Here is a 72,089-nt window from a genome sequence, read left to right as displayed (position 1 = left end):
TTTGTTCTTAAAGGCCAACAAAATAAATAACTCTCATGAGGACAATTAAAGGAAAATAAGTTATTTGGAATAAGAGAAAGCAAAATGAAATCATATATTTGAAAGAATAAAATTATGGGAATAGTTTGTGTAGCTCTGGCCAAAAAAAAAAAAAAAAAAAAGGAAATGGATAATTTCCTTCAGAAATACAGAACACCAAAAATTCAAAAAGAAGAAGAAAATTTGAATAAAGACAGTTACCAATGAAGAGGTTGGAAAGATGACTAGCAGGTTACCATTAAGCAGAGACTATACAAAGAGATATTATACAGCCGTTTATTTAACTTTTATTTATTTATTTTTAAAAATTTTTAATACTTTTTATTATATTATGTTGTGTTAGTCACCAAACAGTACATCATTAGTTTTTAATGTAGTGTTCCATGATTCATTGTTTACGTATAACACCCAGTGCTCCATGCACTGTGTGCCCTCCTTAATACTCATCACCTTTAAATCATATACAATTCCAGTTATTTATTCTATGCCACAGTTACTCTCAGTGTGGTCTCCAGACTAGCATAAATGCAAATTCTCAGGTCCTCCAGCCCCTAGACCTACTGAATCAAAAACCTTTGAGATGGGATGCAGCAACCTGTGGTTTAACAAACCTAATGGGTGATTCTGATGCACACTTAAGCTCGAGAACCGCTACAATACCAGACCACAGAAAAAGTGTAAAAACTCCTTGTGGCCGGTACATTGTTCTTTCTCTTTCTGTTTATTATCTATCTATCTATCTATCTATCTATCTATCTATCTATCATCTATCTATCATCCATCATCTATCTCATTTATCATCTATCATCATCTATATATGTATCACTATATGTAACTATCTTTATCAATCTATATCATTTATCTATCCATCTTTTTATTTTAGGTATGCAGATTGCAGAAGTTCCTAATTGCTAGAATTTTTTTAAAGTTTTTTTTTTTATTTATTTGAGAGAGAGAGAAAGAGAGAGCACATGAGCAGGGGGAGGGGCAGAGGGAGAAGCAGACTCTCCTTTGCTGAGCAGAGAGGCCAACCTGGGGCTGGATCCCAATCCCAAGACTCTGGGATCATGACCTGAGTGGAAGGCAGACACTTAACTGATCGAGCCACCCAGATGCCCTAGAAATTTTCTTTTTATTTTAAAGATGAATGGGTGTTGAATTTTATGAGGTACTTTTCTCAAATCTGTTGAGATGATCATATGATTTTTCTTCCTTATTCTGATAACATGATTTAATTTTACATTAAAAATGTTTTATTCTTGGGGTGCCTGGGTGGATTAGTCAGTTAAGTGGCTGACTCTTGGTTTTGGCTCAGGTCATGATCTCAGGGTTGTGAGATAGAGCACTTCATCAGGCTCCGTGCTAGGCCTGCAGTCTGCTTAAGATTCTCTCTCTCCCTTTCCTTATGATCTGCCCCCCCCCCCACCACCACTTGCATGGGCACTCTCTCATTCTCAAAAAAAAGAAAGTTTTTTTCTTGCCTTGAAACTTGTTTGATCATGATGCATCATACATTTAAGATATTTTTTTTAATTTTAATTCAATTAGCCAACATATAGAACATCATTAGTTTCAGATGTGGAGTTCAGTAATTCATCAGTTGCTTATAACACCCAGTCTTCACCACATCACATGCTCTCTTTAATGCCCATCATCCAATTACCCCATCCCTCTATCCACCTCCACTCCAGCAACCCTCAGTTTGTTTCCTATAGTTAAGTGTCTCTCATGGTTTGTTTATTGAAGTTTCGTTGATGTTTTGTTTAGGATTTTTGCAGTACAATCATGAGTAACATTTATCTCTAATTTTCTTTTTAGAAATATACATCGAACTTTACATCAAAAACCAGGGATGTACTGTATGGTGACTAACATAATATAATAAAAAATATTATTATAAAAAAAGAAATAAATTGGTGAAATTTTTGCATAACAGGGTTATTAATGCAGGAGTCATAAAGATGAGTTGGCAAGTGCTTCTATTTTCTCTTTCTGTAAAGGAGTTTGTACATTAGTGATATTATTCCCTCCTTATTTGGCAGAATTCACCAGTAAGCCACTGGGCCTAAAGTTTTCTTCATAAAAAGATTTTAATTAAAGATTTAATTTCTTAAACAATCATTTGCATTTTCATATTTTAATGCAGATCTCCTATTCTTTTCATGTCAGTTTTGATAAATTGTGTTTTCTAACTTGTCTATTATATCTAAGTTGACAAATTAGTTATCATAAAGTTGTTTAAAATACCTTTCTATTAATCATTTAAACATACTAGTGAGATTTAGTTCACTTATAAAATTTACCTTCTAAAGGTATGCAATTCATTGGTTTTTAGTGCATTCAAAAAGTTGTGTAACCATTACCTCAATCTAAGTAAATAAAATTTTCTTCATCTCAAAGAGAAACCCCATGTCCTTTAGCACTCACTTCCCTTCCTCTTCCCTAAAACCTAGGCAACTACTAGTCTAATTTCAGTCGCTGTGGATTTTTCAATTTTGAATTTTTATATCAATGAAATCATACAATATGTGATCATTTGTGATAAATTATTTCTTAAGCCTAGCCTAATACTTTCAGGATTCATCTGTGTTATGGCATGTGTCAGTACTTCGTTCTATTACTGAATAATAATTCGCTGTGAATATACATCATATTGTTTATTTGTTTATAATTTGATGGACACTTGAGTTATTTCCACTTTTTGGTTATTATAAAAAATGCTATTATGACTCTTTGTGTACAGGTGTTTTGTTTTTTGGGGGTATATGCTTACATTTATCTTGAATATATACCAAAGGATAGATTTGCTGGGTAACATGGTAACACTATTGATATAATTAAATGTACTTTGGCTATTTGCATATATTCCTTGGATGAATGTCTATTGAGTTCCACTGCCCAATTTAAAAAAGTGGGTTACTTATATTTTTGTTACTGAGTTGAAAGGTAATTAAATTCAATTTCTTTATCAGATATAGAATTCACAAGTGTATTTTCCCATCCTGTGGGTTGTTTTTCTTCACTTTTTTGGTGGTATGATTTTCAGCATAAAAGTTTTTAATTTTAGGGGCACCTGGGTGGTGGCTCAGTCGTTAACCGTCTGCCTTTGGCTCAGGGCGTGATCCCAGCCTTCTGGAATCAAGCCCTGCATCAGGCTCCTCCACTGGGAGCCTGCTTCTTCCCCTCCCACTCCCCCTGTTTGTGTTCCCTCTCTCGCTGGCTGTCTCTCTCTCTGTCAAATAAATAAATAAATCATTTAAAAAAGTTTTTAATTTTAATGTACTCAAACTTATGTATTTTTCTTTCCTGCTTATCTTTTACTGTTATAGTTAAAAAGAATGATCTGAACCAAGATGATGAAGATTTATTCCAAAGTTTTCTTCATAGAGTTTTATAATTTTAGCTCTTACATTTAGCCCTGTCATCTATTTAAGATAATGTTTGTGTATAGTGTAAATAGGGAGTCCAAATTCATTATTTTTCAAGTGAAAATCCAGTGTTCCAGCATTATTTGTTTAAGAATATTCTTTCACCCAGAGAAGTTAAGATGGCGGAGGAGTAGGGGACCCCTTTTACAGCCGCTCCCCTGAGTCGAGTTGGATAGGTACCAGACCATCCTGAACATCCACGGAATCAGCCTGAGATGCAGGAAGATACAACTGGATCTCTACAAATGAACATCTCCAGCGCTGAGTATTGAGGTATGAAGCGGGGAACCGTGAAACCCCACACAGATATCAGAAGATAAACAGAAAGGGGAGGGAACCACCGGGTTCAGGCACCGGGAAGTGGTAGCCACCTGCACGGAGGAGCAGGTGGACTTCTGGACCTGCACTCGTGAGACAGCAGACTGAGACTGTGAGCCAGGGAACGCGTGCCACCAGACTAAAATGGAGCTCGGGTGCACTCACTGGAACCAGACTGAGACCGGGAGCTCTGGAACACGTGGGGGCAGCTGGCAGCTGGAGGGTGGTGGCTGGTGGTGTTAGAAACACAAAGGACAGAGACGCGCCAGCCCTGGAAGTGAGGGCTATGACATCGGGTGTGGGATGCACATCCCAGGACACTCCAGGGTTGAGCAGCACCAACAGAAACAGAGTTAAAGTGGCCAAACATCACTGGAGAATGGTCTGCCATCCCTCTGTTCTGAGACAGAGGCTGAGATTCGGCTACTGCTGCTCTGACTCTCAGAAGAGGCACAGCAAACCACCAGGGAAAGCTGCCAGAGAACAAAAGCCTGGAAATAGAAGCTCACAGTGTGCCCATCCCATCCCCCCTCACAGGGGACACAGAGACTCTACCAAAACAGGGTTGCCTGAGTATCCATGCGGCAGGCCCCTCCCCCAGAAGGCAGGCTGAAAAATCAAGAAGCCCACATCCCTAAGATCCCTATAAAACAAGTCCACACTGCCTGGGTCATAGTCAATAATTTGGGCTCTGGACAACCCTGCAACCTCTCCTCATCAGAATGATGAGAAGGAGAAATCCCCCCCAGCAAAGAAAAGACAATGAGTCTGTGGCTTCTGCCACAGAACTAATGGATATGGATATAACCAAATTATCAGAAATGGAATTCAGAGTAACAATGGTCAAGATGATGTGTAGACTTGAAAAAAGTATTAATGAAAATGTTAAAGAGAATATAGAATCTCTAAGGGTGGAAATGAGAGCGAATCTGGCATAAATTAAAAATTCTATGAGCCAAATGCAGACAAAACTAGAGGCTCTGATGGCCAGGATGAATGAGGAAGAGGTCAGATCAGTGAATTCGAGGATGGATTAGTAGAAGAGAAAGCTAAAATAGAATTTGGGCTAAAAAAAAAATCCATTCTCAAGAATGTAGGTTACAGGAGATTACTGACTCAATGAAACTTTCCAATGCCAGAATCATCGGCATCCCCAAGGGGATAGAGAAAAACAGAGGTTTAGAAGATATATTTGAAAATATTGTAGCTGAAAACTTCCCTAATCTAGCAAAGGAAACAAACATTCGTGTCCAAGAGGCAGAGAGGAACCCTCCCAAGCTCAACCACGACAAACCTACGCCATGTCACGTCATAGTGCATTTCACAAATATTAGATCCAAGGATACAGTACTGAAAGTGGCCAGGGCAAAGAAATTTCTCATGTACCAAGGCAAAGGTATCAGAATTACGTCAGACCTGTCTACACAGACCTGGAATGAGAGATAGGGTTGAGAGGCCATTTCTAAAGCTCTTTCAGAGAAAAACATGCAGCCAAGGATCCTTTATCCAGCAAGGCTGTCATTCAGAATTGATGGAGAAATAAAGACCTTCTAGAATTGCCAGTCATTGACCAATTTCATAACCATGAAACCAGCCCTACAGGAGATATAAAGGGGGATTCTATAAAAGTAAATAGGCCCCAAGAGTGACACAGAACAGAAAGTCACAATCTATAGAAACAAAGACTTACTGGCAACATGGCATCATTAAAATCATATCTCTCAATATTCAGTCTCAATGTAAATTGCCTAAATGCCCCCATAAAACGCCACAGGGTTGCAGATTGGATAAAAAGACATGACCCATCCATTTGCTGTCTACAAGAGACTCATTTTGAACCTAAGAATACATTCAGACTGAAAGTAAAGATATGGAATACAATCTTTCATGCCAATGGACATCAAAAGAAAGCTGGGGTAGCAATTCTCATATCAGACAGATTGGATATTAAACTAAAGACTATAGTTAGAGACACAGAACGGCACTATATTATTCTTAAAGGATGTATCCAACAAGTGGATATGACAATTATAAATATATATGCCCCAACAGAGGAACAGCAAGATACACAAACCAACTCCTAACCAGAATAAAGAGACATAGAGATAAAAATACATTAATAGTAGGGGACCTCACCACTCCACTATCAGCAATAGACAGATCACTTAAGCAAGAAATCAACAGAGAAACAAGAGCTTTGAATGCCATACTTGACGAGTTGGACCTCACATAGATATATATAGAACACTACACCCCAGAACCAAAGAATACTCATTCTATGCTAATTCCCATGGAACCATCTCAAGAATAGACCATGTTCTGACACACAAAACAGTCTCAACTGATACCAAAACACTGAAATTATTCCCTGCATATTCTCAGACCACAATGCTTTGAAATTGGAACTCAACCACAAGGAAAATTTGGAAGAAACTCAAACACTTGGAGACTAAGAACCATCCTGCTCAAGAATGATTCGATAAACCAGGAAATCAAAAATCAATTTAAACAATTTTTGGAGACCAACGAGAATGAAAACACAATGGTCCAAAACCTATGGGCTACTACAAAGGCAGTCCTAAGGGGGAAATACATAGCCATCCAAGCCTCACTCAAAAGAATAGAAAAACCTAAAATGCAGTTTTTATATTCTCACCTCAAGAAGCTGGAACAGCAATAGAGGGACAGGCCTAATCCACTCACGAGGAAGCAGTTGACCAAGATTAGAGCAGAAATTAATGAATTAGAAACCAGGAGTACAGTAGAGCACATCAACAGAACTAGAAGCTGGTTCTTTGAGAGAATCAATAAAATTGACAGACCACTGGCAAGACTTATCCAAAAGAAAAGAGAAAGGACCCAAATTAATAAAATAATGAATGATAAAGGAGAGGTCACAACCAACACCAATGAAATTGGAACAATTATTAGGAACTTTTATCAACAGCTTTATGCCAATAAGTTAAGCAATCTAGAAGAGATGGAGGTCTTCCTGGAAACCTAGAAACTACCAAGACTTAAACAGGAAGAAATTGATTTTTTAAACAGGCCAATTAATTATGAAGAGATTGAGTCAGTGATAAACAACCTTCCACAAAACAAAACTCCAGGCCCGGATGGTTTTCCTGGAGAATTCTACCAAACATTCAAAGAAGAAATAATAGCTATTCTCCTAACGCTATTTCAAAAAATAGAAACAGAAGGAAAGCTACCAAACTCATTCAATGAGGCCAATATTACCTTGATCCCAAAACCAGGCAAAGACCCCATCAAAAAGAATTACAGACCGGTTTCCCTAATGAATATGGACATCAAAATCCTCAACAAGATCCTGGCTAATAGAATCCAACAGTACATTAAAAGGATTATCCATCATGACGAAGTGGAATTCATCCCTGGGAGACAAGGTTGGTTCAACATTCATGAATCTATCAGTGTGATAGATTATATCAACAAGAAGAAAGCCAAGAATCATATGATCCTCTCAATAGATACAGAAAAAGCATTTGACAAAATACAGCATCCTTTCCTGACTAAAACCCTTCAGAGTATAGAGATAGAGGGTACATTCTTCAATCTCATAAAAACCATCTATGAAAAGCCTACAGCAAATATCATTCTCAATGGGGAAAAGCTGGAAGCCTTTCCCTTAAGATCAGGAACACGACAAGGATGCCCACTCTCGCCACTATTTTTCAGCATAGTGCTAGAAGTCCTTGCAACAGCAATCAGACAACAAAGAGGGATAAAAGGTATCTAAATTGGCAAAGAAGAAGTCAAACTGTCTCTCTTTGCAGATGACATGATACTTTATATGGAAAACCCAAAAGAATCCACTCCCAAAGTATTCAAAGTTATAGAGCAATTCAGTAATGTGGCGGGATACAAAATCAATGCTCAGAAATCAGTTGCATTTCTATACATGAACAATGAGACTGAAGAAAGAGAAATTAGGGAGTCCATCCCATTTACAATAATGTCAAAAAACATACGTTACCTTGGAATTAACTTAACCTGAGACGTAAAGGATCTATATTCTAGAAACTATAAATCACTCTTGAAAGACATTGAGGAAGACACAAAAGATGGAAAAATATTCTATGCTCATGGATCGGAAAAATTAACATAGTTAAAATGTCCATGCTACCCAGAGCAATCTACACTTTCAATGCTATCCCGATCAAAATACCAATGACATTTTTCAAAGAACTGGAACAAATAGTCTTAAATTTTTATGGAACCAGAAAAGGCCCCGAATCACCAAGGAACTGCTGAAAAGGAAATACAAAGCTGGGGGCATCACAATGCCGGATTTCGAGCTGTACTATGAAGCCGCAATCACAAAGACAGCATGGTACTGGAACAAAAACAGACACATAGACCAATGAAACAGAATAGAGAACCCAGAAATGGACCCTCGGCTCTTTGGGCAACTAATCTTTGAGAAAGCAGGAAAAAACATCCGGTGGATAAAAGACAGTCTCTTCAATAAACAGTCCTGGGAAAATTGGACAGCTACATGCAAAAGAATGAAAGTTGACCACTCTCTCACACCATACAGAAAGATAAACTCCAAATGGATGAACGACCTCGATGTGAGACAGGAATCCATCAAAATCCTACAGGAGAACATAGGCAGCAACCTCTACAACATCGGCCAAAGCAACTTTTTTCATGACACATCTCCAAAGTCAAGAGAAACAAAAGATAAAATGAACTTGTGGGACTTCATCAAGATAAAAAGCTTCTTCACAGGCAAGGAAACAGTCAAAAAAACTAAGAGGCAGCCCACGGAATGGGAGAAGATATTTGCAAATGACACTACAGATAAAAGACTGGTATCCAGGATCTACAAAGAACTTCTCAAACTCAATACGTGAGAAACAAATAAACAACTCATAAAATGGGCAGAAGATATGAACAGACACTTTTCCAATGAAGACATACAGATGGCTAACAGACACATGAAAAAATGTTCAAAATCATTAGCCATCAGGGAAATTCAAATTAAAACCACATTAGGATACCACCTTACGCCAGTTAGAATGACAAAAATTGACAAGGCAAAAAAGAACAATTGCCGGAGACGATGTGGAGAAAGGGGATCCATCCTACATTGTTGGTGGGAATGCAAGTTGCTACAGCCACTCTGGAAAACAGTGTGGAGGTCCCTTAAAAATTAAAAATTGAGGTACTCTATGATCCAGCCATTGCACTACTGGGTGTTTACCCCAAAGATACAGACGTAGTGAAGAGAAGGGCTATATGCACCCCAATGTTCATAGAAGCGTTGTCCACAATAGCTAAATCATGGAAGGAACTGAGATGGCCTTCAACAGATGAGTGGATTAAGAAGTCGTGGTCCATATATACAATGGAATATTACTCAGCTATCAGAAAGAATGAGTTCTCAACATTTGCTGCAACATGGATGGGACTGGAGGAGATAATGCTAAGTGAAATAAGTCAAGCAGAGAAAGGCAATTATCATATGATTTCTCTCATCTATGGAACATAAGAACTAGGAAGATCAGTAGGGGAAGAAAGGGATAAAGGGGGGGTAATCAGAAGGACGAATGAAGCATGAGAGACTATGGACTCTGCGAAACAAAGTGAGGGCTTCAGAGGGGAGGGGGGTAGGGGACTGGGATAGGCTGGTGATGGGTAGTAAGGAGGGCATGTATTGCATGGTGCACTGGGTGTTATATGCAACTAGTGAATCATCGAACTTTACATCAAAAACCAGGGATCCACTGTATGGTGACTAACATAATATAACAAAAAAACATTAAAAAAAAATATTTTTTCAGCCATTGATTTCTTCTCCCCTTGCCAAGAATAATTTGATCATTGGTATATGAATTTATTTCTGAAATCTCAATTCTATTTTATTCTTCTATATATGTCTGTCCTTATACCACACTATCTTACTTACTATAGTGTTTATAGTGTTTGAAATCAGGAAATATGAATCTTCCAAATTTATTTATCCTATTCAATATTGTTGGCTATTTTTGGTCCCTTGTGTTTCCTAATTTTAGGATCAATTTCTCAATATAGGCAAAAAAAAATCAAAATGGGTTTCTGATAGGGATCTCATTTAACATTTGCATAAATTCATGGAGTATTGCCACTTAAACAGTATTAATTATTTTGATCCATGAAAATGGGATGTTTTTCTCCTTATTTAAATCTCCTTTACTTTCTTTCTTTCAAAAATGCTTTATAGTTTTCAGTGTACAAGTCTTAACATTTATTTTTATAAAATTTATTCTTAAATATTTTATTCTTGTTTATGCCATTTCAAATGAATTTTTTAAATTCCATTTTTGATTATTTATTGTTAATATATAGAATTACAACTGAATGAGATATCACCTCATACCTGTCAGACTGGCTAAAATTAACAACACAAGAAACAACAAGTGTCAGCCAGGATGCAGAGAAAGGGGAACAGTATTGCACTGCTGGTGGGAATGCAAACTTGTACAGCCACTCTGGAAAACAGTATGGAGGTTCCTCAAAAAGTTAAAAATAGAACTACCCTATGATCCAGCAATTGCACTACTAGGTTTACTCAAAGAATACAAAAACTGTAATTCATAGGGATACGTGCACCCCAATATTTATAGCAGCATTATCAACAATAACCAAACAATGGAAACAGCCCAAGTGTCCATTGACTGATGAATGGATAAAGAAGATGTGGTATATGTACATGCAAAGTAATATTACTCAGCCATCAAGAAGAATGAAATCTTGCCATTTGCATGACGTGGATGGAGCTAGAGGATATTTTGCTATGCGAAGTAAGTCAGTCAGAGAAAGACAAATTCCATGTGATCTCATTCATATGTGGAACTTAAGAAACAAAGCAAAGCAGCAAAGGAAGAAAAACAGAGAGAGAGACAAACCAAGAAACAGATTCTTAACAATAGGGAACAAAATGTTGAGTGTGGAGTAGGGGCATGGGGATGGGTGTAATACATGATGGGGATTAAGGATTGCACTTGTTGTGATGAGCTCTGTGTGTCCTATAAATATGTTGAATTACTAAATTATATGCCTGAAACTAATATTAAACTGTATGTTTTGATTGAAGTGTTTAGTCCATTTACATTCAACATAAATATTGATAGGTATATATTTATTGCTATTTTCCCTATTTTATCTTTTTTTGGTCTTTTCTCTCATGGTTTGCTGGATTTCTTTAAATACATACTTAGATTCTTTTCTCTTCAGTTTTTGCCATATCTATTACTGGATTTTGATCTGTCATCACCATTAGGTTTGCATAAGACTTCTTTTGCTGGTAGCCTTCTATACTAAGTTGATGGTTGTTTATTGTGAACACATCCTTTAGTCCTCTCCCTTCATGTTTTAGCTATATAGTTTTATTTATTTATTTATTATTTATTATATTCAATTAGCCAACATATAGTACGTATTTAGTTTTTTATGTACTGTTCAATGAATGATTATTTGCATGTATCAACCTGTGTTCATCATAACACGTGCCCTCCTTAATACCCACCACCCGGTTATCCCATCACCCCACCCCTTCCTTTCTGTAACCCTCAATTTGTTTCCCTGTGTTCAGAGTCTTTCATGGTTTGTCTCCCTCTCTAATTTCTTCCTATTCAGTTTTCCCTCCTTCCACTGTGGTGCTCCATTCTATTCCTTATGTTTCATGTATGAGCGAAACCATATAATAATTGTATTTCTCTGCTTGATTTATTTCATTTAGTATAATCCCATCCAGTTCCATCCATGTTTATGCAAATGGTAAGTACTCATCCTTTCTGATGGCTGAGTAATAACTGATGGTATATATGAAACACATCTTCTTTATCCATTCTTCTGTTGAAGGACATCTCAGCTCCTTCCACAGCTTGGCTATTGTGGACATTGCTGCTATGAACATTGGGTGCATGTGCCCCTTCTTTTCATTACATATGTATCTTTTGGGTAAATACCTAGTAGTGCAATTGCTGGGTCATAGGGCAGCTCTATCTTTAACTTCTGGAGGAAATTCCATACTGTTTTCCAGAGTGGCTGTAGCAGCTTGCATTCCCACCAACAGTGTAAAAAGCTCCCCTTTTTCCACATACTCGCCAACACTTGTTGTTCGCTGTCTTCTTAAATTTTGCCATTCTAACTGGTGTAAGGTGTTATCTCATTGTGGTTTTGATTTGTATTTCCCTAATGGTTAGTGATGTTGAATATTTTTTCCTGTGTCTATTGGCCATTTGTATGTCTTCTTTGGAAAAGTGTCTGTTCATGTCTTCTGCCCATTTATAGACTGGATTATTTGTTTCTTTGGGTATTGAGTTTGATAAGTTCTTTATAGACCTTGGATAACAGCTCTTTATCTGTAATGTCATTTGCAAATATCTTCTCCCATTCCATGGGTTGCCTCTTAGTTTTGTTGACTGTTTCCTTTGCTGTGCAGAAGGTTTTTATCTTGATGAAGTCCCAAAACTTCATTTTTACTTTTGTTTCTCTTGGCTTTAGAGACGTGTTGTGAAATAAGTCTCTGCGGTCAATGTTGAAGAGGTTACTGCCTATGTTCTCCTCTAGGATTTTGATGGATTCCTGTCTCACATTGAGATCATTCATCTATTTTAGTTTATCTTTGTTTATGCTGTAAGAGAATGGCCCAGTTTCATTCTTCTGCATGTGGCTGTACAATTTTCCCAGCACCCTTTATTGAAGACACTGTCTTTTTTCCATTGGATATTCTTTCCTGATTTGTCAAAGATTAGTTGATCATAGAGTTGAGGGCCCATTTCTGGGGTCTTTATTCTGTTCCATTGATCTATGTGTCAGTTTTTGTGCCAATGTCATGCTGTCTTGATGATCACAGCTTGATAATACAGCTTGACGTCAGGCATTGTGATACCCCCTGCTTTGGTTTTCATTTTCAACATTCCCCTAATAATTCAGGGTCTTTTCTGTCCCATACAAATTTTAGGATTGTTTGTTCCAGTTCTGTGAAAAATGTCGATAGTATTTTGATAGGGATTTCATTGAAAGTGTAGATTTCTCTTGGCAACATAGATATTTTCACAATGTTTTTTCTTCCAATCCATGAGCATGGAATGTCTTTTCCATCTTTTTGTGTCTTCCTCAATTTCTTTCATAAGTGTTCTGTGGTTTCTAGAGTATAGATCCTTTTCCTCTTTGGTTAGGTTCATTCCTAGGTATGTTATGTTTTTTGGTGCTATTGTACGTGGAATCAATACCTTAATCTTTCTTTCTTCAGTTACATTGTTAGTGTAATAGAAATGCAACTGATTTCTGTGCATTGATTTTGTATCCTGTCACATTGCTGAATTGCTGTTTGAGTTCCAATAATTTGGGGGTGGAGTCTTTTGGGTTTTCCACAAAAGCTTACTTTCCACAAAATATCATGTCATCTGCAAAGAGAGGGAGTTTTACTTCTTCTTTGCAAATTTGAATGCCTTTTATTTCTTTTTGTTTTCTGATTGCTGAAGCTAGGACTTCTAATACTATGTTGAACAAAAGTGGTGAGAGTTGGTATCCCTGTCGTGTTCCTGACCTTAATGGAAAAGCGCTCAGATTTTCCCCATTGAGGATATTTGCTGTGGGCTTTTCATAGATTACTTTTACGATATTGAAGTATTTTCCCTCTATTCTTATATTTTGAAGATTTTTCATCAGGAAAGGATGCTGTATTTTGTCAAATACTTTTTCTACATCAATTTGGAAAGATCATATGGTTCTTGTCTCTTCTTTTGTTAATGTGATCTATCACGCTGATTGATTTATGAATGTTGAACAACCCTTGTATCCCAGGAATAAATTCCACCTGGTGGTAGTGAATAATCCTTCTAATGTTCTGTTGGATCTTATTGGCTAGAGTCTTCTTTAGTGTGTTCATCAGAGATATTGGTCTGTAATTCTCCTTTTTGATTTAGTCTTTGGTTTTGGGATCAGGGTAATGCTGACCTCATAGAATGAGTTTGGAAGTTTTCCTTCCATTTCTATTTTTTGAAACAGCTTCAGTAGAATACATATAATTTCTTCTTTAAATGTTTGGTAGAATTCTCCTGGGAAGCCATCTGGGCCTGGACTCTTGCTTTTTGAGAGGTTTTTGATTACTCTTTAAATTTCCTTGCTGTTTGTTGGTCTGTTCAGATTGTTTATTTATTCCTGTTTCAGTCTTGGTAGTTTATAAGTATCCAGGAATGCATTCATTTCAGTTTTTTCATCTCCTGGTTAAATTTATTACCAAGTTTTTATTATTTTTGGTGTAATTGTAAATGGGATTGTTTTAATTTCTTTTTTCTGCTGCTTCATAGTTAATGTAGAGAAATGCAATAGATTTCTTCATATTAATTTTGTATCCTTCAACTTTACTGAATTCATTTATCAGTGCTAGTAGTTTTTTGGTGAGTCTTTAGGGTTTTCTATATATAGTATCTTATTATCTGCAAATACCGAAAATTTAACTTCTTTACCAATTTGGATGCCTTTTATTCCTTTCTCTTGTCTGATTACAGCAGCTCGGACTTTCAGTACTACATTAAATAAAAGCAGTGTGAGTAAACATTTCTGGGTTTTTTTCTGATCATAGAGGAAAATCTCTTAGTTTTTCACCATTGAATATGACGTTAGGTGTGGGGTTTTCATATATGACTTTATTATGTTGAAGTTTGTTCCTTCTAAACCTAGTTTGTTGAGTTTTTTTTTTTTTTCAAGAGACTTATTTCAGACCTAAAGACACTTGCATATTGAAAGTGAGGAGAGGGAGAAGCATTTATCAGGTGAATGAATGTGGAAACCAAGATAGAATATACTGGAATTAATTGAAAAAAAGAAAAAAAGACCACCCCCCCAAAAAAAATAAAAATAAAACCAGCATAGCAATACTTATATTGGACAAAATAGACTATCAAAGACTGTAACAAGGGACAAAAAAGGACAATGTATAATAATAAAGGGGATAAACCAAAAGAAGATATAACAATTGTAAATATTTATGCACCTAACGTGGGACCACACAAATACCCAAAATAATTAATAACAACCATAAAGGAAGTAATTGATAATAATACTTTAACACGCCACTTACATCAATGGACAATCATCCAAAGAGAAATCAAAAAAGAGACAGTGGCTTTCAATAACACAGTGGGCCAGATAGATTTAACAGATATATTCAGATCCTAAAACAGATATATTCCATCCTAAAGCACCAGAATACATATTCCTTTCAAGTGCACATGGGACATTCTCCTGAATAGATTACATATTAGGTCACAAACCAGGCCTCAACAAATACAAAAAGATAGAAATCATACCATGCCCCTTTTCTGACCATAACAGTATAAAACCAGAAGTCAACCACAAAAAAAATTTGGAAAGACCACAAATACATGGAAGTTAAAGAACACGCTAATAAACAATGACTGGTTCAACCAGGAAATCAAGTAAAAATTTAAAAATACTTGGAAACAAATGAAATGGAAACACAATGGCCCAAAACCTTTGGGATGCAGCAAAAGCTATTATACAAGGGAATTTTATAGCAATATAGGACTACCTCAAGAAGCAAGAAAAATCTCAAATAAACAACCTAACCTTACACCTAATGGAGCTAGTGAAAGAACAACATGCAAAACCCAAAAAAAGCAGAAGGAAAGAAATAATAAGATTGGAGCAGAAATAAATGACATAGAAACTAAAATGAGCAAACAACCAACCAAAACAAAACCAATAGAGCAGGTCAATGAAACCAGGAGCTGTTTCTTAAAAAAAAAAAAAAAATCAACAAAATTGATAAACTTCCAGCCAGGCACGCACACGCGCGAGAGAGAGGGAGAGAGAGAAAAAGAGAGAGAGAGAGAGAGAGAGAGAGAGAGAATTCAAACAAAATCGCAAATGAAAGAGGAGAAATAGCAACTGGCACCACATAAACACAAACAATTGTAACAGAATATTATGAAAAACTGTATGCCAACGAATTGGACAACCTGGAAGAAATGGATAAATTCCTAGAAACATACAAACTACCAAAACTGAAACAGGAAGAAGTGGAAAACTTGAACAGAACTAGAACCATCAAAGAATTTGAGTCAGAAATAAGAAATAAGAAAAAGGAAAAGGGAAAAACAAAATAAAACAAACAAACAAAAAACCTCTGATCAAACCAAAGTCCAGAACCAGATGGCTTCACAGGTGAATTCTACCAAACATTTAAGAGTTAATACCTATTCTTCTCAAACTATTCCAAAAAATAGAAAAGAAAGGAAAACTTCCAAACTCATTTTATGAGTCCAGCGTTACCCTGATACCAAAACCAAATATAGGCTCCACTAAAAAAGAGAACTACAGGCCAATACCCCTGATGAACATGGATACAAAAATTCTCAATAGAAAGCAAACTAAATCCAGCAACACATTAAACAACACATTAAAATAAATCATTCCCCACTATCAATGGGATTTATTCCTAGGTTACAAGGGTGGTTTATATTTATATTTATTAGTTTATTTATAAATCAATCAACGTGATAGACCACATTAATAAAAGAAAGGATAAGAACCATATGATCCTTTTGATAGATGCAGAAAAAGCATTTGATAAAGTACAAGCATCCATTCATGATAAAAATCCTCAACAAAGTAGGGATAGAGGGAGCATACCTAAACATAATAAAGACCATATATGAAAAACCCACAGCTAATATCATCCTCAAATGGGGAAAAACTGAGAACTTTTCCTCTATGGTCAGGAATAAGACAGGGATGTCCACTCTCACCATTGTTATTTCACATGGTACTGGGAGTCCTAGCCTCAGCAATCAGACAACAAAAAGAAATAAAAGGCATCCACATCAGCAAGGAAGACGTCATTTTCACTCTTTCCAGATGACATGATACTCTATATAGAAAACTCAAAAAACTGTACCAAAAATTTCTGGAACTGATACACAAATTCAGTGAAGTTGCAGGATATAAAATCAACATACAGAAATCTGTTGCATTTCTATACACCAATAATGAAGCAGCAGAAAGAGAAATTAAGGAATCAATTCCATTTACAATTGCACCAAAAACAGTAAGATACTTAGGAATAAATCTAACCAAAGAGGTGAAAGATCTGTACGCTGAAAACTATAAAACACTGATGAAAGAAACTGAAGATGACACCAAAAACAATGGAAACACATTCCAAGTGCACAAATTAGAACAAATATTGTTAAAATGTCTATCCTACCCAAAGCAATCTAAATATTTAATGCAATCCTTATCAAAATTCCAACAGCATTTTTCACAGAGCTAGAACAAGCAATCCTAAAATTTGTATGGAACCACAAAAGACCCTAAATAACCAAAGAAGCCTTGAAAAAGAAGAACATTGGATATTCTTCCTGCTTTGTTGAAGATTGGTTGATCATATAGTTGCGGGTCCTTTTCTGGATTTTTTATTTTATTCCATTGATCTATGTGTCTGTTTTTGTGTCAGTATTACACTGTCTTGATGACTACAGCTTTGTGATATAGCTTGAAGTCTGGAATTGTGATGCCTCCAGCTTTGCTTTTTCTTTTTCAGGATCGGCCACCTGCACATTTTCTTTAGAAAATGTCTGTTTATATCTTCTGTGCCATTTTTTATTAGATTATTTGGGGTTTTTTTTTTGTTGTTGAATTATAGAAGTTCTTTATGTATTTTGGATACTTGCTCTTTATCAGACATGTCATTTGCAAATACCTTGAAAAGATGCTCAACATCACTCATCATTAGGGAAATAAAAATCAAAACTACAATGAGTTACCACCTCACATATGTCAGAATGGTTAAAATCAAAAAGACAAGAAACAAGTTTTGGCTAGGATATGGAGAAAAATGAACCCTTTTGTACTGTTGGTTGTTGGGGTTAATGTAGAGTATGAAATCAGCCATAATACATGGCTTGCTAAAATGTTACGTGGAGGCTGCTGGGAGCAAGGAAGGGAGTAGGCCTTTGGAATGCTGAGTTCTGTGTGACCACTCTGCTGTAGGAATGCCTCGGGGAATTGCCTTCCCTGAAGCTTTGTTAACCTAAACAGCCACCCTGTGATCTAAGAGATGTAGGCATTGTCCCCTAGGTTATGTTTAGCAGAACTTGTAGAACAGGTGGATTAGCATATGGTATTATTCCTGTAAACAGATCCTCCTAGTTCCAGCAAGATTCCTTGTCACACATAAGTGCTAGAAACAGTGATAAAGATTCATGTAAAAAAAAAATAAAAAAAAAAATAAAGCAGCTGCACAACAAAGGAAACAGGAGAGTGAATAGGCAATCCATGAAATGGGGGAAATATTTGTAAACCATGTATCTGATAAAGGGTTAAAATAAAAAATATATAAGAAATTCACACAACAATAATAAAAATCAATATAACCCAATCAAACAATGGGCAATGGATCTGAATAGACATTTTTCAAAAGAAAACATACAAATGGCTATCCAGTACATGAAAAGGTACTCAACATCAGTAATCACCAGGGAAATGCAAATCAAAATCACAATAAGCTATCACCTCACACCTGGTAGAATGGCTATTACCAAAAGGCAAAATATAACAAGTGCGTTGAGAATGTAGAGCAAAGAGAACCCTTGTACTCTGCTGGCCGGTATGCAAATTGGTCCAATCATTATGGAAAACAGAATTGAAATTCCTCAAAAAATTAAAAATAGAACTGCCATATGATCCAGCAATCTCACTTCTGGATATACATGCAAAATAAATGAAATCTGGATCTCAAACCGATAGCTGCCCTTCCATGTTTAATGCAGCATCATTCACAATAGCCAAGATATGGAAGTAATCTAAATGTCTATTAATGCATAAATTAATGAAGTAAAAGATACACACACACACACACACACACACAATGGAATATCATTCAACTTTAAAAAAGAAGGAAGCCCTGCCTTTTACAACAGAGATCTACCTGAAGGGTATTATTATAAGTGAAATAAGACAAACAGATACTGCATGATTTCACTTAGATAATGAATCTCAAATAGTCAACTTCTTACAACAGAGAGTAGAATGGTGGTTTCCAGTTGGTGGGGCAGTGGAACTCTGAGGAAGATGGAATGAGAAGATGTTGGTTAAAGGGTAGAAAATTTCACTTATGCAAGATCAGTTGATGAGGTTGTGGAATATAGGTGAGGTTCAGTGGGGTGGAGTCTGGAGCTGACAATCAAGAAAGAATTCTTGAGACACCTTTGGTGCAAAATTGGTGGTTTATTAAAGCACGGGAAAGGACCCATGGGCATAAAGAGCTGCTACCCCAGGTTGTGAGGGGTGGCTGATTATATACCCTGGGGTTTGGGGAGGTAAGGGAAAAGGGAGGCTGAGAAAGCACTTTCATATGTTAAAGAAGACTTTCAGGATATTGGAGGCCTTGCTATTGTCAAGCCAAGGCTGTTTACAGTATTTTCCCCTTATCACCTGTCCTTATCAATGAGCTGTAGGTCCAAAAGAAATTCCGTTTTATTTACATTTCCTTCTGCCTCAGCTTCCCTCAATTTTATGGAGGGGATGGTAATGTTAGGGCTTCAGGAAACTGAATTATGGGTTTCTGGAAGTTAGGCTATTAATAAGAAAGCTTCTTCCTTGTAAATCACCAGGACATGTGTAAACTGAGGGAGACTCAGGTCTCACAGGACTGTGATCCCTGTCAGTTAACCATTTGTTTTTTTCCTTTCCTTAGTTTTAGGGCAGCCAGGAATGCCTGAGGAATGTTGCATACGTCCTGGTGGTGGTGGTGGGGGGTGTTGCAGGGTGTCAACTTCTGATTTGTCCTCAGCTTGCCTTCTGTTCCCTCATCACAGTGAGTTCTGGAGATCTAACATACAGACATGGTGATGATAGTTAACAGTTGTGTATTGAATACTTGAAATTTGCTACGAATATAGATCTTCAATTAAATCTCAACATACACACAATAACAAAATTATATAAAGGTAACAAATAAGTTATTTAGCTTGATTTTTTTCACAGTGTATACATATATCAAAACATCAGGTTTTATACCTTAAATACAGATAATTTTTATATTTCAAAGATATGTCAATAAAATTATTTAAACATACCTCTTGAAAGAAGACTAAACATATCTTAGTTTCCTCTGGAAAATCTAATTCTTTGGCTTCCTTTACCTACCCAGCTCCCAGTCTTCCATTCTGGCATTTCTTACACTCAGCAAATGTCTTTTGGGGTTGAATGTGTTAGAGAAGAAGCTTATTCTGCATCTGGGTCTCCTACAAATTGTAATCCATTCACTTTTAACTAAGCCAAATCTGCATGTCCACATCCTGACTGAGCAGCTGCCCCACAGAGGGCAGAAGGCTTACTCCTCCTTGGAGTGTATTTCTCTTAGGCTTCTTTGCATCTACATTTCTCTGGTATTTTTAAAAAATATACATTGTTTTGCTTTATCCTCTCTCTCTCTCTTTTTTTTTTTTTTTTTGGTTGTTACAATGGGAAGATTGATGTTATTCTTTTTCTCTTAACTTTTTTTATTATGTTATGTTAGTCACCATACAGTATATCCTTAGTTTTTGATGTAAAGTTCCATGATTCATTATTTGCGTATAACACCCTGTACACCATGCAATATATGCCCTCCTTAATACTTGAATGATTTTTGATGAGGGAATAGAAGGCTGGCTGAAGACAAAGCAGAAGTTGACACCTTGCAACCCCTACCCCCCCATGTATGCAACATTCCTCAGCACTCCTGGCTGCCCTAAAACTAAAGAAAGGACCTGCAGCTCATTGATAAGGACACAGTGATAGTGTAAACAGCCTTGGCTTGACAATAGTGGGGCCTCCAATATCCTGACATGTGAAAGTGCTTTCTCAGCCTCCCTTTTTCCTCACCTCCCCCAACGCCATGGTATACAATCAGCCACCTTTCACAACCTGGGGCAGCAGCTCTTTCTGCCCACGGGTCCTGTCCCCATGCTTTAATAAACCACCAATTTTGCACCAAAGACACCTCAAGAATTCTTTCTTGGTTGTTGGCTCCGGACTCCACCCCACTGAACCTTATCTATATTCTACGACTTCATCATTTGGCGCCCGTATGTGGGGCTTTGAGTCTTTACATACAGACTCTGAGCTTCGGTGCAAAATTGGTGAGTACTTTCCTCTTTACTCTCATTTCTGGGCTCTTCAAGGAGTATGGTCTTATTGGAACACTTTCATGTCCCTAGGTCAGGCTGTAATCCTCTAACCCATGGCTACTCTATGGGGAGGAAAAAGCCTGCCTTTTGGCTGGAAGTTAGTACCCTGGCCGGGATAGTAATAAGACCGAGAAACTTAATGCCCTCTTTTTACTGCTGTCCTTATACAAAGTCATCTGTCTTGGGCACGGGACAGCCACCTAAGTGACTAGCATGGCTGCCAATCTTAAGACTCCCGGGTGAGGTTTTCTCCTGATTGATCTAATGCGATCCCCTCCACATTCCTGGTCTAGCCGCTTCTGGCTGTGGGACCTCCACTCGGAGCAGGCCAAAACCAGTACCCGATTGAACTAAAACCCAACCAGGGACCGTTTCCTAGGGAAGCTGGCTGTAAGGACCACATGTGTTGGAATGTCGCTTAGACCATGATGGATTTCTGTTTTTACTGTTTTCCATCAATGTCCTCTACTAATTACTTAGGCTACAAAATTTGGTAATTCCCCCTTGTTAAACTTTTCCAGTGTTCTCCATGGGTTAAAAAAAGCTGGTTCTTCAAGGCAAGGTAAAAGGCATGACCTTCATGGCACGACCTTCAAGGCATGGTATTTCAGTCCATTCACCAGCCACCCATCAGCAGCCTAGGATGCTAAGGGGTAGGGGAGGGACACCGGCATCCCCCAGGGCTTTTTACGGCAGGAATGCCTTCACGGGAAGGCAGGATTGTGATCAATAGCGATTTTTGTTGAGGGACGCCTCTGGTAGCTTTTGACACACGGGAACCTCTGACATATCCTGCGTGGGATGCCACCTGGGAGTCAGGAGGGATTTGGTAATGGACCTTTCTTTACTTTTCTGAGCATGGTCTCAGTAGGCTACTTCGTTGGTCATGAAGGATTCTCCCTTGGGATGCCTTTTAACCCATTGGAAACAATTCGGATTGCAAAACTTAGGAAAGGACTGAGCTCCTGTAACACTGCATGGCCTCAGTGGGATCTCTCGGTTAGATCTTTTCTGTAAGGAACCGAGCAAATGGACCTAGGGCACCTTCATTGCTCATACCTAGGCCTTCATTTCTCTACACAAGGACCCCGACCTAAGGGCCTCTTGCAGAATGTGTTTGCCCGAATGGGTCAGCTAGTAAACTCTCTCCTGACATATTGGATAATAATTATCGAAATAGGCCTCCTCTGAGGAAACCCAGGTTGCTGGAGGAAACACAGGCCATCCCACGCAAAGGGGACTCTTGACTCTCTTCTCTCACTGTTCCTTCTAACAGATGTGGGGGCTTCTCCCTCACTCATTCCCCAGGTTAATGGCTATAACTGGAGCCATCTGTGGTTAGTCTACCTCGGGATGGGGACTTTAAGGAATATTCCCAAGCAGATGCCGAAACTCCTTTTGTTTCGGGGAAATTCCCTGTCTTCTCTGGCCCGACATGGACTGCCTATTGCCCCTTGTTGGCGGGAAAACACAGCATCTGCTCTTGTTGGAGCTGATGAGCTCTAAAACTGGGAACCCTTTCTCTGCCTTCTGGCAGCACTCTGCCTCCAATGTCTCCCCCTCTCCCTTCTTTCTGCACCACCTGGGGTGTGGCCTGCATAACTGGCTTCTGTAGCAACCTCAGTGCTCCTCCTCCCCTCACCATCAAGGAGTGAAGAAGAGCACCCCCTGGAACCTAACGTTACCCACTCCAGATTTCCCCACCAGTGTCTCAGGTAAAAACTGAAAATGGGGTGGGCCCAGGTGGAATGTAATTCAGTATTTAAACTAAGTCAAGTTTGTTGGTTTAATTAAGATAGACCTGTCTTAAATTATCAGCACTAAATGTAAAACTTTTATTCTGTTGAGGTTTACTAAAGATCAAACAAACTTGTGTTACCTCTATTGTGAGTTGTTAGTAAAAAGATAACTAAAATGATGGTTAATTGTCTGTCTCAAAGTTTTCATTGGGTAATTGTTAAAATAGCTTTCAAAGTCTTTGGTAACCTGAATCTTTAAAGTTTTGCTTGGATGAATTCATTGGACATCTAGGTCTTTTTAAAATGGGATACAGTGCTAAAGCATTGAGTACTGGATGTAAGTTTGTGCTTTGACTTCTTATTGCAAGGAAACTAAGGATATTTAAATCTGTTGGTAAACAAGTTTTGTGCTTAATTGATTCATAAATTTGCCATCTAAAGAATTCTGGGTAACAGTTCACAGTTGGTTACTACTTAGTTCTCACTGGAGACTAAGGTTTCTAAAGAATGCAAAATTCTACTAAATGTGATGAAGGCTGATGGAAATAAGGGAAGCAACTCTGTATGTAGAAAAGTAGGAGATATGTAAGAAGGATAAGGAACGGGAATGCATTTTTGTTGAAGGTAAAAGAAGGTAATTTTGTAGTAAATAAGTTGGTTGTTTGGAAAGATGGCATGGGATAAAATCTGAATGCAAAAGAAAGTTGTAGAAGGTTTATGATGGGATAACTTTGGAATGGAATTTTATGTGTGGTGAAGATGGACTAAGATTGAAATGAGTGGATTTTTAAAGTACAGTGGTATGATACATAAGTCTGTTTTCCTCTGTTTATTTTTTTAAAGATTTTATTTATTTATTTGACACAGACAGCCAGCAAGAGAAGGAACACAAGCAGGGGGAGTGGGAGAGGAAGAAGCAGACTCCTAGAGGAAGAGCCTGATGTGGGGCTCGATCCCAGAATGCTGGGATCACGCCCTGAGCTGAAGGCAGATGCTTAACGACTGCGCCACCCAGGCGCCCCTGTTTTCTTCTGTTTAAAAAGATAAAGGTTTCTTGATTTGTTCATCTGCTCTGGATAAGAAAATGTAAACAGTTTTGTCTTTGCCTGGAAAACAAATTTTCTATGTTTTGTCATTAAAAGGTCTTCATCACTTAGTTAACTTCTCAGCATTAAAGGAGCTAAGTTTTGCTAACAACTATGGAACTCTGCATATTTGCCTTTCAAATCTCTTATTGTCACCTTGGTTACATAAAACTAGTTTTGTAATGATCTGTAATCCTATTCAGGCATGTGCTATAATTTTAAGGTTTTAATGAACTTTACCAAGATTTAAATTGTAAGTGAAGTCTCTTTAACTCATTAGGCATTTTTCTTTGGTATGCCAAGTTACTCGGAAGCACTGTTAATCGATAAGCCTTAGGTTACATTTGGGTAAACGGTGTAACTCTCCAAAAGATAATATACAATTCCTAAATTTTTAATGTTTTAATATAAGGTCATCATCACTCGATATTCTGGCTATGAAACTGTTATGTGTTACAGAAATAACCTGACTTCCTCGTCAGCTATATTGTAAACTCATCAGATTCTAACCATGTCCATTCTGTGTTTTTGTTATTTGTAATTGTTCTTATTGTCTTGCAAAATGAGTTTTATCTTAAAGGAAGTTCATATGAAGGTCTTGTAGGACAGATACAGGTATTCGATATCTTTATAAAGAAATGGGTAAGGGGGCGCCTGGGTGGCATAGCGGTTAAGCGTCTGCCTTCGGCTCAGGGCGTGATCCCGGCTATCTGGAATCGAGCCCCACATCAGGCTCTTCTGCTATGAGCCTGCTTCTTCCTCTCCCACTCCCCCTGCTTGTGTTCCCTCTCTCGCTGGCTGTCTCTATCCCTGTCAAATAAATAAAATCTTTAAAAAAAAAAAAAGAAATGGGTAAGAATTTCCAGAACTAACTAAAGCTGCATTTAAACTAAACATGAATTAGTAACATGGGACTAAATAAACTAAAAGATTATAGTGTTGTAACTCTTGCTTAAAACATTACTGGTTCTCTAATGCTTACTCTTCCAGATTGAGGAGACTTTCTCTTAAGACATCAGTGATAGGGGCGCCTGGGTGGCACAGCGGTTAAGCGGTTAAGCGTGTGCCTTCGGCTCAGGGCATGATCCCAACGTTATGGGATCGAGCTCCGCATCAGGCTCCTCCGCTATGAGCCTGCTTCTTCCTCTCCCGCTCCCCATGCTTGTGTTCCCTCTCTCGCTGGCTGTCTCTATCTGTGTTAAATAAATAAATAAAATCTTTAAAAATAATAATAATAATAATAAAAGACATCAGTGATAATACAGAAATAATAATAAAGCAAATTAAAGCATTTAACTTTTCTCTCTACCTGAACCCTCTGAAATTAAAAAGGTCTCAGTAAGTATTCTTTCTTCCATGGCAATCAATCATTTGCATAAGTTCAATAAGTATTGTTCTCCCTGTAACAGGACACCATTGGAAATATTCATTATTTTACCAAGGCTTTGACTGGAATGTCATATTTGAGAGACATGTAGACTCAGATATGACCAAACAGCTTTCAGGAACTATGGTTGACTTTATGAAACCTGGAGCCATAAAGCCCCCTGGAAATGGCCTGATATCTTGCTTACAGAGTTCCCAGCAGCCTCACCAGGTGAGTAAAGAATGTCACTTCCTGGCAGGTGCAGGAACCTCAGGCTACTTTGGGGACCTCGTGGAGAGGAATCTGCCCAAATCTGCAGGTATCGCAGACATGTCTGATGGCAAGTACTTGGCTTGGCTTCTGGCCTGGAAAGGCTACTAGAAGTTCAACCTGGAGATTCCTTATAAAAGTTCCAGCAAAGCAGATTCTAAAAGATCTATATGATCAAGCACTATTCTTGCTGAGCTTATGTAAATAATTATGCCAAGTTTGTTAAAATTGGACTTGTTTTGCAAATAAATTAGTCCTGATTTGGCTATCTCTGGAAATGAGGATTATTTTAGAGAGAAAAACTATGTTTAAAAAACCCACCTTTGTGGATGTTAAATTCTAGATCTGATTGTCCTTAAATGTTTGCTTAAGCTAGACAACTTGAGGTGAACTTCAGAGAAATAGCTATTTTCTATTTCTATACAGTAGCTCATGTATAGATAATCTTCATGCTTTTTGTTCTATGGGGCTAATAACAGGACCCCATGGGCATATATTTAATTATTTGAACAACTGGGAAATGGGATAGATTCCCCAACAATTTTATAAATATCACCTTGACCAATTCTATGTGGCTGGGATGATGAAATCACTCCCTAAGAGCCAGAGGATATCCCACTCCATAGGCTTGTGAAGATAATGGGTGACCCCACTTTCCTTGTGATTGGACTGGATGATGACTTGGAGATGCCCTTATCTCTTGACAAGTCTTTCCCCACTTGCCAGTGATTCCTTGTTAAGATATTAAGGCTAGACCTCAAACAAAGAGGACTTCTTAATGGTTTCATCCTGCAGTGTTATATTTATATTGGAAGCAACCTCTATGGATGTACAATTACAAGGAGAGGCTTTAGCCGAGCATAGAACAGCCCTCCTGGTAAAAGGAGCCTCAAAGCTCACTATGGGACAGTCTGACTGTAATGACTTTACATCAGGTCCAAGACCAAAAGCCACCAATGGATAATGGGAAGCTGTCTTATTAAATACCAGGCTATGCTTATAGATATGCCTAAAATAATACTTGAAACCTGTCAGACTTTAAACGCAGCTACCCTTAAGACTGGACCTGACCATTGTATGCTATAGTCAAGTCTAACTCAAGGCTGTTGAGGGCAAAGCTCTGTCAGCAAACATGTCCCCAAAGCAGAATTAATAGCACCTACCTGTGCTTTGCAATTGGCAAAAGCCTTAAAAATATTTATACTGACTTCAAATATATTTTCCTGGTCCTCCATGCTCATGGTGCAATTTGGAAGAAAAGGGGATTATTATCAAGCCATAACTCCCCAATAAAATATGGGCCTGAAATCATTGCATGTATGGCCCTCCAAAACCATGTGGCCCTTGAAATCCTGATTGCAGTTCAGGGAGACTCAGTATTATATGACTGGCTCCTGGCTGGGACCCGATGGCGATGCGACTCTAACCTGTGTCCATGGATTTCCCCAGGTTGGATAGGCTACTGTACTCTTGGGTTTTGCCTGTATGCATGGATACATTATTAAAAACATTACCAACTCAGCCAACCTTCCAAAACTTAAAACCATGGTGAACATGTTCTTTGTTACATTGGTATGACCAGCTAGCATCTATCTTTGTTACCTCTTTGAGACTGGAGAATGTTGTTTGGCACATGGAAACTCTTAAGTACATGGTCAAAGCCCTAACTGACACTTAAAATAGCATTTCTGTATTAAATGCTAGGGTAATACAAATACGTGAAGCAGTTTTACAAAACGGAATGGCATTAAATTACGCAAGGTGAAACTTGTGCTGGCATAAAAGCAGTGCTGTGTATACAGTCCAGATTACCACCAAAATACTTCTGGGTTTCTACCTGACAAATCAATACTCAAATTGGTGCTTTAAATGATCTCTTTCCTTTAGTGATTATTTTAAACTCCTGGACTGGAGGAAAATTATCAAAGGTCAATTATCAAAGATCTTTTTTTTCCCCAGATCTCTCTTTCTCATTCAATGTTAACCTTATTTTGTCATGTCCGGTGTCTCCCTTCCTAGTACCAAGACTCCATCACTGCCGTAACTTCCAGCTAACAGATGATCCCTTCTACTCAAGGAGGTTCATCTATATTATCCACGTGATTCAGCTGCCTCCCCTTTTGTAACTCTGCTATACATTCCCCACTGACCAATGTTGACCCATAGGTAGGGATATCTCTACGCCCCTATCCAACAGGAAGAAGTTACAGAAGATGAGACCTTCCACCTTCAACAACCTTAACAATTTAAGGGTCAAATTGTTCAGGGGGGAAATGATGAGGGAATAGAAGGCTGGCTGAAGACAAAGCAGAAGCTGACACCCTGCAACCCCCCCCCCCCAATGTATGCAACATTCCTCAGCACTCCTGGCTGCCCTAAAACTAAGGAAAGGACCTACAGCTCATTGATAGGGACACAGTGATAGTGTAAACAGCCTTGGCTTGACAATAGTGGGGCCTCCAATATCCTGAGAGTCTTCTTTGACATATGAAAGTAACTGCAGCTCATTGATAAGGACACAGTGATAGTGTGGACAGCCTTGGCTTGATGGTGGTGGGCCTCCAGTGTCCTGCGAGTCTTCTTTGACATGTGAAAGTGCTTTCTAAGCCTCCCTTTTTCCTCACCTCCCCCAACCCCACGGTATATAATCAGCCACCTTTCACAACCCGGGGCAGCAGCTCTTTCTGCCCACGGGTCCTGTCCCCATGCTTTAATAAACCACCAATTTTGCACCAAAGACGCCTCAAGAATTCTTTCTTGGTTGTCGGCTCCGGACTCCACCCCACTGACCCTTACCTATATTCTACGACTTCATCAATTTTCTTATGTGACTTTTTGGAGGAACTATCTCCCTCCCTTTCCCCATGCTTAAAATCATTTTTGGAGGGCGTTCCAAGATGGCGGAGGAGCAGGGGACCTAAAGTTTGTCTTGTCCCAAGAATCCAGCTAAGAGAGCTACCAAACCATTCTGAATACCTATGAACGCAACTGGAGAATGAAGAAAAGAGTAGCAGAAAGTCTATGAACAGAAAAGTGACCACTTTCTGCAAGAAGGAGAAAAGATGGTGGAGAAGTAGGAGACCCTTTCTCAGCTGGTCCCAAGTCGAGCTGGGTATCTACCAGACCATCTTGAAAACCCACGGAATCAGCCTGAGATGCAGGAAGATACATCTGGATCTCTACAAATGAACATCTCCAGTGCTGAATATTGAGGTATGAAACAGGGAGCTGTGAATCCATGCACAGATATCAGAAGATAAGCGGAAGGGGGAGGAAGCCAACGCAGTCAGGCGCCTGGAAGCAGTAGCCACTTGCACTGGGGAGCGGGTGGACTTGCGGACTGGCACCCCTGAGAGAGCAGACTGAGACTGTGAGCCTAGGAATGCGCATGTGACCAGACTGAAAACTGGAGCTCCAGAGTGCTCACTGGAACCCGACTAAAACCAGGAGCTTGTGAGCATATGTGTGTCCAAACTGAAAACTGGAACTCCGGAGCACACACTCGAACTAGGCTGAGAGCTCAGGAATGCCCACGTGACCAGACTGAACCGGAGCTCCGGAGTGCTTACAGGAACTGGACTGATACCTGGAGCTCAGGAGTGCGTGCGCGACCAGACTGAAAACTGGCGCTCTGGACTGCATGCGAAACATACTGAAACAGGGAGCTCGGGAGTGCACGCGGGAACTGGGTGTGACTGGCAGTGTTAGAAGCACAAAGGACAGCGATGCGCTGGCCCTGGAAGTGAGGGCTGGGACACAGGCTGTGGGGCGCACATCCAAGGACACTGCAGGGTTTTTAGCAGCACCGACAGAAACAGAGTTAACATGGCCAGGAGAGCTCAGTGAAGAGTGGACTGTAATCTTTGTTCTGAGACAGAGGCTAGGATATGGCCACTGTTGCTCTGACTCTCAGAAGAGGCACAAAAAAACCACCAGGGAAAGCCACCAGAGAAAAAAAGCCCAGAAATACCGGCTCACATTGTGCCCATCCCCATCCCCCCTCTCAGGGGACAGGGCAACTCTACCCAAACAGGGTTGCCTGAATATCAGTGTGGCAGGCCCCTCCCCCAGAAGGCAGGATGAAAAATCAAGAAGCTGACATCCCTAAGGTCCCTATAAAACAAGTGCACATTGCCTATGTCCTGGTCAATAATTTGGGCTCTGGGTATCCCCGCAACCTCTCTTCAGAATGACAAGGAGGAGAAATCCCCCCCAGCAAAGAAAAGATAATGAGTCTGTGGCCTCTGCCACAGAACTGATGGATATGGATATAACCAAATTGTCAGATATGGAGTTCAGAGTAACAATGGTCAAGATGATGTGTAGGCTTGAAAAAATTATTAATGAAAATATTAACGAGAATATAGAATCTCTAAGGGAAGAAATGAGAGCGAGTCTGGCAGAAATTAAAAATGCTATGAATCAAATGCAGTCTAAACTAGACACTCTGACAGCCAGGTAAATGAGGCAGAAGAACAAATTAGTGAATTGGAGGATGGGATGATAGAAGAGAAAGTTAAAACAGAAACTTGCCCCCAAAAAATCCAATCTCTAGAATGTAGATTACGGGAGATTACTGACTCAATGAAATGTTCCAATGTCAGAATCATTGGCATCCCTGAGGGGGTGGAGAAAGAGAGAGGTCTAGAAGAGATATTTGAACAAATTGTAGCTTAGAACTTCCCTAATCTGGTAAAGGAAAGAAGCATTCATGTCCAAGACGCAGACCTATACCATGTCACTTCATAGTGCAATTTGCCAATATTAGATCCAAGGACACAGTATTGAAAGCAGCCAGGGGAAAGAAAATCCTTACGTACAGAGGGAAAATTATTAGAATAACATCAGACCTGTCTACAGAGACCTGGCAGGCTAGGAAGGGTTGGCGGGGTATTTTCAAAACTCTATCTGAGAAGAACATGCAGCCAAGGATCCTTTATCTAGAAAGGCTGTCATTCAGAAATGATGGAGAGATAAGGACCTTCCAGGATTGGCAGAAACTGAAGGAATGCGTAACCACCAAATCAGCCCTACAGGAGATATTAAGGGGGGGTTCTATAAAAGTAAAAAAGCCCCAAGAGTGATACAGAACAGAAATTTACAATCTATAGAAACAAAGACTTCACAGGGAACATGACATCATTAAAATCATATCTCTCAATAATCCCTCTCAATGTGAATGGCCTAAATGCTTCCATAAAATGCCACAGGATTGCAGATTGGATAAAAAGACATGACCCATCCATTTGCTGTCTACAAGAGACTCATTTTGAACCTAAAGATACATCCAGACTGAAAGTGAAGGGATGGAAAACCATTTTTCATGCCAAGGGACGTCAAAAGAAAGCTGGAGTAGCAATTCTCATATCCGACAGATTAGATTTTAAACTAAAGACTGTGGTTAGAGATACAGAAGGACATTATTATTATTCTTAAAGGATGCATCCAACAAGTGGATATGACAATTATAAATATCTATGCCCCCAACAGGGGAGCAGCTAGATACACAAGCCAACTCATAACCAGAATAAAGAGACATGTAGATAATAATATGTTAATAGTAGGGGACATCAACACTCTGCTCTCAGCAATAGACAAATCACCTAAGCAGAAAATCAACAAAGAAACAAGAGCTTTGAATGACATACTAAACCAGATGGACCTCATAGATATATATAGAACACTACACCCCAGAACAACAGAATACTCATTCTTTTTGAATGCACAGGGAACTTCCTCCAGAATAGACCAAGCTCTGGGTCACAAAACAGGTCTCAACTGATAGCAAAAGACTGAGATTATTCCCTGCATATTCTCAGACCACAATGCTTTGAAACTGGAACTCAACCACAAGAAAAAATTTGGAAGAAACTCAAACACTTGGAGACTAAGAACCATCCTGCTCAAGAATGATTGGGTAAACCAGGAAATTAAAAATCAGTTTAAACTATTTCTGGAGACCGATGAGAATGAAAACACATCGGTCCAAAGCCTGTGGGACACTGCAGAGGTGATCCTAAGTGGAAAATACATGGCCATTCAAGCCTCAGTCAAAAGAATAGAAAAATCTAACATGCAGTTTTTATATTCTCACCTCAAGAAGCTGGAGCTGGAAGAGAAGAACAGGCCTAACGTATGCACGAGAAGGCAGGTGATCAAGATTAGAGTGGAGATCAATGAATTAGAAATCAGGAGCACATTAGAGCAGATCAACAGAACTAGAAGCTGGTTCTTTGAAAGAATAAAGAAGATCAATAAGCCACTGGCCAGACTTATTCAAAAGAATAGAGAAAGGACCCAAATTAATAAAATTATGAATGAGGGGAGGAGTTAAGATGGCAGAGGAGTAGGAGACACCGTTTTCAGCCAGTCCCCTGAGTCGAGCTGGATAGGTACCAGACCAGCCTAAACAACCACGGAACCAGCCTGAGACGCAGGAAGACGCATCTAGATCTCTACAAATGAACATCTCCAGCGCTGAGTATTGAGGTACGAAGCGGGGAGCCATGAAACCGCGCACAGATATCGGAAGATAAACGGAAGGGGGAGGGAGCCGCCGTGTTTGGGCGCCGGGAAGCGGCAACCACTTGAACGGGGAAGCGGGCGGGCTCGTGGCCGGCACCCGCAAAACAGCAGACTGAGACCGTGAGCCGGGTGCGCGTGTCACCAGGAATCTCCCGGAACACCGGAATCCCGGTGCGCTCACCGGATCCAGACTGAGACCGGGAGCTTCCGGAGCGCGCGTGCGTGCGCGCGCGGGGTGGCTGGCGGCTGGCGGCATTAGAAACACAAAGGACAGAGACACGCGGGCCCTGGAAGTGAAGGCTGGGACTCCGGGTGTGGGGCGCACATCCCGGGACGCTGTAGGGTTGAGCAGCACCAACAGTAGCAGAGTTAAAGTGGCCAGAACATTAGTAGAGAACGGGCCGCAATCCCTCTGTTCTGTGACAGAGGCTGAAATTCGGCCGCTGCTGCTCTGACTCTCAGAAGAGGCACAACAGACCGCCAGGGAAAGCCGCCAGAGAACAAAAGCCTGGAAATACCGACTCAGAGAGTGCCCATCCCCATTCCCCCTTGCTGGGGACACGGAGACTCTACCCAAACAGGGTTGCCTGAGTATTGGCGCGGCAGGCCCCTCCCCCAGAACACAGAAGGCAGGCTGAAAAATCAAGAAGCCCACAACCCAGGCACCTGGGTGGCGCAGTCATTGAGCGCCTGTCTTTGGCTTAGGGCATGATCCCGGCATTTGGGAAAGGAGTCCTTCATCGGGCTCCTCTGCTGGGAGCCTGCTTCTTCCTCTCCCACTCCCCTGCTTCTGTTCCCTCTCTCGCTGGTTGGCTGCCACATAAATAAATAAATAAAATCTTTAAAGAAGAAGCCCACATCCCTAAGATCCCTATAAAACAAGGGGCACGGCCTGGGACCCAATCAATAATTTGGGCTCTGGAAACCCCGCAACCTCTCCTCATCAGAATGACAAGAAGGAGAAGCCCCCCCCAGCAAAGAAAAGACAGTGAGTCTGTGGCCTCTGCCACAGAAATAATGGATATGGATGTAACCAAAGTATCAGAAATGGAATTCAGAGTAACGATGGTCAAAATGATGAGTAGAATTGAAAAAACTATTAACGAAAAGGTTACTGAGAATATAGAATCCCTAAGGACAGAAATGAGAACGAATCTGACAGAAATTAAAAATTCTATGAGCCAAATGCAGGCAAAACTAGAGGCTCTGACGGCCAGGGTCGCAGAAGCAGAGGAACGGGTTAGTGAATTGGAGGATGGGTTAATAGAGGAAAAAATGAAAATAGAAGATGGTCTTAAAAAAATCCACGCCCACGAATGTAGGTTACGGGAGAATACTGACTCAATGAAACGATCCAATATTAGAATCATCGGCATCCCCGAGGGGGTGGAGAAAAACAGAGGTCTAGAAGAGATATTTGAACAAATTGTAGCTGAAAACTTCCCTAATCTAGCGAGGGAAACAAACATTCGTGTCCAAGAGGCAGAGAGGACCCCTCCCAAGCTCAACCACGACAAACCTACGCCACGTCACGTCATAGTGCATTTCGCAAATATGAGATCCAAGGATACAGTATTGAAAGCGGCCAGGGCAAAGAAATTTCTCACGTACCAAGGCAAAGGCATCAGAATTACGTCAGACCTGTCTACACAGACCTGGAATGAGAGAAAGGGTTGGGGGAGCATTTTTAAAGCTCTTTCAGAGAAAAACATGCAGCCAAGGATCCTTTATCCAGCAAGGCTGTCATTCAGAATTGATGGAGAAATAAAGACATTTCAGAATCACCAGTCCCTAACCAATTTTGTAACCACGAAACCAGCCCTACAGGAGATATTACGGGGGGTTCTATAAAAGTAAAAAGGCCCCAAAAGTGATACAGATCAGAAAGTCACAGCCAATACAAACAAAGACTTTACTGGCAACATGGCATTATTAAAATCATATCTCTCAGTAATCAGTCTTAATGTAAATGGTTTGAACCATCCCATAAAACGTCACAGGGTTGCAGATTGGATAAAAAGAAATGAGCCATCCATTTGCTGTCTACAAGAGACTCATTTCGAACCCAAAGATGCATTCAGACTGAGAGTAAGGGGATGGAGTACCATCTTTCACGCAAATGGACCTCAAAAGAAAGCTGGGGTAGCAATTCTCATATCAGATAAATTGGATTTTATTTTATTTTATTTTTTAAGATTTTATTTATTTATTCGACAGAGATAGAGACAGCCAGCGAGAGAGGGAACACAAGCAGGAGGAGTGGGAGAGGAAGAAGCAGGCTCATAGCAGAGGAGCCTGATGTGGGGCTCGATCCCATAACGACAGGATCACGCCCTGAGCCAAAGGCAGACGCTTAACCACTGTGCCACCCAGGCGCCCCATAGATAAATTGGATTTTAAACTACGGACTATAGTTAGAGATGCAGAAGGGCACTATATTATTCTCAAGGGAAGTATTCAACAAGTGGATATGGCAATTATAAATATATATGCCCCCAACAGGGGAGCAGCAAGATACACAAGCCAACTCTTAACCAGAATAAAAAGATATATAAATAAAAATACATTAATAGTAGGGGACCTCAACACTCCACTATCAGAAATAGACAGAACACCCTGGCAAAAACTAAGCAAAGAATCAAAGGCTTTGAATGCCATACTCGACAAGTTGGACCTCATAGATATATATAGAACACTACACCCCAGAACCAAAGAATACTCATTCTATTCTAATGCCCATGGAACATTCTCAAGAATAGACCATGTTCTGGGACACAAAACAGGTCTCAACCGATACCAAAAGATTGAAATTATCCCCTGCATATTCTCAGACCACATTGCTCTGAAATTGGAACTCAACCACAAGGAAAAATTTGGAAGAAACTCAAACACTTGGAGACTAAGAACCATCCTGCTCAAGAATGACTCAATAAACCAGGAAATCAAAAATCAAATTAAACAATTTATGGAGACCAATGAGAATGAAAATACAACAGTCCAAAACCTATGGGATACTGCAAAGGCAGTCCTAAGGGGGAAATACATAGCCATCCAAGCCTCACTCAAAACAATAGAAAAATCTAAAATGCAGTTTTTATATTCTCACCTCAAGAAGCTGGAACAGCAACAGAGGGACAGGCCTACTCCACGCACGAGGAAGCAGTTGACCAATATTAGAGCTGAAATCAATCAAGCAGAAACCAGAAGTACAGTAGAGCAGATCAACAGGACAAGAAGCTGGTTCTTTGAGAGAATCAATAAAATTGACAGACCACTGGCAAGACTTATCCAAAAGAAAAGAGAAAGGACCCAGATTATTAAAATTATGAATGAAAAAGGAGAGGTCACGACGAGCACCATTGAAATTGGAAGGATTATTAGAAATTTTTATCAACAGCTATATGCCAATAAACTAAGCAATCTGGAAGAGATGGAATCCTTCCTGGAAACCTATAAACTACCAATATTGAAACAGGAAGAAATTGATTCCTTAAACAGGCCAATTAATTATGAAGAAATTGAGTCAGTGATAAACAACCTTCCAAATAACAAAACTCCAGGCCCGGACGGTTTTCCTGGGGAATTCTACCAAACATTCAAAGAAGAAATAATACCTATTCTCCTAAAGCTATTTCAAAAAATAGAAACAGAAGGAAAGCTACCAAACTCATTCTATGAGGCCAATATTACCTTGATCCCCAAACCAGGCAAAGATCCCCTCAAAAAGGAGAATTACAGACCGATTTCCCTAATGAATATGGACGCCAAAATCCTCAACAAGATACTTGCTAATAGAATCCAACAGTACATTAAAAGGATTATCCATCATGATCAAGTGGGATTCATACCTGGGATGCAAGCGTGGTTCAATATTCGCAAATCAATCAGCGTGATACATCATATCAACAAGAAAAGACTCAGGAACCATATGATCCTCTCAATCGATGCCGAAAAAGCATTTGACAAAATACAGCATCCTTTCCTGATTAAAACCCTTCAGAGTGTAGGAATAGAAGGTACATTTCTCAATCTCATAAAAGCCATCTATGAAAAGCCTACTGCAAATATTATTCTCAATGGGGAAAAGCTGGAAGCCTTTCCCTTAAGATCAGGAACTCGACAAGGATGTCCACTCTAGCCACTATTATTCAACATAGTACTAGAAGTCCTTGCAACAGCAATCAGACGACAAAAAGGGATCAAATGTATTCAAATCGGCAAAGAAGAAGTCAAAATGTCTCTCCTCACAGATGACATGATACTCTATATGGAAAACCCAAAAGAAGCCACTCCCAAACTATTGGAAGTTATAGAGCAATTCAGTAACGTGGTGGGATACAAAATCAATGCTCAGAAATCAGTTGCATTTCTATACACGAATAACGAGACCGAAGAAAGAGAAATTAGGGAATCCATCCCATTTACAATAGCACCAAAAACCATACGTTACCTTGGAATTAACTTAACCAGAGACGTAAAGGACCTATATTCTAGAAACTACAAATCACTCTTGAAAGACATTGAAGAAGACACAAAAAGATGGAAAAATATTCCATGCTCATGGATCGGAAGAATTAACATAGTTAAAATGTTTATGCTACCCAGAACAATCTACACTTCCAATGCCATCCCGATCAAAACACCAATGACATTTTTCAAATAACTGGAACAAACAGCCCTTAAATTTGTGTGGAACCAGAAAAGGCCCCGAATCACCAAGGAATTGTTGAAAAGGAAAAACAAAGCTCGGGGCATCATGTTGCTGGATTTCAAGCTATACTACAAAGCTATGATCACAAAGACAGTATGGTACTGGTACAAAAACAGACACATAGACCAATGGAACAGAATTGAGAACCCAGAAATGGACCCTCGGCTCTTTGGGCAACTAATCTTTGACAAAGCAGGAAAAAACATCCGGTGGGAAAAAGACAGTCTCTTCAATAAATGGTGCTGGGAAAATTGGACAACTACATGCAAGAGAATGAAATGTGACCACTCTCTGACACCATACACAAAGATGAACTCCAAATGGATGAAAGACCTCGATGTGAGACAGGAATCCATCAAAATCCTAGAGGAGAACATAGTCAACAACCTCTACGACATCTGCCACAGCAACTTTTTTCATGACACATATCTTCAAAGGCAAGGGAACCAAAAGAAAAAATGAACTTGTGGGACTTCATCAAGATAAAAAGCTTCTGCACAGCCATGGAAACAGTCCAAAAACCTAAGAGGAAGCCCACGTAATGGGAGAATAAATTTGCAAATGACACTACAGATAAAGGACTGGTATCCAAGATCTACAAAGAACTTCTCAAACTCATTACACGGAAACAAATAATCAAATCAAAAAATGGGGAGAAGATATGAACAGACTCTTTTCCAATGAAGACATACAAATGGCTAATAGACACATGAAAAAATGTTCAACATCATTAGCCATCAGGGAAATTCAAATCAAAACCATATTGAGATACCACCTTACGCCAGTTAGAATGGCAGAAATGGACAAGGCAAGAAACAACAATTGCTGGAGAGGATGTGGAGAAAGGGGATCCCTCTTATACTGTTGGTGGGAATGCAAGTTGGTATAGCCACTTTGGAAAACAGTGTGGAGGTCCCTTAAAATGTTAAAAATTGAGCTACCCTATGATCCAGCAATTGCACTACTGGGTATTTACCCCAAAGATACAGACATAATGAAGTGAAGGGCCATATGCACCCCAATGTTCATAGCACAATAGTAAATTGTGGAAGGAGCAGAGATGCCCTTCAACAGATGACTGGATTAAGAAGATGTGGTCCATACATACAATGGAATATTACTCAGCCATCATAAAGAATGATTACACAACATTTGTAGCAACATGGACAGGACTGGAGGAGATTATACTAAGTGAAATAAGTCAAGCAGAGAGAGACAATTTTCATACGGTTTCACTCATTTATGGAACATAAGAAATAGGAATATTGGTAGGAGAAGGAAGGGAAGAATGAAGGGGGGTAAACAGAAGGGGGAATGAACCACTAGAGAGTGTGGACTCTGGGAAACAAACTTAGGGCTTCAGAGGGGAGGGGAGTGGGGATTGGGATAGGCCAGTGATGGGTATTAAGGAGGGCACATATTGCATGGTGCACTGCATGTTATATGCAATTAATGAATCACGGAACATTGCATCAAAAACTGGGGATGTACTGTATAGTGACTAATATAACAAAATAAAAATTATTTAAAAAAAGGTGTGGAAAAAAAATCATTTTTCGGATGTACTTTTGCCTGATGCAGGGACAGCCTTGTGGTTTTGAAATGCATGGGGGAGATAAGACCTACGAAAGTGCTGGTAAGTCATATCCATGGGCTTGTTTTGTTTCATATTAAACCAGGAAAATAGTGCTCACCTTCTTCCCCAGGCAGCTTCCTCACACTACTAGAAGATGGAATCAGAATGACGCTTGTGCAGCCAGTGTCTCAGTTTCCCCGTGTACTGGATGAGCTCCACAGACTTTTGGCCCACAACACTAACATGTTATTCTGTGTACTGAAAAAGAGATAGATAGCTATAATTGAGAACATACCTTAATGCTACTTCCAAAAAAATGATGTTGAAAAATAATAACTCTTACTTGATTTGGTGGAAAGAAATTAGAATCTGTTTAGCAAACATGACCTAAAAACTGATTAATGTCAGAGGCAATGATGCTTTTTCCTCAGGGCATGGCTTTATTTCAGTTGCCATTGAATCCTGCTGTAATTAAACCATTCTTTATTTGATTTAAATTATATGACAAGGTCTCTGAGGCTGGAAATAGCTCTGCAGTGCGACACAATAAGAAAGTGGCAAAGCTAGTTGTCTAAAATCTGGGGCTCCTGACTCCCACAGCAAGACCATATTCCATAGACATTTATAGGATGCTTCTTGTGTTGCCAGGAACCATGGTAGGCCTTATTATACTGGGCATCCCTCTCCTGTATACATTCATACCACTCCCAGATCCTCAAAGGCAGAGAAACTTGTGTTTCTTCCACTCTACTGCCTTACTCCAGTATCCTCTACCTAGTAAGCACTTGACTGGTGTTGGGTTTAATTAGGGTTGGGGCCCTGAAGAGCAATTTTTCTATGTCTTCATTTGGCATGTGTTATGGGTAGGATTATACCTCCCCCCAGATCCATATGTTCCAGTCCTAACCCCAAGACCACAGCATGTGCCCTTGTTTACACATAGGGTCACTGCAGATACAATTAGTGAAGTCATGTGATAAAGTTGCATCATTAGTAAATTGTGGTGTGGCTCATCTTCCTGTAATTGAACCCAAGGTCACTAGAAAGGCCCTTATAACATGGCTGGTGTCTTTATAAAGAGGGGGATGTGGATACAGAGATGGGCTAACATAGAGGGAGGGCAATGTGAAGAGATATAGGGAGAAGGCTATCAGCAGGCCAGCAAGAGAGGCCTGGGACAGAGTCTCCTTCCCAGACTCAGAAGAAACCAACCCTGCTAATATCTTGATGTCAGACTTCTAGTACCCAGAACTGTGAGACAAATTTCTGCTGTTTAAATTTTGAACAATTATAAGATGGGTGGAATTTTTACAGTTCTACTGGGACAAATGGCACTATAGCACCTAGGGAACAGACTTAGGGGAGAACAATAGCCAAATTATGGAAGCAGTCCAAGTGTCCATTGATTGATAAATGGATAAAGAAGAAGTGATATATATATATATATATATATATATATATATATATATATATACACACACACACACACATACACACACGCATACATACAATGGAATATTACTCAGCCATAAAAAGAATGGAATCTTGCCATTTGCAATGGAGTGGATGGAATGCTAAGCAAAATAAGTCAGTCAGAGAAGACAGATGCCATATAATTTCACTCATGTGGAATTTATGAAACAGAACAAGTGAGCAAAGGAGAAAAAAGAGAGGGGGGAGACAAACCGAGAAACAGAGTCTAAACTATAGCAAACAAAGTGATGATTACTAGAGGGGGTGAGGGGGGATGGGTTAAATATGTGATGGGGATTGAGGAGGGCACTTGTTGTGATAAGCACCACATGTTGTATGGAATTGTTGAATCACTATATTGTACAACTGTGACTACTATTCCACTGTATGTTAACTAACTGGAATTTAAACAAAACCTTAAAAAAAAACTTAAGGGAGAACAAGCAACCATGTGCATCTTCTTATAGGAACCTCCAGGTTGTGAGTTGATAATTCTATACCTTTTCAGTTTATGACAATAAAAGTTTACTAAGCACATGTTATGTGACAGGCATTATGCTGCAAAGAAACTCCAGTGTGAGAGGAACATGAGGATGGTGTTGGAGCCCAGAAGAGGAACGTCGAATAAGAATTCCTGGGAGAAAATATCTAGGCCAAGTCTTACAGCATAAGCAGAAATTAGTCCAGAGTAGAAAGGAAAGAATGGCACAAAGCCAGAGCACTGAGATGTGAAACGACTTATTCCCTTACATTTCACTGTGGACAGATGCACACACATGCCTAATCCCCTTCCTTTCACCCTGCCTGCACCCTCATGCTTAGAGCCTCATGTTTGGAGCCTCAGCTGAAGATATGGAGGGTTTTCTGTAGAGAAATTTACCCCTGCCCCACTCCCAGCTTGTGTCACACACAGATGGGCAGGTGCTTCCATGGACACAACTGAATATCTGCTTATTTCAGATTTGCTCTCATACTTAAAAAGTGCAGAGAGAAGTAAATTTTATGCTTTATGTATTGCATTGATTGGGGGATGGGAGGGTGGAGAAGAGAGGAGAGAGAGAGAGAGAGAGAGGTTGCACTTGAGAGAGACATTAAAATCTGAGTGAAGTGTGAGGTCCTTGGCTGTCCCTGAGGCTGTGGGGTGAGGGCAGGTTTCGAGAGGCAAGTGAGTGTTGGAGTAAGCATATTGGCTCCTGTGGGGGGACGCTTGTGTTGAACACTGGTTGATTGGGAAGGCAGCCTGTTGGGGAGATGAGAGTTGCCAGCCTGCTTCAGTAGCAATGAAAATCACAGCTCATTAGAACTAACAATGCTAACAGTTAATGAGAGATGAAAACATTCTGGCAGCCCTGGAGCTGACTACTACTCTGCTCAGGTGCCTGTAGCTGAAAGGCCCTTCTGGCTCCCTTACCTGGTTCAGAACACACAGTGCAGCATTCCGTCAAAGGTTTCTGGTCTTCAGGTCAGTGAAGTCCAGAGATCAGCAGTGTTCTTCAGACCCTATTTCCCTCTGACAAATTGGACAAGTGCAGGGGTACAGGTACAGGAAATGACTTAATTATGTGATTCATAATCATTATGTAATTCATAATTGTGTGGAGCCTTTATCTGACCCCACACTATTTCAGAAAGAGATAGCATTCAAACATCCTAGTGATTTCACTTCTTGGTATCAGTGCTAAGGAATATACTAAATATGATTAATAGGCAAGAAAAATATTTAGTTCAATTTTAAAAATTTGAAGGAAACTAATAAACATAGGAGACTAGAAATATAAAATAACATACTTCAATAAGATTAAAAATTATAAAATGATGATTAATATGCTTAAAATAATTCATTGACATTGGGAATTTTCATGAAATAATACAAGGTAGACTATTAGGGTACAAAATTGTAAGAGTATGTATTATGTTTTTAACTTTGAAAAACAAATATGTAAAAAGATTGCTATCAACATATTAACAGGGATTGCTTCCAAGAGTGAGATTGATGACTTGTGTTTTCTTATTTCTGCTTTTCTGTGGCTTCAAACTTTTCTATAAGCATATATCAATTTCACTGTCAGAAAACCAATGATAAGAAACAATATAAAAGCAATGTAAGGTGATACACTGACCATCACAAAAAGATGGAAGGCTGTAGCTCATTTGGTGAGATTGAGTCTCACTGCTGCTATACTTTATAGGTCTTAAAGGAGAATAGTTGGTTAAGGTGGCTCCTTCCAGGAACATTATTTTTATGGTAGTTGTAAGATAGGAAATTTACTTATTTGCCAAGTAAAATCAGTGAAAGAAGAACTACGGTACATTAGTTTTCAACTGATGCATACCGAGTGACTATAAACTTAATGGTATAAAAGAACACATCTCACAGTTCTGTAGGGCAGAAGTCTAGGAAAGCATGGTTGAGTTCATACTCTTGTGAGGCTGAATTAAGATGTTGGCAAGGCTCTGGTCTCATCTGGAACTCAGAATCTTCCTCTAAACCACGTGGTTGTGAAAAATTCAATCTTGTAGCTATAGGACTGAGGTTCCTGTTTTCTTGCTGCCAGTCAGCTGGGGACTTTTCTCAGCTCCTAGAGAGCCCCCACATCTTGAAAGTCAGCAAATTAAAATGTCCCTTATACTGAATCCTTCTCACACTTTGAAACTCTTTTTCAAGGAAGAGCCCACTATCTTTTAAGGACTCATCTGATTAGGTTAGGCCCACCAAGGGTAATTTCCTTTTCTTAAGGTCAGTTGATTTTGAGTCTAATCATACCTATAAATTCCCTTCATAGTAGCACCTACATCAGCATTTGATTGAATGACAAGGAGATTGCTGTCTGGGAATCTTGGGAACAATTTTGAATTCCACTACACAGGGTTATGATGTGGGGCTCTTGTGGAAGTTGCTGCCCTTCAGTACTCATTTTTTATAGGTGCTGTGCATGAATGCAAAGAACGTCAATGAAAATAAGAGTTGAAAATATTTGATGCCATTTGTTGAGTACATTCTGTGCATGGCACTTTGCTAGGTGCCATAAGTACACTATTTTCATAGACGACATGAGGAAGGATCCCTATATTTCAGAAGGAGAAAATAAGACCCAGAGACTGCACATGTGCAAGATCACCCAGCTTGTAAATGACAAAGTTGGGATTCATATGCAGCCTCCCTAAGACCTCAGAAAATATACTGTGTTTTCAGATTGAGTCATTGGGTCAAAGTTGAGATAACTGAATTATTTCCCTACCCTAGCATCCCACAAGGCTAAATACAGTTTTGACAAAATCACATGTCTGTGTCCCCACATTCCCACGTGCACCCATGGCAGAAAACACATTTCAATCACAATGCCTACTCCCTGAGGCTTTCAGCCTCACAACTCCTCAGTGCAGTGCTGGAGGACGCCCTTAGCTGGGGATTTATTGTAGCCATCAGATAATAACTGAGGAAAGGGCCTGAACTTTAAATATATTAAGATGGAATAAATAACACATAAGAAAAGAATCTAGGTTTAATCAACATGCTCGAAAGCCATGGTTTCTCCTTGTGTCTACATTAGCACATAATCTAGCCATGTGGCTTTGGCCATTAATGAAATATCCTTATTCATCACATTTTCTTGCTCCTCCCTATCTTTATCACTATCATTGATTCATAAACTTTTTTCAGTCATCTAATGGACAAGTACTGACCTCCTGTGAATGTGGTGAGTGTGAAATGTGCTACGTGGAAAGTATCTGCCCTCTGCCATCTATGAGCTTATAACTAATAAAAGTCTACTATGGTTTACCCTCACTTTATTTTAAAATGTTTCTCCTGCATAGTGGAAACCTTCTCTGGCCCCTGTTGGATCAAAAACCGCTGATTTAGTTGTCTGCATAGAATTCTAGGGCTTCCTGAAACTTGGATTAAGGGAAAATTAGGAGGATCATATGATTCCTGACTTTTTTCTTGTTGATATAATCTATCACACTGATAGATTTGCGAATGTTGAACCACCCTTGCATTCCAGGGATGAATCCCACTTGGTCATATGGATAATCCTTTTAATGTACTAAGAGGCAGCCCACGGAATGGGAGAATATATTTGCAAATGATGCTACAGATAAAAGACTGGTATCCAAGATCTACAAAGAACTTCTCAAACTCAATACATAAGAAACAAGGAAACAAATCATAAAATGGGCAGAAGATATGAATAGACACTTTTCCAATGAAGACATACAAATGGCTAACAGACACATGAAAAACTGTTCAAAATCATTAGCCATCAGGAAAATTCAAATCAAAACCACACTAAGATACCACCTTACCCCAGTTAGAATGGCAAACATTGACAAGGCAAGAAAGAACAATTGCTGGAGAGGATGTGGAGAAAGGGGATCCCTCCTACATTGTTGGGAAGAATGCAAGTTGGTACAGCCACTCTGGAAAACAGTGTGGATGTCCCTTAAAAGTTAAAAATTGAGCTACCCTATGATCCAGCCATTGCACTACTGGGTATTTACCCCAAAGATACAAGCGTAGTGAAGAGAAGGGCCATATGCATCCCAATGTTCATAGCAGCAATGTCCACAATAGCTAAATCGTGGAAGGAGCCGAGATGCCCTTCAACAGATGACTGGATTAAGAAGTTGTGGTCCATGTATACAATGGAATATTACTCAGCTATCAGAAAGAACGAGTTCTCAACATTTGCTGCAACATGGACGGCACTGGAGGAGATAATGCTAAGTGAAATAAGTCAAGCAGAGAAAGACAATTATCATATGGTTTCTCTCATCTATGGAACATAAGAACTAGGAAGATAGGTAGGGGAAGAAAGGGATAAAGAAAGGGGGGGGTAATCAGAAGGAGGAATGAAGCATGAGAGACTATGGACTCTGAGAAACAAACTGAGGGCTTCAGAGGGGAGGGGGTGGGGGAATGGGATAGACTGGTGATGGGTAGTAAGGAGGGCACGTATTGCATGGTGCACTGGGTGTTATACGCAACTAATGAATCATCGAACTTTACATCGGAAACCGGGGATGTACTGTATGGTGACTAACATAATATAATAAAAAAATTATTATAAAAAATTTTTTTAAATAAAATAAATAAAAATTCAACCGAAAAAAGGGAAAATTAGGGAGATTGATTGAAAACAAATTCTGATAACTAACTTGATGCCATTTACCCATTGACTTGATGCCATTTACTCACTGACTCATGCGAAACATGCATTTGACATGTTTTTTCTGAGCTCCCTAGTGTGCTGATAATTGTAGCATATAAAGGTAAAACCCAGTCTTGTCCTTTAAGTATTTATGATTCACAGCAGAGAGTTTACAAATATCTACAGTACAAGGAAGCAGCAAATAAGTATCATGAGTTTAATAAACACTTAAAAGGAAAAAAGAAATACAGAAAGCTTTGTGAAATGGCCCCTTCCCCAGGGAGTTTCCTGGGTGCCAGGTCCCATACTTTCTTCCCTTGCACCCTGCCACAGCTCACACCTGTCCTTCAGTCTCTGGAGTCCTGCCATGGTCTCTGTCCACCTCTGCAGATGTAGCTTCTCCCCTTGCATGTCTCCTTTCTTTGAACCATTCGTGTGGGATTCTACAGTGCTCCCATTATCTACTTCTGTAGGTGCTGTGCGTAAGTCTGAACAAATGAATGAGAATGAAAGCTGGCAAAAGGGGCCCCAGTCTTCTCTGAAGGATGCACAAGGCTGGTTATGACTTGACCTCAGCTTTCATTTGAGCTCTGTGGCCATCATACTTCCATAACTCTCTCTGTACTACAACCATCCTTAATTCTTGGGTCTCTCCCAGGCATGCCCAGCACGCACATCTCCTGCCTCTGCAGGCAGCACCTGCCTCTCTCAGGCTCTCCTTAAGGTTCAACTTATGGCTCACATTGGCCTTGGCATGTTAGACACCATCCTCTAAAACCTGGGTAGAGTATTCATTTCCTGGTGCCTTTGCTGTATGCTACAGAGACAGCTCCCAAGACACCTGTGGTATGTTCGTGCATTGTTGTTTATTTACACAACACTCTCTCCACCCCCCTGGAAATGGCTTATGGAAAAAGACCATATCTTCTCCATGCCCCATGGTTAAATCAGTGCACTGTGTTGAATAAATGATTAATGAATGGATTTATTAATGTCCTACTGTAATTAAGAGGAAGGAGAGATGATGAGTCTGATGTGATCTAGGGAAGTATTTCATCGCACAACAAGGCAATTCATCAGAGATGTCCTGAGGCCCATGTGTGCCCGACACAGTTTTAGGTTTTGGAAAAAAAAAAAAAACAACGACAACACTTGAATAACTTTTAGAATTGTCATAGCTGTCATAGCTGTCAGAGAATGTTTTAAAACTGTTATTTATAAAATGGTGAATTCTGGGAAGAAGGAACAGGCAAAATAAAGTTATAAAGGTAAGTAGGTACAAAGTATACTTAGGAAAGAGGAGTCTAATTTGGCTTCAGGTTTTTTTTTAAATTAATAGATTTATTTATTAATTCACTCCCAAACATTTTTTTACTATCTTCAGGTGAGCACTGTGCACTAGTAAGACTAGAATGAATCTGGATTGTTTTCTGCCCTCATGAAATTTGCAGACTTCTGAGAGGGATAGATATTCCCATAAATAATTACAAGAAGCTTTGCTGGGAGGAATTCCTGGCCTAGAGATAAGATTCTAGGAAAGTTGGTATTTGAGGTGGCTTTAGACAAATGTCAGTCAGAAAGCCAGGAAACCCAGGGAAGGTGGAAGGTGAGAAGCTCTTAGAAGGCAGGCAGCAGTACATAGGCTCTCACTTGTTTGTTTGAGCTTAGAGTGATAGAAAGCTAAATGCATTAAAATCTTGTAATTTTGTTGGGGTTTTCACAATGAGAACATGGTGTTTGACTTTAGGAATGGGACTTCAAAGATGAAATATGTTTTTAAGCTTCAGTGACAGCATGCAGCACCTGTCAGAGGCAACAGTGCATTCCCCAACAATTACTCCCTGCTGAGTGGGGCCTTGAGAGCCAAGGTAAGGAGAACACTGTGCTGGCAAGAGGCTGGTGTTCTACTGAGGGGCATTAAAGGGCTGGTGCAAACACATGTGTGTCTGTAGCACATTCCAAGAGCTACCTTACGGGAAGGCAGAGGGTTTCTGGGGGAAAGCAAAGGGGTGACTAGCCCAACTAAGGAAGGCAGGGCATACGGACAGTTGTAATATGTTATAGGCTAAATTGTGTCCTTTCTCCCAAGTTTTGTATGTTGAAGTACTAATCCCTAGTATCTCAGAATATAACTGTATTTGAGATCGGACCTTTAAAGAGGTGATTAAGTGACAATGAGGTTATTGGAGTGGGTTCTAATCCAATATGACTGGAATCTTACTAAGAAGAGATTAGGGTATGGACCCACACAGAAGGAAGACCGTGTAAGGACACAGGGAGAAGACATCCATCTACAAGCCAAGGAGAGAAGCCTCAGAAGGCAGTAGTCCTGCTCTTGACACCTTGAGTTTGGACTTCCAGACGTTAGAACTGTGGTATTTTTTTTTTATGGCAGCCCTACCAGACTGATATATAACATAATAGAAGGCGGATCCCTAAGGCAGAGGGGCTATGGAGAGAGTATAGCATTAAGAGATATTTCAGAACCTAAAGAGTGTTCTGGGATTTAGGGAAAATATTTCGTGCTCCCAGGAACAGAGGAAGGCGCTTAACGTTCCTGAGCTTCCATTTCCTCATCTGTGAAATGAATGTAATAGTCCTCATAACTCATGACCATTGTAAGAATTAAAACAGATGAAACAAGTGGGAAGTGACTGCTATATGGGGGAGAGTGTCTCAGGTTCAGGCCTTTAGACAAGAACAACACAAAACAGAACAAAACAGAACCCAGTTTTGTCCTGCTCAAACTACTACATGTCTCTCCTCCCATGAGCGAAGCTCATCTGTGTTCTTGTTTCTTTTAAAGTTACAAAATATACAAAATGCACATAAAAATATACTTCATCAACTGTTAGCATTTTGCCATATTTTTCATATATTCTTTGTAGACCCTAACCTTTAAGATACATATTTGAAATTCCTGTTTGTGTCTTTTCCCTTCCTGTGCACCAGAAATATCTGCTCTCCAACTTTGGTATTTGTCATTCCCACGTGTTTTAAACTATTCACTATATGTTATAAGCTTTTATTATATATCTGTAAAATGGTAATACTCTTGTTTATTTTGTTGAATTAATTTAAGGTGTTTCCAGATGTTTATTACAAAGTTATGGTGAACATTTTTGTACTTGTCTCCTAGCCTGTATGAATAAGAGCTTTTGGGATCAGAATGCCTTTCGAATAACAAGTCTTGGCTTATTAGTGGGTCATAAAATCAAGTAGTGGTCAAGGTCAGCATGACAAAGGTGGCATGATAGAACACAAAATAACAGTGCATCACATGTGAAAAGGATAAATATTTTTCGTTGAATACACATACATATATACATCATACACACCTATGTGTTCTGTATATTGGGTTATGTTGTAAATAAAGTGGGTTTTCTACATGGATCCAGGCAAGAAGCATTTGGAAGCCCACATTCTGGTTGTATATCTAAGAGAGATTTGCTGATCACGTGGTAGGTCCACCTTCCAATATGTCAGATATCTCCAGATTCATCACCAAAATGGTCATGTTACCTTTTATACACCTTGCTCACTTTTAAAAATAATTTTTATTTTGTTATATTAGTCACCATACAGTACATTCCCAGTTTTTAACACCTTGCTCATTTTTAAACCAATTTGTTGGTTAAGAAATTGTATCTCATTATGTTTTCTTTTTAATTTTTTATTATGTATGTTAGCCCCCATACAGTACATCCTTAGTTTTTGATATAGTGTTCCATGATTCATTGTTTGTGTATAATATAGTTTTAATTTGTTTTTCCTGGATTAGTGGTCTAGGCTGAGCACTTCACCACATTTATTTCCCATTTAAGTTGCCTGCACATCTTTTTTCCCCACTTGTTTATTGAGTTATTTACTTTTTTCTTTATGATTTGTTAGGCATATGTATTTGACATGAATCCTTTTTCTGTTACATGTATAGCTAATCTTCTCCTTGTCTATCTTGTCTTCTCACATTATTTAATATGTCTTTTGTGAAAGTTTGTATTTTAATATGTCAAAAATGATTGATCTTTTCCTTTATGAATTGTTCCTTTTGAAACTTTTTAAGGAATCCTTTTCTATCTGGAGGTCAGAAAGATATTATCCTATGTTTTCTATTGAAGTTTTCAAAGAATAAATTAACTCTGTTCCATCTATCAAATAGCCCATGCCTCGTCCACTGATGTATTATATTACATACTCTGCATCCATGATGTGTGTCTGGGTTTTCTGTTTTCACTTTGAGTCTACCTCTGCTCCTCTGTCAGCACCGCATTGTCCTAATTGCATTATTATCATCTGCCCTGATAGGGCTAGGCATCCACATTCTTCTTAAAAACTGTCTTGTTTGTCTCTGTCCCTTTGGCCCCTTTATAAAAATTATAGAATCATGTCAAGTTCCATGAAAATTTTATGGCATTTTTATCATAATGTCATTGAGTTTATAAATTTGGGAATAATTGACCTTTTTGTTATTGAACCTTTACATTTATGGACATTTATTTCCATATATTCAGGTTTTCTTTAATGGCTTTCAGCCACGATTTTTGTTTTCCTATAATTGTCTTTCACATACTTATCCCCATAAATGTGAATAGTTTTTGTAACTATTTTTGAAAAAAATTATTGCATATTATAATTGGTAATTGTTGATGTACAGAAGTGCTGTTTATTTTTTATTTATTTATTTATTTATTTATTTTTTTTTTTAAAAGATTTTATTTATTTATTTGACAGAGATAGAGACAGCCAGCGAGAGATGGAACACCAGCACGGGGAGTGGGAGAGGAAGAAGCAGGCTCCTAGCGGAGGAGCCTGATGTGGGGCTCGATCCCAGAACGCCGGGACCACACCCTGAGCCGAAGGCAGACGCCCAACCGCTGTGCCACCCAGGCGCCCCATGAAGTGCTGTTTATTTTTTGAATGTTGATCTTCCATGTAGTCAGCATGTTACTCTCTCTCCTTAGTTATGATTTTATCCATAGCTCCTTTTTGACTTTTATGTAGCCTATCATAATTTCAAAAAAGGATGATTTAATCACTTCCTTTACGGTTTTGATACTTTTCTTTGTTTAATTTTTACACCCACACCTTTAATGAAATTTTTTTTCAAACTTAAATGTTATACATTCACTGGTTAAAAGTTTTTAAACTACAGAGAAGTGGAATGAAGAAAATGAAGTCCACAATGCTGCCTCCAGAGTAAACTTAATTTTTTTTTACTATTTAAAAACTTAAATTTATATGCAGTAAAATTTATTGTTTTTTGAGTACACTTTTGTGAATTTTGACAGATGCATAGAGTCTTGAAACCATCATTACATTCAGGATATTGAAAAGTTCCCTCATCCCCCAATTTTTCTTCTTGCTGCCCCTTTGCAAACAAACCCTCCTCTCCCCTCTAATCTCTGGCGACTATCTGTCTATCCTCTTTCCTCATAGCTTTGACATTTCCAGAATGCCATATAGATGGAATTATATAGTTCGTAAGCTTTCGATTCTGCCTTCTTTCATTTACAATAATGCATTTTAGATTTATCCATTGATGTGTGTATCAATCATTCATCTTTTGAATGTTGAGTAGTACTGCATTGTATAGATATATCACAGTTTGTTCATTCATTCAACTACTGAGGGATTTGAATTGCTTCAGTTATCGGCAATTATGACTAATGCTGCTATAAATATCCAAATGCAGGTTTTTGAGTGAACATAAGGTTTCATTTTTCCCCATTTTTTAAAGCATATGATAAGTGTATGTTTGAAATATAGAAAAAACAAAACAAAACAAAACAAAACAAAAAACCAAACCATCCAAACTATTTTCCATAGCAGCTTTACTGTTTTGCACTCCCTCCAGCAATATATGAGATTTCTAAATGACTTGTATCCTTATCAGCACTTGGTGCTGCTTTTTTTTTTTTTAATTTGCACTCTTCTGATTAGTGAATATTGGTATCTCATTGTGGTTTTACTTTTAATTTTCCAAATGACTAATTACTTTTAACATCCATTCATAAGCTTATTAGCCACCTGTCTTCAATGAAGTTTTTGTTCAATATTTCATCAATTATTTAATGGTTCTTTTTCCTTATTGTTGAGTTTTTGAGAGTACTTTATAAATTCTGAATTACAAGTCCTTTGTCACATTTATGATTTGCGAATATGTGCTCTTAGTCACTAGTTTTCCATCTTTTGGACAATGTCATCCATAAGGTGAAAGTTTTTTTTTTTTATTTTAATGAAGTCCAATTACTATTTTCTTTTGATTATTATGCTTTTAGTGATGTATCTAACAATCTTCACTAACCCTAGGACACAAAGATTTTCTTCATTTTTTTTCCCTAAGAGTTTTATAGTTTTACCTGTTAACTTTAGGTCTAGGATCCATTTTAAGTTACTTTTGTATAAAGTGAGTGGTATAGGTCAAGGTTTATTTTATTTTAAAGGATACACAATTATCCCAACATCATTTTGGAAAAATTTCTTTATTGAATTGCTTTTGAATCTCTGTCAAAACTTCATTGGCCATATTTCGTGGCTCTATTTCTGGACTCCATTCTGTTCTGTTGATACGTGTGTCTGTCACTTCCCCAGCACCACAGTCTTGGTTACTGAAGCTTTAAGCATTATCTTCCTTGATGACTACATTTCCAAGGGATGGTCTCCAAGTTCTTGAGGAAGATATTTCCTGAGTTGTAGAACTAGCAAGATACTGGGACAAGATTTATATATGTATCTAAATGGATAGAGAGGGGACTTAAAATTATAAGTTTTCTTTAAAAAATGCTCTAAGCAGCAAAGTCGACAATAGCCGAACTGTGGTGAGAGCTGAGATGCCCTTCAATGGATGAATGAATAAATAAGGTGTGGTTCATATATACAGGGGAATATTACTCAACAATCGGAAAGGATGACTACCTACCATTTGCATCAACATGGATGGAACTGGAGTTTATTATGCTAAGTGAAATAAGTCAAGCAGAGAAAGACAATGATATGGTTTCACTCATATGTGGAACATAAGGAATAGTGTGGAGGACCATAGGGGAAGGGAGGCATAACTGAATGGGAAGAAATTAGAGAAGGAGACAAACCATGAGAGACTCTGGACTCTGGGAAACAAACTGAGGGTTACCGAAGGGAGGGGGGTGGGGGGATGGGGTAACCAGGTAGTAGGTATTAAGGAGGGCACATGTGGTGATGAGCACTGGGTGTTATACACAACTAATGAATCTTGAACACTACATCAAAAACTAATGATGTCTAACTGAACATAATAAAAAAAAAATGCTCCAAGGAATAGAAGCTCAAGGGACTACAGGCAGAAAGAAGACAGACTAAGGTTTGGTCAAGCTAAGGGACACTCGAAGGATGTCTTGGTCACCCCTTTGAGAAACAATTTTATCATTAAGAACTCAGTGCTTATGTGCAAGTGTTTTTTGCCATTATAGATGTCACACATTTTCAAAATTACTTCGGTCAGCAACTTTTCCCCCACTCCCTTCAGTAAGGTTGTTCTATGTGCTAATAATAGTTAGATTGTTCTTTGACATTCTGCATTTCATGCTGGAATACTTCAACCTCCTAATTTTAAAGTCATTTGCATATAGTAAGGTTTACTTTTTGTCTGGTGAAGCTCTATGGGTTTTGAAAAAGGAATAATGTTATGAATCTACTATATTAGTTTCCAAAGGCTTCAAGGTACCATAGGATGGGAAGTTTAAATGACAGAAATTTATTTTCTCACAGTTCTGGAGGTTGGAAATCCCAGATCAAAATGTCAAAAGATTGGGTTTCCTCTGAGGCCTCCTTCCTTAGCTTGTAGACAGACACCTTCTTCTTTCTGTTTTTCTCTTTGTCCTAATTTCTTGTATGACACCAGTCATATTGGATTAGGGTCCACCCTAATGACCTCATTTTAACTTAATCACCTCCTTACAATCCTATCTTCAAATAAGGTCATCTTCTGAAGTATTGTGGGTTGGAACTTCAATATATGATTTTTACAGGGACACAATTCAGTCCATATCTACTATTAGATTGTCATGCAGAATAATTACGCTCCTTTAAAAATTTTATATGCTTCACCCATTCCAGTGCCTCCCCAATCCAAATCCCTGGCAACCACTGATTTTTGTTGTTGTTGTTGTTGTCCATAGTTTTGCCTTTCCTGGAACGTCATATAATAAAATCACACCATATGTAGCCTTTTCAGACTGACATCTTTCAGTTAATGATTTTTAAAGATTTTATTTATTTATTAGAGAGAGAGAGAGCATGGGAAGGAGCAGAGGGAGAGGGACAAGTAGACTCCACACTGAGTGTGGAGCCCAATGCAGGGCTTGATCTCAGGACCCTGAGGTCATGACCTGAGCCAAAATCAACAGTTGAATGCTCAATTGACTGAGCCACCCAGGTGTCCCTATATTTAAGATTCACCTATATCCTTCTGTGGCTTGAAACTTCATTTCTTTTGCTTGCTGATTCTTTTTATTTATTTGATGAATGCACCACAGTTTGCATGCTAATTCATTTACTGAAGATTATCTTTGTTGCTTTCAGCTTTGGGCAATTATGAATAAAATTGCTATAGACACACATATGCAGGTTTTATTTGGACATAATTTTTCAAATCAATTAGGTAACTACCTACAGGCACAATTTCTGGTTTATATGGTAAAGCTATGTATAGCTCTGTAAGACACTGCCAAACTATCTTTGAAAGTAGCTATACAATCTATATTTTTTAATTTCCCCATCAATTAATGAGGGTTTTTGCTCCAAATCCTTGTTAGCATTTGGCATAGTCAGTTTTTGGATTTTAACCATTCTAGTAGGAATATGATAATATCTCATTATTTTAGTATGAAATTCCCAAATGCCAAATAATGTTGAGCATCTTTTTATAAGCTTATTTTCTACCTACTCCATATGTGCTTTGGTGAGATGTCTGTTCAGGTCTGTTGTTCATTTTTATTTATTTATTTATTTATTTATTATTTATATTTATTTTTTGAGATATATGGATTATTTTTATTGGTTTGTTCACTTTATTTCTTTTAATTTAAATTTTATTTTGCTAGTATTTTGTTGAAGATTTTTGCATCTATTTCATCAGGGATATTGGCCTATAGTTCTTTTTTTTAGTGGAGTTTTTATCTGGTTTTGGTATCAGGGTGATACTGGCCTCATAGAATGAATTTAGTTTTCCTTCCTTTTCTATTTTTTGGAATAGTTTGAGAAGAATAGGTGATAACTCTTCTTTAAATGTTTGTAGAATTCCTTCTGAAGCTGTCTAGTCCTGGACTCTTGTTTGTTGGGAGATTTTTTATTCCTGATTCAAATTCTTTGCTGGCTATTGGTTTGTTCAAGTTTTCCATTTCTTCCTGCTTCAGTTTTGGTAGTTTATATGTTTCTAGAAATGTATCCATTTCTTGCAGGTTGTCCAATTTGTTGGCATATAGTTTTTCATAATATTCTCTTACAATTGTATTTATGTGATGTTGGTTGTTATTTCCCCTCTTTTATTGATGATTTTGTTTATGTGAGTCTTTTCTTACTCTCTCTCTCTCTCTCCTCATGTTTGTTTTTGATGAGTCTGGCTAAAGATTTATCAATTTTGTTGATGTTTTCAAAGAACCAGCTCCTGGTTTCATTGATCTTTTAGTTTTAGTTCTATTGTTTTAGATTTAGTTTTAGTTCTATTGTTCTTTTAGTTTCTATATCATTTATTTCTGCTCTTATCTTATTATTTTCTTCCTTCTGCTTATTTTGGGTTTTGTTTGTTGTTCTTTTTTCTAGCTACTTGAAATACAAGATTGGGTTGTTTGTTTGAGTTTTTCTTGCTTCTTGAGGTAAGCTTGTATTGCTATAAATTTCCCTCTTACAGCTTTTGCTGTATCTCAAAAGTTTTAGACTATTGTGTTTTTATTTTCGTTTGTATTCATGCACTTTATTCTTTCTTCTTTGATTTCCTGGTTGATCCATTCATTGTTTAGTAGCATGTTGTTTAACTTCCATGTATTTGTGGTCTTTCCAGATTTTTTCTTGTGATTGATTTCTAGTTTCATAGTGTTGTGGTAGGAAAAGATGCATGGTATTACTTCAGCCTTTCTGAATTTGTTGAGATTTGTTTTGTGACCTAATATGTGATCTATTCTGGAGAATGTTCCATGTACACTTGAAAATAATGTGTTTTCTTCTGCTTTAGGATAAAATGTTCTGAATATATCTGTTAGATCCATATGTTTCAGTGTGTCACTGAAAACAAGTTTATTTGTTGATTTTTTGTTTAAATGATCTATCCATCAATGTAAGTGGGGTGTTACAGTCCCCTACTATTATTGTATTATTATCAATAAGTTCCTTTATGTTTATTTTTAACTGTCTTATGTATTTGGGCATTCCCATGTTGGGTGAATAAATATTTATAATTGTTATTACTTCTTGTTGGATTGTTTCCTTTATTATGATATAGTGTCCTCTTTGTCTCTTGTTACAATCTTTGTTTGAAGCTCTTTTTTCCCCTGAATATAGATATTGGTCCTCTGGCTTTCTTTTGACATCCATTTGTGTGATAAATGTTTCTCTATCCCCTCATTTTCAATCTGTAGGTATCTCTAAATCTGAATAAGTCTTTTGTAGACAGCCTAAGGATGGATCTTGTTTTTTATGCAATCTGTTACTCTATGCCTTTTGATTGGAGTATTTAGTCAATTGACATTCAAACTAATTATTGATCGATATGTATTTATTGCCACTTTGTTACTTGTTTTGTGATTGTTTTTATTTTTCTCTGGTGTTTTCTTCTCTTTTTCTCTTTCATGGTTTGCTGGTTTTCTTTGGTGATTTACTTGGATTCCTTACTTTTATTTTTTTGCATATCTATTACTGTTTTTTGATTTGTAGTTACCCTGTGGTCGGCATATAGCAGTCTATATTAAGTTGACGGTTGCTTAACGTCAAACTCATTCTTTACTCCTCTCATCTCTACATTTTATATATTTGGTATCATATTTTATATCCTTTTGTTTTGTGCTTCTCTTGACTGATTTTTACAGGTATACTTATTTTATTTATTTATTTATTTATTTATTTATTTATTATTTATTTATTATTTATTTTGTACTTCCTATTTTTCTTGCTCTTAATTATGGTTTTTGTTTTCCAGTCACAGAATCCTCATTAACATTTCTTGTAGGGCTGGTTTAGTAGTCATGAATTCTTTTAACTTTTGTTTGTCTGGGAAACTCTTCATCTCCTTCTATTCTGAATGATATCCTGGCTGGATAAAATATTCTTGGTTGCAGATTTTTCTCTTTTAGCATTTTGAATATATTATGCTACTTTCTCCTGGCCTGCAGTTTCTGCTGAAAAATCAGCTGATAGCCTTCCTTTGTATGTACCTGTCTTTTTTCTCTTGCAACCTTTGAAATTCTTTCTTTATCACTTTTTTTCCCATTTTAATTACTATGTGTCTTGGTGTGGACCTCCTTGTTGGACCCTCTCTGTGCCTCCTGAATCTGGAGCTCTGTTTTCCTCCCCAGATTCAGGAAGTTTTCAGCTATTATTTCTTCAAATACATTTTCTGCTCTCCTATCTCTCTTCTCCTTCTGAGATCCCTGTAATGTGAATGTTATTATACTTGATGGAGTCATTGAGTTCTCTAAATCTATTCTTGTTATGTAGTATTTTTTATCTCTCACCCACTCAGCTTGACTACTCTCTATTACTCTATCCTCCAGGTCACCGATATATTTCTCTGCTTCCTGTAGCCTACTATTTATTCCATCTATTGTATTTAATTTCATTTATTGAGTTCTTCATCTCTGATGTATTATTTTTTATTTCTTTGTTAAGGGCCTCACTGATGTTCTCCACTCTTTTCTCAAGTTCAGTGGATAACTTTAAATTCTTCATTAGGCTTATTATTTATTTCTGTTTCTCTTAGATCTCCTGCTATCATTTTACCCTGAGCTTTCTGTCCTTATATCTTTGGGATATATTCCTCTGTCTCCTCATTTTTGTCTATCTCTCTGTGTCTGTTTCTGTGTGTTAGGAAAGTCAGATATGTATCCTGCTTTTAAAAGTAGTGGCATTATTATTATTATTATTATTATTATTTTTAGTGGTGGCCTTATGAAGTCCTATAGTGCCCTGCAGTTCAGTTTCCCCTGTTCACCAGAACCTGGTACTTCAGGGGTCTCCTACGTGTGTTGCTTGCATCCTGCTATTTGTCATAGTTGCTTTTTCTTTTTTTCTTTTAATCTTTTTTTTTATTATTATATTATGTTAGTCACCATACAGAGTTGCTTTTTCTTTCTGTCCAGATGTCTGCGCTGACTCTCTGCCATTTCTGAGCTGTGCTTGCACTAGTGTTGTTAGTGAGACTGAGGCATGCTGGTTCTGAGGGGACATGAACAGATAACCCAGGGGTGGGATGGTGGTGTTAGCAAAATTTGCACTGAGCCCCTAGTCCTAGGTTGGTTTCCCCAAACATGGTGGCTTCCAGCAGGCCAGGCACTCGGCAGCCATGGTGTGTTGTCTGTGCTCACAGTGGTTGGGTGGGACACATACAGCATTAGCAAAATTTGTGCTGATCCCAGCAGGTTTGGAGTGGTCAAGACTTCGGGAGAACTTGTGGGTGAGACACACTGCTAGCAGGTTAGGTGGCAAGTGTCTGTGCAGTGCCTCCTTCCACAGGGTGTTTCTTATTTTTTAATTAGGTTGTTTATTCCGTTATTTTCAAGTTTTAAGATTTTTTTTGGTATATTTTGGATACATGTCCTTTATTAAATTTGTATTTTTCACATATTTTCTCCCATTCTGTGACTTGCTGTTTCATGCTTTTACTATTATCTCCATAGCGCATAACTTGTAATTTTAATAAAGTTGCATTTATCCATCTTTTGTTTTTCAAGGATCATTCTCTCCTGCTGCATGTAAAACTCAACACCAAATCCACTCTCAGATAGTTGAGTCTACAACCATTGTTCTCCTTCAGTATTGTGCTAGTTATTCTAGGTCTGAAGACGAGGTACTGTAGTGCTTTTCCATATATACTTTAAAATTTGATGTTATTTATGAAAAAACTTACTGGCACATAAAATTGCCGGGGATCCCAAATAGCCAAAAAAATCTTTAAAAAGGAGAACAAATTTAGAGGACTCACACTTTCTGGTTTCAAAGTACACCACAATGTTATAGTTATCTAAGCAGTTTGGTACTGGCATAAGACTAGACATAGAGACCAGTGGAATAAACTGAGCTTCCAGAAATTGATCAATATATTTATGGTCAATTGATCTTTAACAAGAGTGTCAAGACCATTTTCAATAAGGGAAAGAGTAGTTTCTTGAAAAACTTGTTCTAGGATAACTGGTTATGCACATTCAGTACAATGAGTTTGGGCTCTTATGTCACAACATATACAAAAATTACTCAAAATACGACAAATACCCAAATGTAAAGATAGAGCTATATAACTCCTAGAAGAAAACAGGAGCAATTATTATTGATCTTGGACTTGGCAATTGATTCTTAAATATGTCACCAAAAATATAAGAAACAGGAGCAAAAAATAAACACATTGGGGTGTCTGGGTGGCTCAGTCTATAAAGCATCTGCCTTTGGCTCAGGTCATGATCCCAGGGTCCTGGGATTGAGCCTGGTGTTGGGCTCTCTGCTCAGCAGGGAGCCTGCTTCTCCCTTTCCCTCTGTCTGCTGCTCCCCCTGCTTGTGTGTGCTCTCTCTTTCAAATAAATAAAATCTTTAATAAATAAATAAATACATTAGATTTCACTGAAGTTAAAAATGTTTATTCATCGGGGTGCCTGGGTGGCTCAGTCATTAAGCGTCTGCCTTCGGTTCAGGGAGTGATCCTGGCATTCTGGGGTTGAGCCTTGTGTCGGGCTCCTCTGCTGGGACCCTGCTTCTTCCTCTCCCACTCCCCCTGCTTGTGTTCCCTCTCTCACTGGCTGTCTCTCTCTCTCTGTCCAATAAATAAATAAAATCTTAAAAAAAAAGGAAAAAAAAAGAAATGTTTATTCATCAAAGGACAATATAAAAAACAGAGAAAGTTAATCTATAGTATGGAAGAAATATTTTCAAATAATATATTTGATAGTGGTCCAGTATTCAGAATGTATGAACCCTTAAACATCAACAATGAAAATATAAACAAACCAATTAAAATCTGGGCAAATAACTAGAATAGATATTTCTCTAAAGGAGATATACAAATGGACAAAAAGTACTTGAAAATGTGCTCAATATCATTAGTCTTTAGGAAAAGGTAAATTAAAACCACAATGGGATAATACTTAACACCTACTAGGATAACTATTATAATTTAAAAATAGAAAACATATTGGTGAGGATGAGGAGTAATTGTAATTTTTGTGTATTGCTGGTGGGGATATAGAATGGTGCAGCTGCTATGAAAACAGTTTGTTACATGCTCAAAAAATTAATATAGAATTCCTTTTGACCTAGAAATTCCACTCCTAGGAATATACCCCCAAACTGTAAACATATATTCAAGCAAATGCTCGTGCACAAATGTTTATAGCAGCACTATTCACAATACCCAAAAGATGGAAACAACTAAAAAAACTCATCAGTGGATGAATGGACAAACAAAATGTGATATATTCATACAATGAAGTATTAGTCATAAGAAAAAATGTACTGATACATGCAACAGTGGATGAGCCTCAAACACATTATGTGAGTTGAAGAAAGCCCCCCAAATGGTCACATTTCATATGATTCCATTTGTATGAAATATTCAGAAATATAAATCCACAGAGAAGGAAAATAAGTTAATGGTTGCCAGAGAATGGGAAAGAGAGGGAATGAGAAGTAACTGCTTTAAGGGTTTTGAGGTGATAGAAAAGTTATGTCGTTTCAGTATGGGAACATGAAAAAGCTCTGGAGATAGATTATAATCACACAATATTGTGAATATATTAAATGCCCCTGAAGTTGCATACTTTAAAATTGTTAGTTTTATGTTTTTAAATTTCATCTCAATTAAAAAAAAACAAAGCAAACTGGAATTTTTATTTAGCTTGGGTTAAATATATAGATTGATTTGGGAAGAATTGATATCTTAACAATGCTAAGATTCCCAATTCATGAGCATGGAATATCTCTCCATTTATTTAGATCTTCTTTGATTTTTTTAAACAATGTTTTTCTTATGTTTGTATATAAAGCCTATAAATATTTTTTTAGATTTATATATAAATATTTTAATTGTTGTGGCTAATGAAAGTGGAGATTATTTTCTAATTAAAATTGCAATATTTCGTTGCTGATAGACACAAAAGCAATTTTTTTTGTACATTTAGCTTACATTCTGCACCCCTGCTATACTTGTTACAATAATTATTTATTTCTTCTTTGGGAGTTTCTTCATGAATTTCAGACCATTTGTGAATAAAGATATTTATTTAATCTTTTCTTATATGTAACTTTTATTTCATCTTTTGTCTTATTGAAATAGCTAGGACTTCTAGTATGATACCAAATAGGAGTGTTTAGAGAATATACTCTTTTCGTGTTCCTGATGCTAGAAAGTGTTCTTTCCTATCATTAACTATGAGCTAACCTTGTATATTTTCTATACTGAATCTTAGAATTAGTCAGTTCTCCCTTGGAGAGGGAAATCCACTATTTCTTTTATTGGGGAGTGGTATTAGAGACCAAGATCTGGGCACTAGGTGTGATACTTGTTCCTGATGCCCCTCAGCTGACAGAGAAAGGAACTATATGTTTGTCTAGTAGCCTAGACACGCACACACACACACGCGCACATGCACACATATATGTGTACACACACATGCACACACACACACACACGTATCCCTTTGATCTAAATGTGAGCTTATACTGATGTTTATTACCTCATGGATCATTCTGTCCTCCCATTTCTTGTAATCCCTCACTTTAAAAGTGTAAACATGGCTGTCAACACATGCCATTCATTTATTGTTTACTTCCATGTACATGTATAATATTTTCAGAATTGTTTACCCATATCCTAAAGGTAATAGTTTTACTATGTAGGGTGCAGTGCTTATATACAGCTTCTTTTACATTTAGTCTTGAAAACTCCTTCGCTTCCAAAGTTACATAGGTAAGCACTCTTTTCCCTCATCTTCAAGGTGAGATTTTTGATTTATGGTTTAAAGTATTTATCATTTTCCTACTTTGTTTTTGCTGCAAAGACTTGTAAATTCACATATTTTGTGATATCATCTGGTTATCTTCTATATTTATTACTTTTGAAATAATCTTTTCATCTTTTCTTTTACATTTTCTAGTCATTTTTCATATTTCCTTTATACGACTTTATGTAGATTCAATATTAATTGCCTTTTGTTTTCCATATAATTTGGTTTCCATTTCTGAAGTGATTTTGTCTTTTTCTTTTATTTATTTTCTGAATTCGGTGAGTTTCCAACATTTTTCTATTGTCTGTCCATTTATTTTGTAAGATTTCTTTTTTGTTGTTGTTAAAGCATTTCATCATGTTCCTTCTTAACTATATTTGATCATTTAAAAAATATGTTGGAATGTTATGTTATTTTCCTCTTATTTGTGGCAGTGTTTTCTGGTTTTATTTTGCTTCTAACAATCTCTGAACTTCTATTTTTAAAAATTATGTTTTTAAGAGCATGTGGCATTGTTTTGTATTAATAATGGAATGAGTTGACTCATCCTGGGTCACCTATTACCAGAAGAACCATATTTTCGGGGGTATTTAAAGACATTTCCCCCATTTCTCAACTAAAGATCTCTCTTTTCTATTGTCACAGGGAGGATTCTTTCTTCCAAATGTAGCTATCTCTTTATTTTTCCTGTACTTCTGTTATCTCAACTCTTCTTTTTCTTTTGTTCTGCTCTATTGGCTGTTAAATGTATCTTCATCATTTGCACTCTGGGCAGGGAATTTGGAAATAAATCTTGCCTGATGTTTTCTGGATAGCACCTTGTTTTGTGTGTATTGTGGTAAATTGCACATATTAGTCATAGATGTATGGGTTTTTTTTAAATTTTTTCCTGATTCCATTCTATTGGCCTAGATGTCTGTGCTAGTGCCAATATCAACCGTATTGATTACTGTAGCTCTGTAATAAAATTTGAATTTGGAAGTGTGAGACGTCCAACTTTGTTCTACTATTTCAATATTGTTTTGTCTACTTGGAGTCCCTTTTAGTTCTATATGAATTTTTAGTATCATCCTTTTCATTCCTTCAGAGGAGGCCAGTTGGATTTTCATAAGAATTGCATTGAATCAGTAGGTTGCTTTGGGGGTTTGCCATCTTAACATTAATTCATTCAATTTATGAACATGGGATCTTTCTGTTTACTTAGGTCTTCTTTATTTTCTTTCAATAAAGTTTTGTGGTTTATACACTGGGCCTCCTTGGTAAAATTTATTCTTAAGTATATTGTTACTTTAGATGTTATTATAAATTAATTGTTTTCTTAATTTCCTTTTCAGAGTGTTTATTGCTAGTAAATGGAAACACAACTGATTTTTGTGCATTCATCTTCTATCCTGAGATTGGGCTAAATTAATTTATTAGCTATAAAAAGGTTTTTTTTGGTGCATTATTTTGGATTTTTTACATATAATCTGGAAATAAAATTAGTTTACATATTATCTGGAAATAAAATTAGTTTTACTTTTTTCTGTCCAATTTGGATGCCAATTATTTCTTCTTATCTGGCTGCTCTGGTTAGAATTTCTAGTACAATGTTAGATAAAAATATCAAAAGGATACTAAATCTTTATTAGATATGTCATTTGCAAATATTTGCTCCCATTTTGAAGGCAGCCTTTTAGTTTTGTTGATTGTTTCCTTTACTGTATAAAAGCTTTTTATCTTGATGAAGTCCCAATAGTTTATTTTTGCTTTTGTTTCCATTGCCTCAGGAGCCATATCTAGAAAAATGTTGCTATGGCTGATGTCAAAGAGGTTACTGCCTGTATTATCCTCTGGGATTTTGATGGTTTCCTGTCTCACATTTAGGTCTTTCATGCATTTTGAATTTATTTTGTGTATGATGTAAGAAAGTGGTCCAGTTTCATTCTTGCAGAGAAAGGGGTGGGAATGCAAACTGGCATAGCCACTCTGGAAAACAGTATGGAGGTTCCTCAAAAAGTTAAAAATAGATACAAAAATACTGATTCAAAGGGATACATGCATCCTGATGTTTATAGCAGCATTATCAACAATAGCCAAATTATGGAAAGAGATCAAATTTCCATCAACTGATGAATAGATAAGGAAGAAGTGATACACACACACACACACACACACACACAGTGGAATGGAATATTACTCAGCCATAAAAATGAATGAAATCTTGTCATTTGCAATGATGGGCATGGAGCTAGAGAGTATTATGCTAATCAAAATAAATCAGTTAGATAAAGACAAATACTTTATTATTTCACTCATATGTGGTATTTAAGAAACAGAACAGATGAACATAGAGGAGAAAACAGGCAAACCATAACATCGCCTCTTAACTAGAGAGAACAAAGTGCGTGTTGCTGGAGGGAAGGTGGGCAGGGGCATGGGTTAAAAGGGTGATGGGTAATAAGGAGGGCACTTGTGATGAACACTGGGTGTTGTATGTAAGTGATGGATCACAAAATTCTACACCTGAAAATAGTATTGCACTGCATATTAACTAACTGGAATTTATTTTTTTTAATTTATTTATTTTTTTATTATATTATGTTAGTCACCATAGAGTACATCCCCAGTTTTTGATGTAAAGTTCCATGATTCATTACTTGTGTATAACACCCAGTGCACCATGCAATATGTGCCCTCCTTAATACCTAACTGGAATTTAAAGAAAAACTTGAGAAAAAAAAGAAATATCAAAAGGAGGCATCATTATCATGATCCCAATCTTTTTTTTTTTTTTTAAAGATTTTATCCATTTAGTTGACAGAGAGAGAGACAGCCAGCGACAGAGGGAACACAAGCAGGGGGAGTGGGAGAGGAAGAAGCAGGCTCATAGCAGAGGAGCCTGATGTGGGGCTCGATCCCGTAACGCCGGGATCACGCCCTGAGCCGAAGGCAGACGCTTAACCGTTGTGCCACCCAGGCGCCCCTATCATGATCCCAATCTTAAGGGAAAGTTTTCAGCATTTAACCATTGACTATGATGTTAGCTGCAAATTTTTCATATATTCCCTTTTCATGTTGAGGAAATTTCCTTCTATCACTAATTTATTGGGTGTTTTTATTGTGAAAAGATGTTGGATTTCTCAAATGCTTTTCCTGTACTAATTGAGATGATCATAGAGCTTTCCCTTTATTCTGTTAATGTTGTGTATTTATTACACGGATTGATTTTAATATACTGAACCACCCTTACATTCCTAGGAAAACCCACTTTGTCATAATGTATAATTGTTTTTAATGGGCTACTGTATTCACTTTGCTGGTATTTTGTTGAAGATTTTGCACCTATATTCATAGAGATATTGGCCTGTAGTTTTCTTTTCTTGTGATGTATTTGTCTGTCTTTAGTAACAGAGTAATTCTGATTCCATAGAATGAGTCAAGAAATGTTGCCTCCTCTTCTATTTTTTAGAACAGTTTGTGAAGCATTGGCTTTAAGTCATACTTAAGTATTTGGTAGAATTCACCAGTATAGTCATCTGGTCCTAACTTTTAATTTTTGTGAGGTTGTCAATTACTGGTTGAAAATCTTTACTTCTTATATGTCTATTCAGATATTCTCTTATACCTTTAGTGAGTTTTGGTAGTTTTAGGTTTCTAGAAATTTGTCCATTTCATATAGGTTTTCTAATTTCTGGCATATGATTGTTTATGGTATTCTCTTAAAATGCTTTTTATTTCTTTAAGGACTGTGGTAATGAGCCCATTTTAATTTTGATTTTAGCAATTTAAATCCTTGCTCTTTTTTCTTATAAGTCTAGATAAAGTTTTGCCAATCTTGTTAATAGTTTGAAAGAACCAACTTTAAAAAATATTTATTTATTTGAGAGAGAGAGAGTGGGGGAGAGAGCATGAGCAAGTGAAAGAGCAGAGAGGAAGCAGACTCCCTGCTGAGTGGGGAGTCCAACATGAGGCTCAGTCTCCTGGCTGGGAGATCATGACCTGAGTCGAAACCAAGAGTTGGACACTTAACTGATGGAGCCACCCAGTAGCCCCACCAACTTTTGGTTTTACTATTGATTTTCTCTATTGTTTTTGTATTCTCTATTTTTTTTTTATCTTTGGTCTTTATTATTTGCTTCCTTCTGCTAGTTTTTGTACTACTTTGTTCTTTTTCTACTTTTTTAAGGTGTAAAATTAGCTTCTGATTGAGGGTTTTTTTTACGTTTGGGCACTTACAGCAAAATATTTCCCTCGAGATCTTGTTTCACTACTTCCCATTTGTTTTGGTATGCTGCGATGTCATTTCATTCATCACGAAATATTTTCTAATTACCCTTGTGATTTCTTCTTTGACGTCTTTATTAAGAGTGTGTTTAATTTTCACATATTTGTGATTTTTCCATTTTTCCATTTTTCCTTCTGTTGTTGGTTTCTAGTTTAATTCTGTTGTGGTTGGGAAGATATTTTGTATGAATTCAGTTCTTTTAAATTTATTGAATCTTGTTTTCAGGCCTAATCTATGTTCTATCATGGGGAATATTTTATGTGCCCATGAAAATAATGTGCATTTTGTTGTTTTGGGTGAATTGTTCTATCTATGTCGGTTAGGTTTCATTGGTTTGTAGTGTTTTTCAAGTCCTCTATTTCCTTACTGTTCCCTCTAGGTATTCTAATCATTATTGTAAGTAGAATATTGAAATATCTCACTGTTAATTGTGGAACTATTTCTCTATTAATTTCTGTCACTGTGTGTTTCAGATATGTTGAGACTCTGTTTTTAGGTGTCTATATGTTTATAATAGCTGTATCTTCTTGACTGACTGAACCATTCCTCAATATATAAAATCCTTTAACTCTTATAATAATGTTTCACTCAAAGTCTATTTTGCCTAATATTAGTATAACTACTCCCAATTTCTTTTGATTACTATTAGCAGGAAATTTTTTTCATTTATTTTACTTTTAACCTATTTGTGTCTTTGGATTTAAAATGAGATTATTGTAGACAGCATATGAATGGATTCCATTATTTTATTCATAATGTCAATCTCTGCCTTTCAGTTAGAGGTTTTAATCCATTTACATATAAGTAACTACTTAAAAAGACAGACTAATTTCTGATATTTTTCTGTTTGTTTTCTACATGGGTTGTATCATTATAGTCTTCAATTTCCACTTACAACTTTCTTTGGTACTTAATTGATGATTTTTTTTATTGCACCACTATATTTTACTTTTAATGTCCATTTTTGAATATTGTTGTTGTTGTTATTTATTTGGGAGTTATGTTGAGGTGTTTTTTTTTTGAGATTTTATTTATTTATTTGATAGAGATAGAGACAGCCAGCGAGAGAGGGAACACAAGCAGGGGGAGTGGGAGAGGAAGAAGCAGGCTCCCAGCGGAAGAGCCTGATGTGGGGCTCGATCCCATAACACCAGGATCATGCCCTGAGCCGAAGGCAGACGCTTAACTGCTGTGCCACCCAGGCGCCCCTATGTTGAGGTTTTGGTTAAGATCTTAAACTTATAACAGCTAATTTAAATACTAATTCAGTTTTGATAGTATACATAAAGTCAACTCTATTGATCCCTGTGCCTCCCTCTTTTGGTTGTTATTGTCACAAAATATATCTTTGTACATTGCCTGCCCGTTAATATAGACTTACAATGAATTGTTTTTGCACTGCCTTTTTAAAAATAATTTTTTAAATTTTATTTAAAATCAAGTAATTAACATAAAGTGTATTTTTAGTTTCAGAGGTAGAGATTAGTGATTCATCAGTTGCATGTAACATCCAGTTCTCATTACATCAAGTACCTTCCTTAATGCCCATCACCCAGTTACCTCATCCCCCCATGGACCTCCACTCTACAGCAATCCTCAGTTTGTTTCCTATAGTTAAGGGTCTCTCATGGTTTGTCTTCTTCTCTGATTCTGTCTTATTTTATTTTTCCTTCCCTTCCCCTATGTTCATCTGTTTTGTTTCTTACATTCCACATATGAGTGAAGTCATATATTTGTATTTCTCTGATTGGCTTACTTCACTTAGCATAATACCTTCCAGTTCCATCCATGTTGTTGAAAATGGTAAGATTTCGATTTTTAATGGCTGAGTAATATTTGATTGTGTGTGTGTGTGTGTGTGTATGTGTATCACATCTTCTTTATCCATTCATCTATCAATGGACATCTGGGCTCTTTCCATAGTTTGGCTATTGTGGACATTGCTGCTATGAACATGGTAGTGCAGGTACCTCTTTGGATCACTATGTTTGTATCCTTTGGATAAATACCTAGTAGTGCAATTGCTGAGCCATAGGGTAGCTCTATTATTAACTTCTTGAGGAACCTCCATACTATTTTCCAGGTGGCTATATCAGCGTGCATTCCCACCAACAGTGTAAGAGAGTTTTCTTCACATCCTTGCCAATGTTTGCTGTTTCCTGACTTGTCAATTTTAGCCATTCTGACTGGTGTGAGGTGGTATCTCATTGTGGTTTTGATTTGTATTTCCCTAATGCCTAGTGATGTGGATCATTTTTTTTCATGCATCTGTTGGCCATTTGTATGTCTTCTTTGGAGAAACATCTGTTCATGTCTTCTGCCCATTTCTTGACTGAATTATTTGTTATTTTGGGTGTTGAGTTTGAAAAGTTCTTTAAAGATCTTGGATACTAGCTCTTTATCTGATAAGACATTTGCAAATATCTTCTCCCATTCGGTAGGTTGTCTTTTAGTTTTGGAGACTGTTTTCTTTACCGTGCAAAAGCTTTTTGTCTTGATGAAGTCCCAATAGTTCATTTTTACTTTTGTTTCCCTTGCCTTTGAAGACATGTCTAGCAAGAATTTGTTGTGGCCAAGGTCAAAGAGGTTGCTGCCTGTGTTCTCCTCTACAATTTTGATGAATTCCTGACTCACATTTAGGTCTTTCATCCATTTTGAGTTTATCTCTGTATATGGTATTAGAAAATGGTCCAGTTTCATTCTTCTGCATATGGTTGTCCAATTATCCCAACATTTGTTGAAGAAACTGTCTTTTTTCCATTGGATATTCTTTCCTGTATTGTCAAAGATTCATTGACGATAGAGTTGAGGGTCCATTTCTGGGCTCCCTATTCTGTTCCATTGAACTATGTGTCTGTTTTTGTGTCAGTACCATACTGTCTTGAGGATTATAGCTTTGTAATACAGCTTGAAGTTCATAATTGTGATGCCACCTGCTTTGGTTTTCCTTTTCAACATTCCTTTTGCTATTCAGGGTCTTTTCTGGCTCCATACAAATTTTAAGATTATTTGTTCCAGCTCTGTGAAAAGTGTCTATGATATTTTGATAGGGATTGCATTTGTGTAGATGGCTTTGGGTAGTATAGACATTTTAAGTATTTATTCTTCCAGTCCATGAGCATGGAATATTCTTGCACTTCTTTGTATTTTCCTCAGTTTCTTTCGTAAGTATTCTATAGTTTTCAAACTACAGATACTTTATCTCTTTGGTTAGGTTTATTCCTAGGTATTTTATCATTTTTGGTGTAATTGTAAATGGGATCTATTCCTGTTTTCTCTTTCTTCTGTCTCATTGTTAGTGTATAGAAATGCAACTGATTTCTGTGCATTGATTTTATATCTTGTCAATTTGCTGAATTCATATATGAGTTCTAGTAATTTTTGGGTGAGTCTTTTGGGTTTTACACATAGAGTATCATGTCATCTGTGAAGAGTGAAAGTTTGACCTCTTCTTCACTGATTTGGATGCCTTTTATTACTTTTTCTTGTCTGGTTGCTGAGGTTAGGACTTCTAGTAGTATGATGAACAATAATGGTGAGAGTGGACATCCCTGTTCCTGACCTTATAGGAAAGTTCTTAGTTTTTCCCTGTTGAGTATGATATCCACTTGAGTTTTTCACAGATGGCTTTTATGATATTGAGATATGTTCCCTCTATCCTTACACAACAGAATTTTGATCAAGATAGGATGCCGTATTTTGACAATGCTTTTTCTTCATCTGTTGAGAACATCATAGGATTCTTTTCCTTTCCTTTATTAATGTGGTGTATCACATTGATTGATTTGCGAATTTTGAACCAACCTTGCATCCCAGGAATAAATCCCACTTGGTCATGGTGAATAATCCTTTTAATGTACTGTTGGATCCTATTGGCTAGTATCTTGGTGAGAATTTTTATAGTCATGTTCATCAGGGATATTGTTCTGTAATTCTCCTTTTTAATGTGGTCTTTGTCTGGTTTTGGGATGAAGGTAATGCTGGCTTCAGCTCAAAATGTAAAGACATTAGACAAATTCAAAACCATATTAAGAAATGCAATTTGTATTGCCTTTTAAATAATATAGAAAAAGTAGGTATTACAAAGATATCAAAGAAATGATAATATAGGATCTATACTTACTATTTATCTTTAACAGTGTACTTTATTTCTTAATAATTGCAAATCAATTAGGTGCCCCATCTTTCAGCAGTAAATGTTTAATAACCCTCTTGCTTCTAAATGAGTTCTGATGAGAAATCAGTTGTAAATCTTATCAAGAATTCCTTTTCTGTGACAGATCACTTCACATTTGCTGTTTTTAAGATTCTCTCTTTGTCTGCGTCTTTTGGCAGATTGTTTTATAATGCGTCTTGGTGTGGATTTCTTTGAGTTATTCCTAGTAGGAATTTGATGAGTTTCTTGAAAGTGTAGTTTTATGCTTACATCAAATTTGGGAAATTTTTGGCTATATTTCTTCAAATATCGTTTCTGCCCCATTTTCCTTTCTTTTATCCTTTTGACACGTCCATTAATTATTAGTTGGTACAGTCAATTGTGACACAAAGCTTAAGTTCTGTTCATTTTTTAAATTATTTCTTCCCCCCTGCACTCAAACAGGGTACATTTACTGGATTTATCTTCAGGTTTACCAATTCTTTCTTCTGCCTGTTCAAGTCTGTGTTGAATTCCTCTACTACATGTTTCATTGTGGTTATTGTTCTTTTCAGCACCAGTATTTCTATTTTGTTCATTTTTATAGATTTTATGTCTTTATTTCTTTTTTTATTATATTATGTTAGTCACCATACAGTACATCCCTGTTTTTTTTATGTAAAGTTCGAGGATTCATTAGTTGCATATAACACGCAGTGCACCATGCAATACGTGCCCTCCTTACTACCCATCACCAGCCTATCCCATTCCCCCACCCCCTCCCCTCTGAAACCCTCTGTTTGTTTCTCAGAGTCCATAGTCTCTCATGCTTCATTCCTCCTTCTGATTACCCCCCTTTCTTTATCCCTTTCTTCCCCTACCGATCTTCCTAGTTCTTATGTTCCATAGATGAGAGAAACCATATAGTAATTGTCTTTCTCTGCCTGACTTATTTCTCTTAGCATTTTCTCCTCTAGTGCCGCCCATGTTGCAACAAATGTTGAGAAATCATTCTTTTTGATAGCTGAGTAATATTCCATTGTATATATGGACCACATCTTCTTAATCCAGTCATCTGTTGAAGGGCATCTCGGCTCCTTCCACGATTTAGCTATTGTGAACAATGCTGCTATGAACATTGGGGGTGCATATGGCCCTTCTCTTCACTATGAATGTCTTTATTTCTCTCTCTTTATCTGTTTTTTCATACATTGGTCTTATCATTTTTTTTTTTTTGTCTATGGTTTTCCTTAACTATTTGAGTATATTTAAGACAGCTGATGTAATATATTTGTCCAGTAAGGCCAATGTGTGTTTTCTCCGGGACAGTTTTTTTTTTTAATTTCTTTTTTCCCTTAGTGGGTCATAATTTCTTGTTTCTTCATGTTCTTCATCTTTTTGTTGTTGTTGTTGTTGTTCAAAATTAAACATTTTGAGTTTTATGATGTGGTAACTTTAAAAATAAGATTGTCCCCACTCCCCAGGATTTGTTGTTATTACTTCCTGTGGGATAACACTGTTTTCTTATGTAGTGAATTTTCTAAACTATTTGTGTAAAAACTTTTCTCTGTCATTTGTGGTTCCTGAATTTTCTGTTCCTTTAGCTTAGTGCTATGTCAATGTGAATCTATTTGTCATAGATTCTTTTAAACACTTGGAGCCAAGGTAGAGAGGAAGAAAGGAAAGGAAGACAGACAGAGAGAAAGGAAGAAAAGAAAGAAAGAAAGAAAAAGAGAGAAAAGAAAAGGAAAGAAAAAGAAAAGAAAAGAAAAGAAAGAAAAGAAGAGAAAAGAAAGAAAAGAAAAGAAAAGAAAAGAAAAGAAAAGAAAAGAAAAGAAAAGAAAAGAAAAGAAAAGAAAAGAAAAAACTTTAAGATCTTTTCAGGGCATGTGTCCTGCACTGGGATGCACATGGTTCTTCAGATTCTCTAGTAGATGTGGAAACTGTCCCAAGCTCTTATTTATTGAAATATTTCACTCCCTAGGTTTTCTTTCCAGGTATTCAGTGTATTGTTTATCCTGTCCTTTTTGTTTTGTCTCAGGTGCTAGCAAGTTTGGTCAATTGGTTTTCAATGTTTTTAAGGACTATCACCCACTTAGCTGTTTCCCCACTTTGAGAAAGTTCTGAGTTAAGAGAAGGCAATTGATACAATTATCAATCCTTCAGGGAACCCAAAGATAGGTCAAAGTGGATAAATGTAATTCTTTGAGAATAAGGTTTTCATTACTCCTAGAATTAGGGTACTCATCTTGATGAAGTCCCAGTAGTTCATTTTTACTTTTGTTTCCCTTGCCTTTGAAGACATGTCTAGCGAGAATTTGTTGTGGCCAAGGTCAAAGAGGTTGCTGCCTGTGTTCTCCTCTACAATTTTGATGAATTCTTGTCTCACATTTATTTATTTTTGTTTTATTTTTTATTATATTATGTTAGTCACCATATAGTACATCCCTGCTTTTTGATGTAAAATTCGAGGATTCATTGGTTGCATATAACACCCAGTGCACCATGCAATATGTGCCCTCCTTACTACCCATCACCAGCCTATCCCATTCCCCCACCCCCATCCCCTCTGAAGCCCTCAGTTTGTTTCTCAGAATCCATAGTCTCTCATGCTTCATT

Source organism: Ursus arctos, unplaced genomic scaffold (genome assembly GCF_023065955.2).
Source record: "Ursus arctos isolate Adak ecotype North America unplaced genomic scaffold, UrsArc2.0 scaffold_1, whole genome shotgun sequence".
Classification (NCBI taxonomy): domain Eukaryota; kingdom Metazoa; phylum Chordata; class Mammalia; order Carnivora; family Ursidae; genus Ursus; species Ursus arctos.
The sequence above is the reverse complement of the archived record's forward strand: the minus strand, read 5'-3'. Positions refer to the sequence as shown.